This window comes from Rhamphochromis longiceps, linkage group LG10 (genome assembly GCF_057381845.1).
Source record: "Rhamphochromis longiceps isolate RC_006_pf linkage group LG10, R_longiceps_female_GT1.1, whole genome shotgun sequence".
Lineage (NCBI taxonomy): Eukaryota > Metazoa > Chordata > Actinopteri > Cichliformes > Cichlidae > Rhamphochromis > Rhamphochromis longiceps.
This window is the reverse complement of record NC_140566.1, coordinates 10,071,554-10,142,216: the sequence shown is the minus strand read 5'-3', so window position 1 is coordinate 10,142,216 and position 70,663 is coordinate 10,071,554. Positions and strand designations below refer to the sequence as shown.

Here is a 70,663-nt window from a genome sequence, read left to right as displayed (position 1 = left end):
GGGGAACTTCAGCTCCTTACATTGCACAGACCTACAGGGTGATGGGGCAGTGATGATTCACTGACATAAATATGAACTTAATGTCTAGCTTCCTAATTTGTATTAAGAAGCTAAAATTTAAGTTTGGACATTACATGCATTTTGTGATTAAAGGTGTCCTGCTGTGAATAAAATTGCAGGCTTTCTGAATAAAAGAACAATATCCATGAAATTACTTTTTTCTTTTTTTTTAAGATCTGTTTCTCAAATCTTGCAAATTTAATTGGGTATTTTTACCTAATGGAACTGTTGCTTTTAATTATAGATTACAAAATATTTAATGCATGTTTCTTTCCACTTAAAGAGAAAAAGCTGTGCCGGCAGCTTCTTTGTTAAAGAAGTATCGGAGCATGTAAGGTACAGTAACTGCCCCTTCAAATAAGCGTGCAGGCTGGCGCTTGCATTTTTGAAAGGAAAGACTTTCAAAACTATCTTACCTGCCTTGTTGAAAAATGACAAACGAAGCCCACAGTGGACACAGGATGTGCAGTAGCATTCTGAGTTGGTGGACCCAACAGATGAGAGAAAAACAGCCAAAATTTGGAAGGAAAAAAAAAAGGATGCGGAGATGCGGAGAACTTTCAGGCGCTGGCTCCTGGAGTCAGATGAGCCTCCCTCCCTCTCTGCAGGTGTAAAATACAGGAAGCTGCTGCTCTATAATTCAAAATCCAAGGGAACTTTTTTTTCCTCCTTCCCCTGCCTGTTTGTGTGGATCACTTCAAGCTTTATCTCTTTTTTATGGCCATATGCATGCTGAAGGAATTACTGCAAGAATTTTTAAAGGGACAGCAGCATTTTTACGGCAGAGTTGCCCCCAACGATGGTCTTCGACGCAGCCTCAGATCTGCACTTTCAAATATTTGGGATTCAAACTGTACTGCTTATAAGCACTTCTATTAAACAGATCTAATTATGAAAGTTAAACACATATAGCTATGCTTTTTTTTTTCCTCTTTAATTTCTGGATGAACACAGCTCTGCAGGTGCTTAATCCACATTTTAAAAAACTTTAAAGAGGCATGTAAATAAGCCTGAAAACTGTATTTTAATAACAAGGGAGGAGAACCTTTACATTAAAATGACCCTTCCACCTCCTTTTAAAATCAGGTTGTTCAAAGATATTTTTGGTGAAACTGTATTTATATTGCCATCAATTTACAAAACCACATAACATCAGCACTGAATGGGCCTCAAATTGGGCAGGAGAACAGAGAGGTAACTGCCAAGTTGGCAAGATTGTTGTTCCATGCAGAAGGGAAATAAGATAAAGGCATAATGTTCCTATTAATTCCAATGCAACACATCTCTGTGTCAGAACACATCCAGAGGGGATTTATCTTTAGCACTGCTGTTAAAAGTTTCTGGTCTAATTATTTCATCTACAAACTGCCACACAAATTCACATATAAATGCGGAAACTCATATTTGTTCCTCCACATAGAGAGGGGGCAAGCTCAGCCATTTCCTCATGTAAAATTAATGTCAGAGAAAGCGATGGGACGTAACGGCTGCACGTGTTTGCCTCACACTTGAAAAGGCCATTCTCCACTCCGCTCTGGAGCCCACAGTGTCAAATTGGATAAGAAATGTGTTGGAATATAAAACATGAATGCCTTCCTAATAACAAGAAGTCCTGAGTAAAGAAAAAAATAAAATAAATTCTGTATGCGTGCACATTTTTACCTCTGGACAAGAAAAGTAGGCCAAGCTTCATTTTAGTGATATTTTGCTGGATTGCGAACTGGATTTACTTCATCAGATCATATTACCGACGCACTGTTAAATGGAGTAGTCAGGTGCTTTTTATACAGGCTGGCTTTTCCCATTTGAAACGATAAATACGTGCTTTTGATCTGTGGTCAAATCACTATAGCCCACATGCATAACCATAGCAAATGTAGCAAGCAGCACAAATTGATGCTCCAGTGGTTCAGATTACGATGAAGCACGCAGACTTAAACTACCGTCAAAACAATCAAAGCTCCGAATGGAGGTAAACTTCTCGGTTGTCAGTGTCATTTTTCTAAAAGCACAACTGAAAATACAGAGATGAGTGATTTAAAAATAGCTTTTATTGCAGCTTTTTTTTTTCTCCTCTGAACAAGCTGCTTTGATCACACCGACGGAAACGATGACCCATGTGCAACATTTGCAGCCTGGTGGGGGGGAATGCAGATAAGCAATCACGCGAGTTTGGTGACAGCAGAAAGATAACACAGAGACTTCTCCTAAAAGGAGGAAAAACAAGCGCAACAGATATAAATTCCAAATATGAAAATATTTCACCAACATAATTTACATTGATCCTCATTTGGTAAGTGTGACCAGTTGTGTCTTAGAGAATGTGGCAATGAGTCCCAGAGTTCAGCTGTCACATGAAGCCCCACTCCCTCCCGTGCACGTTTGTCGTCCCCACAGTCTTAATCCTCGTGGATGTTGAACAGCTTGGCCACTTCGTTCAGATCTGCATGCTCTTCTCCATCCTTGATGATCTACGAATAACAGAAATAAGCAATTACAACAACCGAACTGATATTTTGCTCTTGATGACACAAAGCAAAACGGCAGCACTTACCTTCCTTGCAACGGGCATTCTGTTAAACACGTTCCACAGGATAATTCCCACCACCACTTTGTCTCTTAGGTAGAAGATGACTCCTTTGCCATAGTCGTCTTTGTTCTCCACGACAGGAGCAGGTGTCACAGAGGCCACCGCGCTGGTGGCTGTGTCCTCCGTTTCACTTTCTGAGCGGATCCCAGTTCCTGCCGCAGATTTGAGAACACAGACTGTCTGACCCTTTGTCCTCAAAAATCTTTTTTTGTTTCTCTCTTTGCTTGAAGGAAAAGGTTGACTGCTCCTACCTGACTCTTCTGTAGCAGCTTTAGGCGTATCCTTGGCAGTGGCTTTAGCAAACACGCCTACTGTTGGTAGGCTGCTGTCAACAATCCCGATAGCCTCGTAGCCTACATCAGGACCCAGATCACTCCTGTAAGAAGGTACACGTGATTTACTGCAGTACCACATGTAGTTGAGAACAAAGTCAGGAATCATGCATAACATTTAGTAATTCTTTGCACAAAATGTCTCATGTGTTTTCAAAGTGGGGCTTGAAAGATTTCAAGTTTAAAACTGATCTGATATCCGATTCTACAAGCATGTAGATTAAATACATAATTAAATACAAAATGTTAAACCAGGTCATGTTTGGAAGTGAGAGGGGCAGTGTTGGCAAAAGTACAGACACTCTGTACTTAAGTAGAAGTACAAATATTACTGTTAGAAAATACTCTAGTACTGTAAGAAAGTTTGACTTTTTTACTCAAGTAAAAGTAAAAAAGTACAAGCTCAAAGTAAGAAAGTAAAAGGTAGCTCTTTGGAGGATGTTTCTATTTTTGTGCAAAGCTGATTGAACCTTGTGCTATATTAACAAAATGATAAAATAATATCAGTAGATGGAAATAAAAACCTTTAGTCTATTTTCTTCTAATTGTGCTCAGCTTGAATCTGAAGAAAAAGAAGGAAAATAAAAATATACATCTATTTTCTGTTGCCTTCATTGTAGAGGGTGACTGTCTGTAAATAGGAATATGTGTACAGTCATGAGTTAAAGTGGGATTCAGCAGGTGGGGGAACACTAAAATTGGCTGTAGTGGCCAATTTTGTGGGGAAAAGAATCATAACTCATCATCATAACTCTAATATAATTTCTACTGAGAACTCCAGTCCTTAAACTAGCAGCAAGTCTAAATCAGTTTAATTTTCAGCATGTTTCACAATATGAAAATACATATTGTCACATGTAGAGACCCAGTATCTTCTTAAAACCTACTGAGCAGTACTTTCCTTTAAATCTAACCTCTCTTCTTCCTCTCCTGTCCTGTCTTTCTTATCTTTCACCATCCCTGAGTGAAGTTAGACCTTTCTTTTCTCTCCCTGTGAAATACAGCAGCTGAACCTTTAGCTAGCAACACACTGTGCGACAAACTGCACACAAATAGTTTGTGTGTTTACTGATTTTTGTTGAACTGCATTTGAAATGACCTGACACTTAAAAAAATGTCACTCCCTTTATGCTCGCTCCTCTTCTACAGGGCTAGCTAGATGCTGAAGTACCGCAACACATGGACATGTGCAGTCATTGGTGTTGTGGCAAAAACAAAAGCCACCGTTCCACTTTCAACCCCTGACCTTGGCACACGCCATCTCTTTTTATGCAACATCCTCTGGTGATTAATCAACAAACAGGACTGCCTTTCATGTGATTCTGTTTAGGCTCAAATCAGTTTGATGTTTGGACGCTGGCAGTACCAAAATAGTAACTTACCCCCAAATGCATTAAACCAAAAGTAACACGTCTCTTTTGAAATGTAAAGAGTAGAAATTACAGATTTTCATTTAGAAATGTAGGGAGAAACCTAAAGTAGATACCTGAAAATTGTATTTAAGTATTTAACTTAAATGGATTTAACTTCCCACGTCTGGGGGGGGGGGAATGATTCAATATTAGTATGTGTAAAAGTGTAGCCCTGCCTGCCTGCCTGCAGTATCTGGTATGACTCTCTTGTGAAGAAATAACAGCAACAAAATGTTTACAAAAATTGTTGATTGGTCCATGACATCGGCTTGGAGGAATTTTCGCCCATTCTTCCGTAAAGAACAGCTTCTATTCTGGGATGTCGGTAGATTTCCTTACACGAACTGCTGCCTTCCTCCATCATTTCTGGTGGATTAATGTCAGAATTGTAACTCAGCCATACAAAGCTTTATTACTCTCCAACTATTCTTGGTACAATAACTTGTGTGCTCCGTGTCGTCATTTGGATGCGTGACCCACTTTCAGCTGAGATTCGGTTCACAGGCAGATCTCCTGACCCTTTGCCTTCAGAATTTCCCAGAAGAATACAGAATTCATTGCTCTGATGGAAAGCCGTTCTGGCACAGTCCCAAGCCATGATGGGCATTATGGTGCAAAGCAGCGTTTCCCTTCCTCCAGAAGCAAGCTTGTTTAAACCTCCAAGCTTTATTTTGGTCTGATACAAGCATTTCGAACAGCCTTCTGACTTGTCCTTGTGATCTTTAAGCAATGCTTATGCTATTGCCTCACTCCCACAGATATTCAAGGAAAATAATTATTTACAAATATAAAAGAAGAAGCCCTCTCACATCTGACTGCTATCTCACTGTCTGGCAGTTTAACTGTAATTTAACACTCACATTAACCGATGTTCCTTAAAGTTCACATCGCCCCTCCCTCCTCAGATATGCTACAATAGACAATTTCTCTCAATAATTAATTGTCATTGTCTGATTTGTTAATTCAGCTTTTTCTTTTTCCTTTTTTTAAAATCTACTGTTAAAATTTGTGCTAAAATCTGGTCAAGTTTTAGAGAATATATGTAGAAAACTAAAGGGTAGACAAACTTTGGAGCACCACTGTATAATTAAACTAGACAGTCATTTTGTGCCAAGAAGTGTCACCTAGGATTTCTATGCCAAGAACATTTTCCTCACATCTCTGTTGGAAGTAGTTCTGCTGAAGTGAAACAAATGCCAGCTTTTTAAAACTTTACTGTCAAAACAGCTTCCTGAACACTGTGTGTATGCTTATATACCTCAGACAGCTCCCATGTGAAACACAAGCACTGCTGAGGGCTGTAATCTTCAGTGACAAACCCCCACCGCTGCTGCCTGATGAGTTTTAAGACCTGAAGTGATGTCAGAGTCACCTGACCTTGACAAATTGAAAGGTTGCACAGAGAGCTTGTACAAAACTGCAGAGCCGGCCAGAACTATGCTTCGTTGATATTTATAGGGAATCTGTTGGTACATCTCTTTATATTTTACATGCAGCATTTGAGCATAAACAGATGAACTTTTCAAAAGTTACTGACTATACTTTATAATTATATAAATATGAAGGACTAGTTAATGGAGCTGTGGTAGTTGGACAAATGTTCCTGTGTACTTTTTCTTGGACTGCAGTGAACCCATGTTTCAACAGTGTGTCACATTTCACCAGCTGCTAGCAACATGTATTCACAACATTCATTTGGGTCCTGAGAGTTGCATTCCACACTGTACTTACATTTTTGGTAACTCCCTTAATATCTGGAGTCCTACTGTGATCTTATTTATAATGTCTAACATATGCATGTCCAAGGTCATAAAGTTTTATTGTTTTTAAGCTTTAAGTCAAATATTTAACCTTGTTAACCAGTCCGTGTGCTTTTTCATACATGAGAAAAAGTACACAGTCATCGAGTCGAAAGTTTTACCTATTAGGAAATAATAAAGCAATTACAAGTCTTACTTACGAGGTTCTAAAATGATTTAAATACAACCTCAGATGAAAACGAATCAATCACATGTTACACCATGTGATTGATTAGCAAAGAAATCTGCCAAAAGCACCATGTAAAAAGCTAAACAAGCTTAACGCGCTTGATTAATCAGAAAGTGTGAGCCCCTCTGTAAAGGCACAGGTTTTAGCGTTACACGATGGCAAGGAGAAGAGACATCAGCAGTGATCTCAGTGAACAATCGTTGTTGTCCACAGGTAACCAAAGGAATCAATGCCATCACCATTAGCAACATACTGGAAGCTGCCTGATGACGTGGGCAAGCTGAATGTTTTTTTCCCCCATTGTGCCTTTCATCGTTTCATTTTAGCTCAGTTTAAGGATTTTCTGCTCGTTGTTTTACCACGTGTGTCACAGTAAAACAGACAATGAAGCATAGGAGAGAAAAGTTAAGTGAAGACAATGTTGCCTTCATTATATTCTGTAAGTATAATAAAAGCACCACGTCTAAATCTGTCAAAATGCTGTTTGTGGTGACAGTTTCAGTTTTAAACAGGGAGCCATTGCCCAAAGTGCTCCAGAAACTGTTGATGTTGTTTCTTATGCGCTCTGTGACCTTGTCTCCCTTGACCTGCTGGAACAGTACCCTGTTTTGATCAAGACCTCCTGATTTATAATTTAAGCACTGGTTTTTTCTCATCTGTGTAAGAGAGTTCAGTGGGGTGCATCAGCACACATATATACACACACACACATATATGCATGCATAGTTAGTGAGGCAAGTATAAAGCATTTTATTGCAAGATGGTATTATTTATTTTTTATCGAATTCTGATGAACAGAGATGACTCTTCAGGGGTTTAAAGTCTCTCTCGGGATGGATTTAATGTCCCCTAAAGACATTTTAATGGTTAATGGTTTTCAACTTCAAAGGAATCATGTATGTTGATCTGACCTCTAAAAGGATTACATCGGAGTCCCTTGCACCACTGCACATGCTCTCTGATTTAAATGCATTCAGTGCAATCAAAAATTAAGACTGTTCTCGCCTTCACAAACTCTTTCCTTCATTTCCATTTAAAAGAAGTTTTCATGGTTTGCATCCACAGGTCTCATTTGGGGAGGGGTGAGAAAAAAAAAGACTTTATAGCCCATAGTAAGTAGAAGTAGTAAAAAGTATGATACCTACCAGAACATGGACTGATGCCAGTAGGGTTTGCTGGCTCCCGTCATGTTCTCTCCAGCTAGTCTACCACTCACAACAGCGTGATCGTGGTGCTCCACACGTCTGCGACCCAGTCTGATGTCATAGAAACACGCAGCATCTCCTGCCTACATCAACAAGAATCGATTGGGAACATGCAGTATGGCTTAGATTATGCAGTTTTTATTTCATGTTAACAGGAAATGACAATATTTTCCTAAAACACAACATTACATTCAAAATAGGACATTGGCATTACACTACAATTTTAATTACACTGTTTTATATTAGGACTAAGACTTGATTGAGCCTGAAGAGGGCGCTTTAATCAAAAAGAAGTGCACAATCATCATTGTGCATCGGTTGGTCAAAATGTGGTGGTTTTGGTTAAAACAAGCGATAACAATTATTCCTGTGTCCAAAATGATCAGTGAAACTAGAGGTATGAGCACAATGGGATAATAATTAAGTTAAGACTTTCCCACAGGTTTGAAATTTCTACAAAAGTACTCAGCATTTTCTAGGATTTTATAGGCAAACCAGCAAAGCACAGCACAGGAACTTTTAAAGAGGGATTTTTAATCACAGCTCTTCAGGATCTTGTTAGCAGAAAACATCGTATGAACATTAACTTACCACCCAAATATTGGACCTCGCTTGCAGCTCTGCGTTTACCCGGTAGCCACCAAAGTCAGAGTCCACCTCCAGACCTCCTGAATTAGCAAGGTCAACATTTGGCTCTAGGCCAACAGCTGTAACAATGTGATCAGTTTTCACCTACAAAAATAAAACGATAGATAATAAGCAGCTTATAAATAAATTCAATGTCCTGATTCTGTCAGAGTTTGTGTAGAAATCTGAACCTACCAATCTACCATCCTTTAGATGGATTTCTAATTTGTCATCTTTGCAGGTCACAGACTTCACCAAAGCTTCTGAAATAATCTTTACACCCTCTATGAAAACAGGCAAGACATCATAATATAATGAGACACATAAAGAACATTTTTTGTCTTTGGAGACTTATATGAAATAAAGTTGGACCTTTTTTGACTTTTTCTGTTGTCCAGTTGCTCAGATACTCGGGTAGCACTTTTCCCATGTTACCCTTCTCAGGGAACATCTGTATCACCTCCAGATCTGACTCAGTAGCTAAAAAGAGAAAGAGGAAGAACAACAACTAAGAAAAGAGTTACTTATGCTGGACATCAGTGTTCTTATCTACTCTGCTAGTTTCTCAGCTCGTCATCTGTTCTTACATCTCCTGCCAAGGGCACAAGCTAGCTCGCTGCCCAAGAAGCCACCTCCAATGATAGTGATGGATTTTACATTCCTCGAGACCTTATCCAGAGATCTGAAGTCCTCAATCTGTGGGAAAAACAAAAAACAAAAACTGAATTTAGAGCAACAGTCAGATTTTTTTATGTAACACACAGTAAGACTTCTGTCTGGAAAATCTCAATGCTTGTAATGATCTAAATCAAAAAAGACAAAACTTTTTTATTTTCATTTTAAAATAGTTAATATTTCCTTCGTGGTATGCCTTAACACTCACTCCAACAAGCTGTATATACATACTATCAGCCACAGATGGTTAGAGTGAAACATCTCTACCACCCCCTTGTGGCTACACACTGACCTTGCGGAACAAAGTGGTTCTCCTCATCACTTCCTCTCCTGCTCTTTCAATGACTTGGAGATTTCTTGGCACACCACCTGAGAAAGATAAAATTAGCTTCTACCAGGTTTAAGTGATAAAAACAGACAAGAAATAAAACAAGGGAGTTTACCTGTAGCAATCAAACACTTGTCATATGAAATCTCAGTGTCATCGTCCAGTTTTACTTTGTTTCCTCTCACATCCATGTGAACCACCTATAAAAAAAATAAGTATACCTCATGAATAACTTCTGCTTTCCAGGTTTAGACATCATAACACATAATGCTTGCAAATCGGTCAATATAATTACTTCTGGTCTGAATACTTCACTTTTATTCAGTATAATTTTATTCATATACTGAATAAAATTATGGAGACTGAGGAAAGAAAACCATAAATCTACCTTTTTCCCAGTGAGAACAGCCACTCCTCCATTTTCTACACTATCCAGCTCTTCTGGGTTAATGTAGAATGATGACGGCTGGAAGTAGATGCTAGCAAATAAATACAAAAGTATTAAAATGACTAAACCACTGAAAAAGAAAAAAGCTTCTCAGAAATGTTTATAGAGTACACATTCCGTTTTTTACGACAATACCAGGTGTTTAAAAAAAAAAGTCTATCACCTCTTTGTAGAGAAACTGCAAGATTTGTTTGGTATTAACATTTATTAAAGGGAAACAGCAGTAAAATAGAGACGTTAGTAACAACCAAATGTTATAAGTAAGATCATCAGGGATGTCTCAGTGTTCCTGCAAATTTTAAAGATCAGAATGACTGCATTTCAGACCGAGCAATGTTGAAATAATAAATTATAAGCAGACATTTATAAACAAGCCATGGATACAAGTTTGGTATACAATAGCACAATATTATAACATTATAACTGTTCCAAACATTTTGCTGCACACTGAGCCTAAAGAAGTCTCTTTAGGGTGACAGTGCAGTGCTTAGTAATGTCGCCTCACAGCCAGAAGGTTCTGGGATTGAACATCTAAGCTTGGCAGGGCCTGTCTGTGTGGAGTTTGCATGTTCTCTGCTGTGTGAGTTCTCTCGGGGTACTCCAGCTTCCTCCCAGTCCAAATACAGGCCTGTTAGGTTCACTGGTGAATTCAGTCTGAAGTACGTGTGAATGAAACCTTGACTGGTTCTCTGTGTTAGCGCTGTGATAGACTGGCAACCTGTCTGGGGTTAACCCTGCTTCTCGCCTGAAGTCAGCTAGGATAGACTCCAGCCCCAAGTGGCTAATAAAATGGATGGATGATATGTCGGCAATGTTACATTTGGTAAAGGTCTACTGTACGTTATCATAACTCTCTTATTTATTTGCAATACATGCATCCATCTATTTCCATCTAATATCAGCAACTCATTACTGTGGGTTAAATAATTCATTGTAAAATGTGAATGAGGTTAACCAAGTTCTTTCACTGGTACAGCCTACATTCAATTCTCTCTGTGCTGGATGTTAGACATAAACTGCCTAATACAATCTGCAAAATTAACACCTATTTTTAAGGAAACAAGATATTTTAAGACTTAATTTTGCTTTATTTTTTCCCTTTTTAAAGAACAATGGAAGCCCTGTGTTTAAGTCTGAAGAAGGCACAATAGTGCCAGAGGAAGCTTGAATTTTTCAATAATGTAGCAAGACACGGCCAAGGACAGACAGATGCTGAGACAAAAGAACTGAGAGCACTAAGGTTAAATAGACCAAACACACCTCCTTTCTTTTCCGTTCCATTGTTTGAAGCGCAGAGTTTCTGTCACACTGGGATCATCAGAGAACCACAGCTCTTTAGAAAGAGGAGGTCTCATATATGGAAGGTCTGGCTCATCAGTCACAATTAGTACCTGGCAGTAAAAAAACAAACAAAAAGACTCATATTTACCAAATTCAGGTACAACTAAACAAGTAACAAAGAGAATTCAAAGTGAACATGGGGGCTTTACTGACCTTGGCACCGGGGTCTCTGGCTCGAATAGACCGAGCAGCAGCAAAAGAGGCAGTACCTCCACCAATGAGGAGATAGGGGGCATGTGAGGGCAGCTTGAGAGAGGCAGGTGTGAAGCCCACGGCTGATTTTCAGATGGAAGAGGAACAGCAAGCACAATTCAGAGTGAAAGTAAGACAAAAGAGGCTCAGAGTAACTCTGTCGATTCCACTCCCTCACTGGTTTCGTCAGTGCATCTCTGAATGCTATCTTTGTGGCCATTTTATCTGGGGCTGTTTTTAATCTTACTTACATGGCAGCAAATGAGGTATCATTTGCAAAATTCTCAGCTTTTCAATATAGACAGTACGCACAAAAAAAAGAGAGATGATGAAAGTATGACACACGCAAAGAATCTGTTGTAAAACACATCATCTCAATTTAACAAATCCAACAACATATTTTTAACACGTGGAAATTTGCTTTGCCGCCTGCCTGCTTGCACTGACCTGCTTTTGCCAGTTGATGTCATCATTTCTAATACCCAAGCATATAAAGCCTTGCATGCTCTAGATATTTTTTATATTGCTTAACATGCATGGTAGATGAAGAGGGAAAAAAAAAAAAAGTATGCAGACAACCTGGAGGCAGTTCGGTTGTTTCACTGGTGGCTACTGCTTCAGTGCCTGATGCTGGAGGGCTTGGCTCCTGGGATGAAGGAGCTGTTTCAGGTTTTGGCTCAGTGGTGGCTGAGAGCGAACACACAGTTAAAAATAACTTTGAGTAACATTCAGCATATAGAGCAAGAGACAATCTGGTTTGTGGTTCAGCGAGAGATTTAAAACAGTCTCCAATTCAAGTACAGTCTGTAACGCAGTTTGCTTTAAAGCCTCAAAATCTGCTACTTACATGGAAAATAAAGTCAAAGCTAAACCATGCGCTATGGAGTCAGCTGATTAAAAGGCTCTTCTAACACCTTTAAAAACAAATTCCTTTAAAAAGGTGTCACTGCGAACAGCATTTAAGCGCTGCACTTAAGAGGCCTGGAGGAGATCTGTTTAAATGTGTCAAGGTTACAAAGATTTACTTCCTATTAGTTATTAACATAAGTGGAGTTTGATCAGTAACCGACTACACAGACATGGCAAAGAAATCACTCACCTTTTGTCTCAGTGGTTTCTACAGCTAAAGGACAAAAAAAAATCAAAAAGTGAAATTCAGAAATTTCTCAGAGGTTAACAGTAAAGGTGAAAGTTGTCTTATTAACCAATAGTTCCTAAAAGCTGCTCACCGGGAGGCTGGGGCTGGATGGGTGTGACTGATTCTTTTGCAGCTGCTTTTTGTGATCTGGACGAAAGTTCAGTGATACGTGCCTGATATCTTTGCTGGTCTCCTTTCATAGTATGGTACGCCTGTAAAAAACAGATAAATTGACTAAGTTTAGTCACTGACAACTTCAATGATTGCTTCATTTTGTCAAGCTGTCCAATTTTTCCAGTCAGATCTGGTGTCAACGGTTATCTTTCGGTCATGAGCAAACAGGCAGTGGAGGCCTTTAAACTAGGACTGGGTGATATAGCCATTCAACCATTTTCTTAATTACTTGCGCAATCTGGGATATGCTGAGGCAGTGGAGTATATCCCAGCTCACAGAGGGGATCAGGCGAGTTACAACCCAAACAGGTCACCAGTCTATCGCAGAGCTAGCACAGAGACAGACAACTGCACACACACGCGCATACACTCATATCGACACCTACAGCCAAATTAAAAATCACTAAATAACCCAACATGCATGTCTTTGGACTGTGGGAGGAAGCCAGAGTACCCACAGAACCGACACTGGTAGAAAAAACGCAAACTCCACAGAGGAAGGGCCCAGCTGGCTGTCAGAATCTGCTGGAGGTGACAGCAGATCACTCCCATCACGGTTGTTATACAGATTTTTTTTTTTAATCTATCCATATAACTGCTCTGCTATTCAAACAAGCTTAAGTAAAGCCAACAACTAATAATTCATACTCTGAAAGTAAACATTAACTTCATGCATCTGTGAAAACAATCAAAAGGTCTGATTTGCTAAGATGACACGCTACAAAAACATGTTCTTTTAAAAAACACCAGACTGTTGACAAAAACAGTAACTTTTATTTACAGAAAACAAAAGTTGGAGGTCACACTGCGTGACTTAAGTGTTGTAATGTGTTATGTGGGATCAAAACTCATCGACTAAAAATTCAAAGTCTCAGAATAACACAAACTAACAAAGCAGCCATTGCAGCAGTGGTCAAACAACTCCTGTGTTGCGTGAAGTAAAATTACTAATTTTGTTAATGGAATCTGGTGGAGAGTAACAACTTGATTTCTTTTCCAGTGAAAGCTGTACTTTCAGGTGGCTAAAATCCACGTCGCTGTTGACTGTGTCTACAGCAGTACATGGATTTTAGTTTTTACTCCGAGTAACACGGTGACTGTGGATCTGAACCTCATACAGGCTCACTTCAAAGAAACTGAACCATCCCTACTTAACAGAACATAAACCAGCTGCTTTTAACACTGCCTATTAAATAATGTTGCTTTTATATGGGGGTGGCTGTAGCTCAGGAGAGCAGGTCATCTACTGAGCTACAGCCACCCTGTGGAAGGCTGGTGGTTCGATCCCTGGCTCCCCCAGTCTGCATGCCAAAAGACCTTGGGCAATATACTAACCCCAAGTTGCTCTCCAATGCATCCATCTGAATATGGATCAGAGTATGAGTGTGTGTGAATGTTAGCTAGAAAGCACTTAAAGCATAGAAGAAAGTGCTTGTGTGAATGGGTGTGAATGGATGTTAATGGGTGAATGTGGCATGTTGTATGTTGTATGTTTGAGTGTTCCGGGAGAGTAGAAAACCGCTATATAATAATCAGTCCATTTACCATATAAAATACAGAGATATGCAGGCCTTCTAAATATCTTGTATTGGCATTAAGCATAAAAATATAGATTTGTTTTTCTTTTGTCCATATTGCTCAGCCCTTAATGTTCAATTTACAGAAATAAAGCCCAAGAAAAGGGGTGGAAAATCATTGCTCCAATTAATAAATTTGCACACTCTCTCTATGATGATAAACCAAGCTTACTCACATATGCCACGCCACCAATGGAGGCTGCTCCAACCAGGAGGGCATACTTTAGATTATCCCCACCACCCCCTGGCAGCCCACTGGACATGTGAGCTGTGGGTACATGTGTTGGTATTCTGCCATTGTTCAAACCTGAAACAGTAAACCAGCACACACATGATTAAACACTGATTAAAGCTACAGCACTCTTAATTATGTTCACAAACGTTACTAAATCAGGGTTCAGTCCTGCTTCTAATAAAAAGAAATTGCCAAGTAGCTACCCGTTTAATACACGCTTAATACATCTGTGGATGCTGACAGTGGAAAAGGACTGAGTAAATATATGCTCCTGTGCTTGCCCTCATCACACCTCTAGGGTTTAAGAAAGCGCCTTAAATTACTTTTCTATAAAACAAAGACAATGGCAAACCTATCTGACTTGCGTTGCAGGTGTTATTCCACTCTAAGAGTAATAGGTATAACGTGACATATTATTATGAAGATTAATGTACATTCTAGCAATCTACATACTGCACAGGACTGGGCTTATCATTTCTGGGTCATCAGAGACTGCAAGACCCCATGATTCAAATCCAACACTGGGCCCTTGCATACGCTACAAAGCGTAAACGGGCACTGAACATGGTGTAACACCTGTACCAGCACTAGACACGTGAAAAACATGCTTGCTGACGTTATCAGTTAACGTTGGCGCTTCAATCAATGAAATGAGGTGCAGTTTAAGTTAGGTCGTTACTGAAATTCCATCTTGCGTCGTTAACGTTTGCTAATTAGCTGAGTTAGCATTCTAATAACCATCCAAAGGTCACTGAAATTTACGTGCGCTAAGCTAACAGGGCTACCTCCCTTGTGGGTTCATGTTTTGCTGCTGTGTATTATCATGCTACAGGCAGTGCATGATCAAACCGAGGTCAGCTAAAAGGAAGACAAGTTACTGTAACTAGATACTTACCTGCTTTTCTCACATTCTGCCGGCACAGAGTTGATGAAGTTCTAGCCAAAGGAGCGAGCTTTTTCCACACAGTCCTACATTTCAGCATTGTGGCTCAGCTCCCGGTTTACTCGCAGACTTGTCGGATAAAAACACAAGCCGGTTTACCCTTAATTTAATTCCAACAGCCTGCAGACACTGACAACTAGCTGCACAGCACCACACACCAAGGCCAGGGACAGGTCATACGTTTCTGGGGAATGATGGGTAATTGTAAAGACGGTAAAGACGCCTAAGATTGGTCGCCCCTAAAAAAGAAGAAGAAAAAGAAAGATGGCGTCGCTCCTGACATGAATGACAGCAACTCTGTTATCGCAAGTAGCAGCTATACTGAACTCTTTCATTCAAGGCTCTTTGGTAATTGCGCGAACCCCCTTCTTGTTCCTTTCTTAAAACAACTGTAGTCAGAGTCTACTGCTGCCCCCTGCATGTCATTTAAAGTAATACTACAGTAAATTGTTAAAAAACTGTTATGAAAAAAGTTATGAAAACAAAAAATGAGGTTGTGTATTCATGCAAAACACATTTAAACATAATAATGAATATTATTTATATATTATTAACGCAGCTAATGACTTAAAGAATTTCAAGAAATAAAAATCTTTTTAAAATAATGTGCTTTAATGAATTTAAATATAGTCCATGTATGAAGGTTTATTGTAAGTTATATAAACAAATCTTTATTGGGTTTTTACTGTCATAATTTATGAGTGGTAGGCTAGATTTCTAATAATCTACAGGGAGTGCAGAATTATTAGGCAAGTTGTATTTTTGAGGAATAATTTTATTATTGAACAACAACCATGTTCTCAATGAACCCAAAACACTCATTAATATCAAAGCTGAATGTTTTTGGAAGTAGTTTTTAGTTTTAGCTATTTTAGGGGGATATCTGTGTGTGCAGGTGACTATTACTGTGCATAATTATTAGGCAACTTAACAAAAAACAAATATATACCCATTTCAATTATTTATTTTTTACCAGTGAAACCAATATAACATCTCCACATTCACAAATATACATTTCTGACATTCAAAAACAAAACAAAAACAAATCAGCGACCAATATAGCCACCTTTCTTTGCAAGGACACTCAAAAGCCTGCCATCCATGGATTCTGTCAGTGTTTTGATCTGTTCACCATCAACATTGCGTGCAGCAGCAACCACAGCCTCCCAGACACTGTTCAGAGAGGTGTACCGTTTTCCCTCCTTGTAAATCTCACATTTGATGATGGACCACAGGTTCTCAATGGGGTTCAGATCAGGTGAACAAGGTGGCCATGTCATTAGTTTTTCTTCTTTTATACCCTTTCTTGCCAGCCACGCTGTGGAGTACTTGGACGCGTGTGATGGAGCATTGTCCTGCATGAAAATCATGTTTTTCTTGAAGGATGCAGACTTCTTCCTGTACCACTGCTTGAAGAAGGTGTCTTCCAGAAACTGGCTGGGAGTTGAGCTTGACTCCATCCTCAACCCGAAAAGGCCCCACAAGCTCATCTTTGATGATACCAGCCCAAACCAGTACTCCACCTCCACCTTGCTGGCGTCTGAGTCGGACTGGAGCTCTCTGCCCTTTACCAATCCAGCCACGGGCCCATCCATCTGGCCCATCAAGACTCACTCTCATTTCATCAGTCCATAAAACCTTAGAAAAATCAGTCTTGAGATATTTCTCGGCCCAGTCTTGACGTTTCAGCTTGTGTGTCTTGTTCAGTGGTGGTCGTCTTTCAGCCTTTCTTACCTTGGCCATGTCTCTGAGTATTGCACACCTTGTGCTTTTGGGCACTCCAGTGATGTTGCAGCTCTGAAATATGGCCAAACTGGTGGCAAGTGGCATCTTGGCAGCTGCACGCTTGACGTTTCTCAGTTCATGGGCAGTTATTTGGCGCCTTGGTTTTTCCACACGCTTCTTGCGACCCTGTTGACTATTTTGAATGAAACGCTTGATTGTTCGATGATCACGCTTCAGAAGCTTTGCAATTTTGAGACTGCTGCATCCCTCTGCAAGATATCTCACTATTTTTGACTTTTCTGAGCCTGTCAAGTCCTTCTTTTGACCCATTTTGCCAAAGGAAAGGACGTTGTCTAATAATTATGCACACCTGATATAGGATGTTGATGTCATTAGACCACACCCCTTCTCATTACAGAGATGCACATCACCTAATATGCTTAATTGGTAGTAGGCTTTTGAGCCTATACAGCTTGGAGTAAGACAGCATGCATGAAGAGGATGATGTGGACAAAATACTCATTTGCCTAATAATTCTGCACTCCCTGTAGTGTTGCCACCATCTGGTGGTTGAATAGAATAGAATAGCCCTTTATTGTCACTGTTCAACGAAATTGTGGGTGCTCCACGCCAACTGTGCCAAAATAAAATATAAATAGTAAGACAGCAGGAATGAATAACAAACAGGAGAAATATGTACAAAAACAAGAGTAAGGTACACATTAGAGAACGAGTTGCGATGTGGAAGTAGTGCAAAGAAAAAGACTGAGGTCTGAATACTGTCTGTGTATGAGTGGCCTGAGCAAAGACTGTTACTCAGATCGGTGGGTGAGTAGGCAGGGGCAGGGGTGGGTGTGAGGAGATAGTGTTTGTTTACAGTCCGAATGGCCCAGGGCAAGAAGCTGTTTGTGAGTCTGGAGGTTTGGGACCTGATTGACCAGAGGGCAGCGGATCAAACAGGTTGTGGGTGGGGTGCAAGGGTTGATGTGTGATAGCCCTGGTTTTCCTGAGACAGGAGGATCTGGCAATGGCCTCCATTTCTGGGCAGTGTTAATTACGGTTCTGGCCTTCCTGTTCTCAGTTGTGGCCCATATGTACCAAACACCCAGGCAGTAGGAGAGCATGCTGAGGAGCAGTGGACGGCCAGCAGCAGCTTCTGGCCAAGGTTGTTCTTCCTCAGGACATGGAGGAAGTGCAGCTGCTGCTGGGCCTTCTTTACCAGGGCGTTGGTGTTGTGGGTCCAGGTGAGTAAAAGGGATTCATTCTGTTTATAGGAATGCTATAGTCAGCCATCAGCTGCATAATGGTGATTTTGAAAGACTTGTCATTTGCACATTTCAAAGCTTGCTGGTAAATTATAAGGCAAGGAAATAACTTTGTGTTGGATAATGAGGATTAATGTACTTCCTTTTTTTGAGAAGAAAAGCTAAATAAGCAATGGTGGGTAGCTCTTTTTACTGGCAGGAGAAGTTACTACTTCCCTGATATAATAAAAGATCATTTAGTAAAAAAAAGCCTCTGAGTTGCTTTGTTTGTATGTATGTGTGTGTATGTAACATAATAAAGTCAGAACATTTCACGCAAATTACAGGCCTTCTAAATATAACTCTGCTACCACAAATACCAATACACAAATGCCAAAAAAAAAAAAAAAAAAAAAAGATATGCTGGTATAACTTAGCTTGCAACATAAAGTGTAATTTCCTAATGTGTAGCATGTTTTTTGATTTGAGATTGCAATTTTCCCCACTTACAATGACCAGTTTAGCTAGGTTGTTTTGCTAGTTTTACACAGGTTGTGATTTGGTGATGCCATGGAAGTGCACATTGAGTGGGATTCTCTTCAGCCCTGATCTTCCTTACCCCCAGAAGCTGCTCTGAGACTTCATTAGAGGAGGAGATGATCCCCTTTTCTGTCATTTCACCTGTTTAAATTCAGGAACACTTTGAAAATGAACCTAACTTGACTCTGGCTTACCTGACTGAAAAGGAAACTCTTAAAAGTCCCAGATGCATTTTCCTGCATCAGTTTAATATGATGGACACTTTTTTGAGGAGTTCACAGCTGTTTGTGAAGCTTTGTGATAGCCTTATTTGTGTCATTTTAATTTAGGATATATTTCAATATGATATCAATAGATTTGATAGTGAATTGAAAGTTCCCTTTGGCTTCATGTGCTCAGAGTGTCTGGTTCTCTTTTAAACTCCTCCTGCTTAACACTCTGGTCCTAGGTGTGAATATTATTGTTGCATTTTCTTATATCCTCTTCTTCAAGCCCCAGATAATGATTCTAGGTGTAAATCCCAACAAGCTTTGCCCACGTAATCTAACAGGAGAGGCACTCAGTGAGTGAATATCAGATCGAAATAAATCTATGAAAACACAGGGAGGAAACACTTCATCTCAGGCTCATGTGACAATCACAGCCACAGAGGAGTTTTAAATTTAAATGTATTCTTGTAAAAACACTGATAGACTTCAAAGCTTTATTCCTTTTTAGATCATACCAGCAGGAGTAGAAGCAGACACACACAGGATTATTTATTGACTGATTTTTATTCACTGATGATGGTGAAGATTATTATATATCTTACCTTTGAATCTTCATTTCAAAGGTAAGGAAAGGTAAGGAAAGGATGAAGAAGAAGAGACAGAGGGAGAATGAAGGTAGAGTAGAGAGAAGGTGAAGTGGAGGGCCAGGGGAGAGAAGGTGGTAGAGGGACGATGGAGACAGGAGGATGAAAGGAGGGAGAAACAGGAAGTGGATTAAAGGTGGAGTGGTGAAGGTAGAGAAGATAAAGGGAAAGTGGAAAAACGGGAGAGGAAGAGGAAGCTATCGCTCTCCCTGAGTTGAACCACCAGTTTCCTCAAAGTTTGTGTAACTAGTAGATGTTTTTTTCTTTTGGAAGCAGCTCTTGTTCTTGACTGTCTTCTCCTGTTCGTTTGTCTTCTTTTTCGCCTGCTTCTTCTTCTTCTTCTTCTTTCCCCATCCTTCTGTGACAGTTCAGTGTCTACCATCTATCTTTATAACAATTAATTTTGCAGTCCCCTTGTCTTCTCTTCCAGTGCTTTCTGGACTTCCAACAATTCCTTCTTTGCATCGTGAATTTCTTTTTTTGCCTTCTGCGTTGCCCTTTTCTCTTTCTTTAGCACTCTCTGGACTTCCAACAAGTCTTTATGTTTTCAAGTTTCTTCTCTGTTTTGTGTATTTTTGCTTTTCTCCTCTTTCAGTGATTTTCAACTTTGTTCTTAATCCTCAGCTTATCCAACTCCTCTTTGTAGGATGCTGTGAATTTGCTGAGTTTGTCACCTTGTTCTCCTCCAGATTACTGGTTGGTGTTTTGGCCTGCAGACTTTAATGGTCTGTGCACTCTAAGAAATGACACACTGATGTTGGTAGCATTATGTAAATGTTTTATGTTAAAACTAATGCCACCAATTGATTTTTAACTTTAAACACAAGTATGTTGTTTTGAATTTAATTAACAACATAAGATTTCAATACAACAAAATGCAGTAAATTAAATCCAACGTAAAAAGTTCATTTAAAATGAAGAGCACTTTAATTTAAAGAGGATTGTCCTAATAGGCTCTCCATACTTCTAAGTTTGCACATGTGCAGTGTGGAAGTTTGATCATCCGCCATTTTCAACTGAGACTTGCATATGCTTAGTATCCTGGATAGAATCCATCGCCATCTGAGGATTATTTGGTAAGTACAACAATTTAAGGATGACAAATTTGATTAATGTATACTAACTGATAAACATCTGACACTTTCGGGAATACTTTTGCATTTTTTTTAAACAAATGATGCCTGGTAAATTTTTTAACACTCTAGTTTGTATACCTCTCTCACGTGTTAGAAGTATGAAGACATTTAACAAATATTGTTGAACCTGCTTCGGTGTAATTTTCCAAAATCTTTTGCGATTCCTGTTAAGGTGAGACTTGCCTACTAAGACCGACAGTTTTAAAATTACTCCCAACATCTACCGCACCTGCTCCCTGACATCAGTAATGACCACCGGGAGCGCCAGCGATCCTGTAGTTTGAAGAATGAAATGAATGTATAGTGTATTTTAGAAATGTGCCTCAATTAACTTGCTACATTGTTTGAAAGAATTCGACTCCATGTTGATTTCTGGTTTAGTGTCAAACGCAGGGATTTAAGCGATTAACATTTTGATTTGTAAAGTATAAGACATGCGTTCATCTGTTGTCATTGAAGTGCAGAATAATGTGTAATACTGTTATATATAATCCATTTAACTCCTTGTATCAGTTTCCATTGGCTATCATCGCTACCGAAGACAGGAAATCATCAAAGACATGCCATTCATTGCAGAGGTCAAAAACAGATGGCCTGCCCTGTTTTCAGAGACTGAGGTAATTCTTACTAACTTTGTTATTGGAAGTCATTTTCATAAGAACTTGTATTTGAAGAACAAAGTACTGTAAATTGTTAATTTTAAAAGATACAAAATGTTTGACTGAAAGTTGTAACATTCTTGCATGTGGCCTCTAATCAAATTAATAGAGAATACTCTCTAGTTGTAATTTTTAATATGTTTCAGGTTGTTGCGGAGTTCGCCCGCATCACCATGGTCCCTTTGTTGTCGACTTTCATGGCCAAGCTGGACCACTACGCTGACCACCTTAGAGTGTTCAAAAAGAAGGGGGGAACAGCTAAACGCAATATCAACTTAATCATGGCAGCCATGGATAGGGTATGTATTTTAGTTGACCTTGATTGAGCTCTGAAATTATTTGAATGCTTCTTCAACTTCTGTGTCTGTCATTAATCAGAATTTTTTTTCAACTGAATATGTGTAAATTTGAATATTTTGTAGATACATGTGAATCAGTGACATGCAGTCAAGTGAGGCACCTTAATGAGAAGTAAAATACTAACAAAAGAGAAATTCAATTTGTACACTAGATTTTAAATTTGCTTTCTGTGTGATTTCAATCTTTTTATGGTCAAAATTGCTGTCATTACGGATTTTCTGTTCAAATACAAGGTAAAACGCTGAGAGGAGGCAATGATGATGCTGTGTCTCACCACAGACACACACATGCGCAATCCCACTGCTGTTTCTCTAAATTGCCAACGTACATGTTTGATTACACATGTAATACAGATGATGACTTGCAGACTACCTAATGTATTTGACGAATCTGTGTTACATGTTTAATGTTATTGGTCATAAATGTGCTGCAAAAATGCATGGAGTGAGGCTGATGGAGGGCAGTGCTGAACCCTAAAGGCAACATGTATAAGAGGTACACGTATATGGATTCACAGTGTAATCACATTACACTGAGAGCGCCATTGACACAGTGGATAAAGCAGCACTCTTAGGGAGCATCAGTAAATTTCACAAAGGACAAATTGACACCAAATCAGTCCTAAGCAATGAGACGCACCAATTTTATTTTAATGCATCTCCTATTTATAAATTAATAAATTGATGTAAAATGAATGATTTTTCTATAATTGTTTCCAGGTCATTTGACCAATTTATTTACTACACACAAAAAATGAGACACACCAAACCTAAATAAATTTTAATGCATCTTCTGTAGGGCTGGGCACTTATTGCATCGCTTATCAATATTGTGATAAAACACGTCCTATGTGATTAAAATGATAGACTGCTTTCAAACCTCTAAAAAAAATATGATAATTTAGTTGAGACTATTACTTCCATTAATGTCAAACTTATTATCAATTCAACAAGATAAATAACTGCTGGTTTGTCTAAATAGCACATTTGCTAAGTTTAATTTGCAGTATTTGTATTTGTGAGGCTGCATTGATAGATTTATAGGCAAAAATACTATTATGATCTTTTATTGTAACTCTTATTGTTAAGAAGCTTGGAAAGAAAAGCGTCTGGACTTCTTTAAGTTGCTTGAAGACGTTTCATCTCTCATCCGAGAAGCTTCTTCACTGAAGAAGCTTCACTTTTCTTTCCAAGCGCCTTAGACTACGATGACCTGGATGACTGAGAACCTTCACAGACTTATTGTTATCGCAAAAAATACCACAAAATGTCATGATAGGATTTTAAGTCCATATTGCCCAGTTCTAATCTTCTATTTAATTTGAATATTTTTAGGGGCACAATTATTAAATATATTGTTGAACAATCTAGAATTTATTAAAGCAAAAATGAAAGCTTTCACGTAATGTCAAAATTGAAAAGCTTCAATTTTTGAGTTCATATATTTGTTTATCTGACTCAGAGGAGTCAGTGCCTTACCAATCATGAACCTCACTGCACGTCACTGATGTGAGTTATGAAACATTGCTTAATCACTTATCTGGATTATGTGTTAATATTTTTGACTTTGTAAAGAGGTTGAAAGGAACCAAAATAGGAAACTTCCCTCATATTGAGTTCTTATCTCCACCAGAATCCCAGCATTGATGTTCGACGGGAATGCATTCTGAAAGCTGTCTGTCTCTACTTAAATGAAAAGCCAGATGACCTGTTCAAGGAATTCTTGGTAAGTTAAAAAAGGAAAATGATCAGCTATTTTCCTTTTTTTAATTTGGGATTGGAAATGGAAGGTGGACTTACTTGTCCATATGTATATGTACGCAATTAACTTATCTTTTTCTTTTATTTTTATTTATGTGGATCTTGGAGCAAGCAGAGAAACAGAGAAGCTGACTTTGGGAGTCTATGTTGTTCAGACATGAAGGAGCAAACTCTGCAGATACACCTGAGGACATTGGTGTCATCGTAGAAGGATGCACTGTGCTGCAAGCTCTTAGTGATGTGGCAAAGGGTTGTGCCCTCCTGCTTGGATTAATCTACAGTCTAAATCTGAGCTACCCAAAGCACCTGAAATACACATTTGAATTTCTTCAGAAGGTGCTGATGGAGTTGGATGGGAACAACCTATCCATGAAGGTGCAGGTTCTGAAAAACAAACTGCTTGAGTGAAACAGCCTGCACTGAACTATAGAGGACACTGAACTTTAAGGTTCTCGAACCCTTCTCCTTGCACTTCATAAACTGTTCAGTTTGAATTGCCACAAGAACTTCTGCAAGGCCTTTCACTTTTCTGCGTTCTTTGTTCTTGAACCTTTACCAACATCCAACTACACTGAAAAAGACTGCTCCTAACTTTGGACTTCAGTTTAAGTTTTGAAGCAAAGGTTATTTTTGTAAATATGGACAAAAATGACACTAAAGTAATTTCTACCAGCTGTTTGCAGGGCTGTATTGTGGGCTTTTCATTGTAGCCCAATCAAGTTTACATTAAGTCATGTTAATGTTAAAAATGTTGGAATCACAACACTTTACAGTTTTAATCATTTCAGTTTAACATGACATTCTTTATCTTGTCTTCCTGCACTTAAAATGCACTTGAATATACGTAAAGATTGTTTAAGAAAAAAGATCTAGAAGCATTTGAATTGCTCAAAGTGTGCTTCAACAAGTTTTACACAAAGTGTTATTAAAGTTAGGTTAACTGAATAAACTGGTGTTCAATTTTTTTAATTTACAAACTTAAATAGAATAAGTTGCAATTCTGTTAAAGTGATTTAATCCTATAGTTTCAGTAGAGCGTGTTTTGGGTGAGTAGATTTATCAGATTTACTTAAAATTTGTTGTTCAAATTAAATATATCATACATTTTATATTTCACTAACCCAGTTGTGTGGAACCGGTTGACATAACTGGGTGGAGTAAATACAACATGTTATTTCTTAAAGTAAGTAGAGCTTGTTTTGGTTGAGTAGGTTTTATTTAGTCTTCTCAATTTAAATCAACAAGGTTAGTTAGATCAACATTATGATATTCAGCTAATACAACATGATTCTTTTGATTTGCATTTAATTATCCAAATGTTATCAGATGTACTTAAAATTTCTTGTTCAAATTAAATATATCATACATTTTATATTTCACTAACCCAGTTGTGTGGAACCGGTTGACATAACTGGGTGGAGTAAATACAACATTTTATTTCTTAGAGTGTGCTGCTCTTTTTGCACGCTATCTAGAGAGGTTCAGAGCAGCAGATGGGGTTGCTGGTTTTGGTCTCTGTTGAGATGCTGATACCTCCTCTCTCTGGGATGATTAAAAACAGTCCTGGACAAAAATAGAAGCATAATAAGCAGACACAAGAGAAAAACATAAGACTGTTGGAATAGTGGATACAGGGGAAAAGTGAAGTTAATGAGGTAACTGTAGCTCTGTGGATTCGTGGATGACTGCCAGTGAAAGTAAACAAAGTGGATGTGTGTTCCTATGTGCTATGCAGGTTGAGATCTCATATAACAAAGTCACGTACATGACATGTGGACTACCTTTGCTCATATGCTGTAAATACCACCAAGCAAATCTTAAAACTGAGTTTTTCATGTTGGGCCCTGATAAAGAGCAAAAAAAAAAATACATCAGCCTCTTCCCAGCAATATCAAATCACCTTCAAGTAATTTCTGTATCATTTTTGATCAGCTTTTGAATTCTGACTGTAAAGGCCTTTACACACTGCAAGTGTAAAATCTGTGCAAAAATTTCATGTGTTAAAAATATGTCTTGGACTCATGTATTCGCATATATTCTCATGTATTCTTAATGCAGCCATTCATCCGGAACAAGTCATTTTCACTGGACAAATCTGCAGCATTAAAATAATACTATTTTTACCTTAGACACTGCTATGGGTCATTTGGCTCTATGCAATGATTTCTCTGCCTCCTCAGATGTGTTGCCCACTCTGCCAGCAAAAGCTCAAGCTTATGTCAGGAGTTGAAGCTGTCAGTGATACAGCTTCAACTCCTGGATCAAACCATGAAATTCTCTCTGCTGCTGCCTTCTTTGAGAACTGGATGGACCCAGAATCTCAGTTTCTTTCTTTTCTTGTTTAGAAACATCTGGACCAGCTCATCAGCACTTGATGTCAACTTCATTTTTTTCACAGTAAGTTTTTGAGGACAAATTTTCTGCAGAAACACAGCACGTTTGGTGCATGCGTGTAATAAATTTGCATCCAAACAAAACTAGACTACTAAACTAGACTACATATATACATTCCACCACTGAGTCAGTGCTCTCAGAACATTAACAGAGGTTATCCTCTTAACAGTCTCTGCTCAAACACAACTAGTTATTCGAAGATAATCATTTGAATTAAGTGTGTTGGAGTAGGGAAGCACCTAAAAACCTGAAACAAGCAGCCCCAAAGACCATAATTTAGGATTAATACCCTAAGAAGAGTAGTCTAACTGCATAATATTGCCCTAAGGCAAGCACTATTTTGTCTGGGATTATGTTTTCCACATCAAGGAACCTGCAAGGGACTGAGTAAATTTCATCATCAGACGGTGAGCATGTGGCTCCCTGCAGGTCTATATGTATATATATTTAGAAAATATATTTATTTCAACTTTAACACGTAAAAACCCCGATATTAGCATTAGCATTTGCAGCTCCTGATAGCACCCTGCAGGTCAACTGTCAAACTCTCTTCGTCTCCTCTTCATTTGACACAACAGTAATGTGTCTTGTGGCATTAAATAAAAAAATAATAATAATAATTTTTAAGGGACACTAACCAGAAATTTGGTTTACTGCCTGAGGGCTACACTACGGCTACAAGGTTAGCTAGCCCGCTCACTAGCAAAACGCAGTTACTCTTACCATACAGGAGCCTAAACCTTCTTTTAACCTGCCGCCTCACTGCAGTTATCCCCAACCATCACCATTCGTTCTAACCGAATGTGATTTTTAACAGATGGACTCCAGGGCCCGTATCCCTAAAGATTCTGAGAATCCTCTCAGAGAGCTCCTAACTTAACCTAAAAATTCCTTGCCAGGAGTTTTAGCTTAGAAGTGATTCCAGAACATTTTCAGTGAACTCTGAGCAAGGAATGGATGGAAAATCCTATCTTAGTGAGGAGGTGTGGTTGACCCCGTTGCTAGGTATGAGTCATCATTTCAAAAGCCGTGATTGGTTGATCCTACAAGTTTGATGGAAATGAGCTTTTGGTGATAATGAGCAAAGGATGTACCCTCAAATCAATAAACATATTATATACTCTAATCTTATGCTGACTGTAATTGTAAATAATATTTCACATTCAAGAAAATATCTGGAAAATGAATAGTAAGCTGTAGGGGTTATAGCCATTAGAATCTAAAATATGTGAAAACTTAAACTCATTACACCCTGTTCAAATAATGATTCGTGTCTTATTTGCTCATATTAATATCCTAGCTGGCATATTTTGTACTTTCACTCCCATATGGACCCCGTTGAAAACAAGATGGCCTATCTCAAGAGGCTGTCCTTAATGAAGTAGAAATCACAACGTTACAAGTCCAGTGTGGTCTTAACGAGGGTAACACGGCTCAGCTTTTAGCAATGTCTGTGATTGCAGACCCAAGTCATCACTGCTGCATTGTTGCATTTTCCCGGTTGCCAAATACCTCGGGGTTGTGATTACTTTCGTCTCCGGTGTAATAGCGTTGTGGCGTCGAGTTGGTGAAGTAATTGCATCTCTAAGGAGATCCACCACAAACATGATTCCTGCACGATCCAATCTGTAGCATCTCAATAATTCCCTGTCATCCAGTGTTTGCAGGACATCTCTCCTGCCTCTTCTGTTGGCCATTTTGTGCAGCTGCTTAGGGGAACTCCTAAGCCACTAAAAGTCCTCTTCCCTGCTCTTAGCAGATCTCGCCTTAGGAGCCCTTTTAAGCGCTAGGAATCTTGAGGAATAGCTTTTACATTAACTGGGATTGTCATGTCACTTTTAGGGGAAATTCTAAGAAAACGTCATGACTCTGAGAATTTTCTTAGAATTTGGCCGCTAGGAGCCACTTTTTGCACAAAGATTCTTTAGGGATACGGGCCCAGGTCTTTATGTCTTTAAGACATTCCTGCAGTTTAACTAATTGGTGTGTGTTATCTGGCTTCATGGACAGATAGAGTTAGGTGTCATCTGCATAGCAGTGAAAATGTATACTATGTCTTCAAATGATACTGCCTAAGGGAAGCATGTATAATGTAAACAGAATTGTTCCTAGCACTGAACCCTGTGGAACACCATAATTGACCTTAGTGTGTGAAGAGGACTCTCCATTTACGTGCACAAATTATGATACAAACCACTGCAGCGCAGTACCTGAAATACCTACAGCGTGCTCTAATTGCGCTAATAGGATATTATGGTCAACAGTATCGAACGCTGCACTAAGGTCAAGCAGGACAAGCACAGAGATGAGTCCACTGTCAGAGGCCATAAGAAGATCATTTGTAACCTTCACTAAAGCTGTTTCTGTGCTGTGATGAGCTCTGAAACCTGACTGAAACTCTTCAAATAAACCATTCCTCTGCCGATGACCTGTTAGCTGTTTGACAACTACTCTTTCAAGGATTTTTGATATGAAAGGAAGGTTGGAGATTGGCCTATAATTAGCTAAGACTGCTGGGTCTAGAGATGGCTTTTTAAGTAAAGGTTTAACTACAACCAGCTTGAAGGCCTGTGGTACATAGCCGATTATTAGAGATAGGTTGATCATATTTAAGATTGAAGCATTAATTAATGGCAGGACTTCTTTGAGCAGTTTTGTAGGAATGGGGTCTAAAAGACACGTTGATGGCTTGGAGGAAGTAATTATTGAAGTTAACTCAGAAAGATCAATTGGAGAAAAAGAGTAACTTAACATCAATGGTACTAAGAGTAGCTGTAGATAATATTACATCTGTGGGATGATTATTGGTAATTTTTCTCTAATAATTAAAATTTTAATTGTGAAGAATTTCATGAAGTCATTATTAGTTAACGTTAAAGGGATAGTTGGCTCAGTAGAGCTCTGACTTTTTGTCAGCCTGGCTACAGTGCTGAAGAGAAACCTGGGGTTGTTCTTATTTTCTTCGATCAGTGATGAATAGTAAGATGTTCTGGCTTTTGTGGAGGGCTTTCTTATAAAGCAAAAAACTATTTCTCCAGGCTAAATGATGATCTTCTAAATTTGTGACACGCCATTTCCTCTCCAGCTTACGAGTCATCTGCTTTAGGCTACATGTTTGAGAATTATACCACGGAGTCAGGTACTTCTGATTAGAGACCTTAGTTTTCAATGGAGCTACAGTATCCAGAGTCGTATGTAGTGAGGAGGTAAAATTATTAACAAGATAATCGACCTCTGTTGGAGTAGCATTCAGATAGCTGCTCTGCTCTGTGTTGGTACAGGGCATCGAAGATGCTAACAGTGGGTGGATTATATTCTTAAACTTAGCGCTTTCAGAAAGACATCTACTGTGATGAAGTCTACTCTCCACTGCTGTGTAATCAATTATTGTAAATGTTATCAGGAAACGATCAGACAGATATTATATTATATTTATATATTGGTATTATTTTAAGTAGTTTAACAGGTAAGATGCTGGTTTTTATTTTTGTTTTCTTTAATATTTTGACAGAAAGTAATATTTTATTCTATGTTGTTTCTTTTTTTTTTTAAAAACAAAAAACAACAACAAGCAATGTCTGTATTTTTTTTATTGTTTTGTCACCCTCTGGTGGCTGAAAAGACAGTTATTCTGTATGTTGTGTTTGTAGGAATGCTATTGTCAGCCATCATCTGCATAATAGTGATTTAGAAAATTTATATTCAAAATTTGTGATAAGTAGTAACTTTTAGTCAGATAATGAGGATTAATGTATTTCCTTTTAGAGAAAGAAAGATAAAGGGTGAGGTCGTGGTGGGTTGTTCTTTTTACTGGCAAGAGAAGTTTAAAGAAAAAAACAAAAAACAAAAAAAAAACACAACAACTTCCCTAGTATGATAAAAGAATTTCGTGGTGAGTTGCACAACTGTACTTCAGAAGCATCTCTATCTGATGCGTTTGGCGTTTATATGATGAAGTCACTGATAATGACTTTTAAGTTAGGGCATTTCATTCAAAATAGAGGCCTTCTGAATATATACTGTTCCTACCACCACCAGCAGCAGCAGCTGTATGTGTCTTACTTTTACACTACCATGCCTATCAGCAGTATTTTCACCACTACCAGTTCTTCTTCACAGTTTTTATGTGCAGAAGTACGTGACACTACCACACAAATTTAAAGCCTAAGCTAGTGTGTAATGACATGTATTTATATGCAAATACACAAAAACTAAATTAGAAGATATGCTGGCACTTGCCAGCCTGCAACTTAATTTGCAGTTTCCTAATATTTAGCATGTTATTTTACTGAATACAGGTTTGCCTACATAAAATTACTCACCAAAAAGGAGACGCAGTTAAGAAAGGAAGAAACAAATTATGATGTAAGTATTTAAGGTGATGAGCTATATGGAGTATTTTAAAAGAAAGGACAATATACTTTGTGTCACGGCTGGGGGAGGGAGCCGTGTGGTGTGGAGGAAAAGGAGGACCCAAAATGCAGCAAACTGATGATACGAATGACGTTTTATTTACAGGGTGGTAGTGGCAAAAACAGGCAATGAAGCACGAGTAATTACAAACGGAAACCTAAACTGGGAGAAACTAAAGAGCAAACCTGAAATCTTACAAAACGGAGAGCGGAGCAGAGAGACGCAGACCAAGGACACCAAGAAACACAGACGAGCCGACAACGAACACAGACCGACACCCACTATATACACACACACACACACACACACACACACACACACACACACACACACACACACACACGGTAATCGCACACAGGAGGGAAGAACAGCTGATCTGAATACACATGATGACTGGAGGACACAAGCTGAACACAATGACAACAGACACAGACTTTCAGAACAAAACAGGAAATCTAGAACCCGAACCGGACACAAGGGGGGAGGACACAGAATAACTAGAACAGAGGGAAATAATCACAAAACACAAAACGCTGGGTCAACGACCCAGGACCATGACAGTACCCCCCCCCTCCAAGGGCTGGCTCCAGACAGCCCAAAACAAAAACAGACGACCAACCCAGGGCGGGCGGCGGGGGCCCAGGACGGAGGGACCAACACAAGCTCCAGCGAACCGAGAGAATTGTCCAAAACAAAAACACACATGCTGGAGCACGAGAACAAAACACAGTTCAGGAGGCCGGCCCGGAGGCTGACAACTCAGAAGTCCAGGACAGTTCATCTTCTGAGGCCGGCCACGTCGGCGACGTAGATCCATAAGCCGACCGAGCGGAAGGCAGCGGTGGCAGAGTGGAGGCAGTTCAGGGGGCCGACCGTGCACACGGCAGCGGCGGCGACGGGGAAACCGTTCAGGCGGCCGACCGTGCGGACAGCAATGGCGACGATGACACAAGTCTGGAGGCCGACCGCGCGGAAGGCAGCGGCGGCGTCTAGGAGGTCGTCCATATTGACGATGACGCTCCACCAGCGGCCTGGTAGATGACCGCCGATGTCGAGGCGGCAGTTCGGGACCCGAAGGTGGCGTGGCCGTCGCAGCACCAGGCGCGGCCGAAGCGGAGGCCGGACCAGGCGAGGCAGATGACGATGCTGCACCGGGCGAGGATGAAGGCTCGGAGGCTGCAGCTGGCGAGGATGATGAGGCTGCAGCAGGCGACGGCGTGGAAGCCGGAGACTGTAGCGCTGCAGGCGTGGAAGAAGCTGCTGCTGCCCGTGGCGTGGATGAAGCTGCAGCTGGCGAGGATGATGAGGCTGCAGTTGGCAGCTGGACGGGCTCCTCGGGCCCTCCAGCTGACGAGGGAGGAGGCTGGCTAGGTTCTCCTGAACCTCCAGCCGATGAGTCTTGAGGCTGGACGGGCTCCTCGGCCCCCCAGCTGACGAGGCAGGAGGCTGGGCGGGCTCCTCGGGCCCCCCAGCTGACGAGGCAGGAGGCTGGGCGGGCTCCTCGGGCCCCCCAGCGAAAACAGTCTCTGGACCAGTGGGCACCGGGGCCCCTGGAACACACGGGTCAGAACCAGCAGGCGCACGGGCCTCTGGCAGGTACGGGTCAGAACCAGCAGGCGCACGGGCCTCTGGCAAACACAAGGCAGACTGCAGCTGCACAGAGCATTGACCCAGCTCGGGCAGCGACAGCCGGATACAGTCCTCAGCTGGCTTCTTAATCTCCAGGGGTCCAGAGTCGGCCGGGGGCTGGGACCCAGCCTCTGGGGAGGCCCTGGAGTGTGTCACAGTCTCTGGGCTGGCCAGCTTTTGAGGACTGATTACAATATTATGTGGTGTGTCTCTCTGCTTGACATGAACAGGTGAAAAATAGTTCTTTCCAGGTTGGATGGACTTAACTTGTTGTGCAGGAGGAGTTGGTGACAACGATGGCTGAATAGGTGATAATAAGGCGGATGAGTCTCTTGTCAACTGAGCTATTGACTGAGCTATGGATTGTAACCAAGTGTCTAATAGGTCTGGCTGTGACTGTAATGGGGGTGACGGTTGAGTGGCTAACTGAGCTAGTGGCTGCTGGGCAGCTAACTGAGCTACCGGCAGGGCAGCCGACTCAAAAAACACAGCCCCGGAATAAACAGACACACAGTCCAAAACAGAAAAAGGGTCCTTTTCACTCACCACAGCTGGCAGTTCCAAAGTCCTAGTCTTCGGCTGTGGGGTGATGCGCCGACGGCGCGATCGTCGCTTCCTCCCGGGCAAAACCTCCGGCGGGCCGGGCAAAACCTCCGGCGGGCCGGGCAAAACCTCCGGCGGGCCGGGCAAAACCTCCGGCGGGCCGGGCAAAACCTCCGGCGGGCCGGGCAAAACCTCCGGCGGGCCGGGCAAAATCTTCGCCGCCGGGCTGAGTTGGGAAGCGGTAGCGGCTGGTGGGTGAAGGTGCAGTTCGTTGAGTATGAAGTCCTGTGCGAGCGGGTGAAGAGAGTCCAGCAGCCAGGAGTGAGCAGAGATGAGCTGCTGTAGCCTGGCTTCTACAGCGCGGAGACACTCTTCCCCCTCATGCTCGAGCCATAGGTTAACCAACCTGGAAACAGAGTCAATTAGTTCCTCCCGAAGCTCCTCGGGAGGTGCGGATGCCGCTGGGTCCATGTTTGGTCGGCTCGTACTGTCACGGCTGGGGGAGGGAGCCGTGTGGTGTGGAGGAAAAGGAGGACCCAAAATGCAGCAAACTGATGATACGAGTGACGTTTTATTTACAGGGTGGTAGTGGCAAAAACAGGCAATGAAGCACGAGTAATTACAAACGGAAACCTAAACTGGGAGAAACTAAAGAGCAAACCTGAAATCTTACAAAACGGAGAGCGGAGCAGAGAGACGCAGACCAAGGACCAGGATACCAAGAAACACAGACGAGCCGACAACGAACACAGACCGACACACACACACACACACACAAGGTAATCGGGTAATCGCACACAGGAGGGAAGAACAGCTGATCTGAATACACATGATGACTGGAGGACACAAGCTGAACACAATGACAACAGACACAGACTTTCAGAACAAAACAGGAAATCTAGAACCCGAACCGGACACAAGGGGGGAGGACACAGAATAACTAGAACAGAGGGAAATAATCACAAAACACAAAACGCTGGGTCAACGACCCAGGACCATGACACTTTGCACTTACAATATATTAAGTAGGGGAGACCGGGGATAGTTGTAACATTTTTGACATTTCTGTCTGTAAATTGGAGCTCTTTTAAGGTAGTGGATTCAAAATGTAATGCAAAGTATTTACATGTCTCTGCTATTAAATAGTGCAACTATTTTCTCTGCAGCACAGTTACCCATTGCATGGTATGGTCTCAAACACAAAGAGTGAAATGTTACAATTAACCCCATAGTCTGGGTTAGTTGTAACATATCCTGGGGTAAAATGTAACACAATGAAATAAGGGTACTAACAAAACATTAACATGTAATCTTTGTTTATTCAACACATGAATGCACTTAGAGCCATTTATGTAGCTCTGTGTGTGTGTGACAGAATGCAGAAATCTAGCTTTTGAGCATATTCCAACCCCCCAAAAAAGACAAATTATGGAATTTTCTGCAAATGAATATTTCATTAATTTTGGTTGGTCTTCCTTGAGTTTGGCCTCATTGGCTCAGTGGGCATTATAACCTACAGCTCTTGCACCAATTTTAAACATAACAATGAAGCTGAAAAAATGTAGTTGTTCACCAGCATCGCAATTCCATTATTTTTTTCAGGGTTTACCTTGGTGTGGTTTGCAAAGTGCTTCAGAAAGATGAGGAAATCTGTTTCTTGCACCCATCCTGACTTATTTCCACTACCAGTGCTTCCTACTGGTCCATCTCTGACACAGAGGTCTGCATAATGTATGTGTGGGAACACAAACAGTGAAGTAATTGTGTTGCCAATGGCATTAACCGCATATACAAATGTGACCAGTGAATCTCTGCTGATGTTGTTGCCCCAACTTGTTTAATATAAGTTAAAGTAATAGTGTGGTAAGTTGTAACATCTGCATTATTGTTACAACTGACCCAGACTGTTGCTGTTACAACTGACCCAGACTCCTATAGCCATGAACTAGCTTACATTACAGCCAACGGCTAAAACATTAGCACTAAAGACCTACACAGAATATATCCCCATAGACATACAAATAACATAATTCAAGTTTGATGAGTTTAACTGCAAAGCAGATAATGCTATTAGAAATTGAAATAAAGTAGAAAAACTTACTTTTTGGCATACAAATTACTTTTTTTCGTGTTAAATTGTCTGTGTTTGACAAAATGTGCTGATTTTTCACATGTGATAGCAGAACTGAGTTGGGCATGCACAGGATGAGTCACATCATTTGAAACTTAGCCCTGATTGGAGAAATTGGAAGTGTTACAACTGACCCACGTTACAACTATCCCCGGTCTCCCCTATGTATTTTAAGTATTATGAAGAAGCAGTAAGGAAAATGATGGCCTGAATTCAGAGGAATTTTGTAATGAACCAAAGGAAATTACCACACAAGTAACAGGAAACGGTAACTGCATGTTTTACAACAACAACAACAACACCCTGAATATAAAAAGTTTTTTTTTTAAAGCAATAATCACAGCATTAAAATTAAAGACAAGAACTACGGATATGACTATATAACAGATCCCTTTCTATATGCAGTTTGATATTCCATTTAGGTTCAGAGGAATGGGCAAGCAGAATCTTGTTTCGATGTGCTCTGAGACACTTGGAATTTACCACCATGCCACTGAGCACCTTTAAGGAGTGTGTCAGGTTATTTAGACATTTATAGATGTTATTATTTATTAATATTAGAACTTTATTGGTCTTGTCAACTATAGCAAACTGAATAGCAAACATGCACAACTTTCATAAATGCTTGAAAACATTGCTACACCCAATTTTCAGTGCTCTTACGAGTGTGTGAATTATCTTTCGTGACCTTTCCTACCATGAGCAACCTAAGACCCAAGATGGTTTGCATTTAAAACCTGTTCAGAACTAAATGTAAACAGCTTCCTAGGCCTGGATAGAAAAGCAAACAGAGAAATAATAGCTGTTATAGCCGTTCTCCTAGTAATCACCACCAAGATTTTTCTTGAAGCTCGCATGTAAATGAGGTTTTTTTTAATATATCGTTAAGCCTCAAGTAGGGCGGGAGTTTGGTGTTTTCATTGGTTCACTGAAAACCACTATGTATTTCAGTGGAGCTCAGAAACCTCAGCCACATGAGGAAACTGACAAATCAACAGACAAAAAACAAATCACTGATGTTTGTACTGCAGGTCTTATAATAGAATGTGACAAGGCGACATATTGTATGTCACCAGTCAGTGAGTCTAAATCCTCATATCTGTCAGATCTTGTCTGACAGTGTTTTTCTCTTCATTAACTCCCCCTCAGGCCAAGAGCTACATCCAGTACATGCATAACTCTCTCTCTCTCTCTCTCTCTGTGCGCTCTTTCTCTCTCTCTCTCTCTCAGCGTCAGTGTGATCAATTTCTTTACTTCCTCCTTTTTGGAGTGGCTGAGCTGAATACCAGAACAGGATATGCTTTACTCTCAGTTTCACGGCAGCAGCAACAGCAGCAGCAGCAGCAGCGGCAGGAGCAGCCGTGAGGACGACACACTGCAGCCAAGATGAGTGCTGGGGATGTGGTCTGTAAAGGCTGGCTCATTAAATCCCCTCCGGAGAAGAAACTGAAGAGATTTGTGAGTAGGAGCACACATCGGACACTTGTCTATGTCCTCTGCCAGGAGGACGAATGCCAGGCTGTGGTGCTGAGCCTTGTGTTTATGCGTGTGTGTGTGTGTGTGTGTGTGTGTGTGTGTGTGTGTGTATGTGTGTTTATGTGTGTATGCTGCGATGTAGAATGAAGATTAAGAGATACACTGACTTGTATGTTTGCCTTGTCTCGGTCTCCTTTATATCACCTACCTCATCTCTGGTACAGGTCACTTTACTTTTGCGTGTTGGCGTAGTTATAGCAGTCATGTGCTTTAGCAACAATACCCCACTCACTGCAGATGTGCTTCAGACACATTTGGACGTGAGTCCTTGCAGCGAGTATATGTAATAGCTTACATAAACAGCATCCAGCCTTGACTGTTTTGTGGTTGTGGGGGGTCATGTGATAGTGTCAGGCTGGCCACTTGCTCTGCGCTCTGTGCGTCTGTGTGTTGTGAAACATGGGAAGTAATGTCAGGGGCAGTCAGACACTTAAGCGACAAGCAGAAATAGTCCAGCTCGATGATGGCTGTATGTACTTCCTCTGTACGAATAGAGGAGGTGGAGGGCCATTTGTCAACAGCGGTGTAAGGAAAGGGTGTGTGTGTATTGGGTTTTTTGCGGTGCGGGAGGGGGGGTTTACATGCGTGTATGTGTGTTGACAGTGTTGGGATGGGAAATAGAAACTTATTTTAGCATGACATGCAAATCCACAGTTGTATAGACTGGTACACTCACTGTTTGCCTTATTCAAAATATCAGGCTCTGGTCTTGCCTGTATGAAAATTAGTAATTATCTGGGTCAAATTTATCTTTGTAAGTAACATGCCGACAAGACTGAAGGAGCAAGGGGCTGTGGTAGTTAACTAAGGTGTTGGTTTGATTGTGTTGCTAGAGATACACTTTGCTGGAAGGAGCTCTGTCAACATTGTGTTTCCACTTTCTGGAAATGCAGTTTGCAGTCCATCAGTGTGCGTGATGAAGTGGAGCAGGAGTCTGTATTTTGTTTACTCAGATATACACATGCAGCGCTATCAGATGTTTGTCACATTGCTGCTATCACAGTGTCTGATTCCAGGATTTCACATCTTGTTTTCCTTTAAATAAAGAAAAGGTGGGGAGACATCATCTAAACACCAATTAAACTTAAAATATTGATATACTACAAAGTAAAAAATACCATAAATCTCACTTGTCTTCATATTAAGCCACTTCTTGGCTGAATACACTTTGACCTGTCACAAACAGATACAGGGGTGTAAAGAATGTAATTAAAAATGGCTGAATTCCATTTAGCTCCTCCAGTCTTTGAGTTCTGGCTTTGGTAGAACAGCCAGAGCCAGAACCACTAATTATTAATTATGGTTTGGGGCTTTCTGTTGTGGGAGTCACAAAATAATCGCGACAAATAATCTCAACAAGGACAAGTTACTCATTTGTCACCACTGCTGACCAACCGTTACCCATGTGACCAGAGTTTCGAACTAACCTCACGTGACAGAAGATAAGGAAGCTGCATCTGATGTGGTTGAAACTTTAAAAACACAGAAAACAAGCTTGTTTGTGAGTTTCAGATCAGTGTCGGACTTGCGATGTTTTGTTTTTTTTCCAAATTAAACAGACATACAGTATCTACAATCTGGAGATAAACTATAGGCCTTAGCCTACGGTAATATAAAGAAAAGCAAGGAGGTCCATGTTTAATTAGGGGGTGAAACCTGATTTCATCAGAATATACAGAATCTATTGATTGGCTTCTACACTCACCATCTGCTTCCATTAGATGAACCTGGGTACACAAACCAACTCCTTTTTAGGAGTGCGAAACTTGTCATTTTCAGAACATCTACAGGATCAAAATTGCCATCTGTCTAGTTACGGTTTCCTCTTAAGCTTAGTAGTGTTTTTTTAGGCAATAAGTCTGTGTGTGTCTAACCATTTCCTGGAATGAACACATAAATCACCAACTGACTTGTTGCAGGAGAGCATTTGTTACACACAGAAAGAAATGTTACACAATTTCAAGCCTTGAAGAGGATCAGAAGAGACTCAGCCACAACAACGAAGCCACAAAAACCAAGAGTGAAACGATAACATCACACACACCTTTATTATTCTTAACGTGATTCTTATTAATTATTATTATTGAACTGTAACAGCTCCATGGCTAGGATGAAACTCGGTTGGAATAGAGGGCTTAGGCGGTGCTCATTGTGAGTAGCTATAAATACCTTTTAGTGCAGTTTCAGTGTTAGGTTTTCAGTTAGTTTTCAGCTCAAAGAAGTGACCAGGCTCTTTATAAATACCTCTTTCATTCTGTTAGACATTTTCTGCTAAATACAGTGAACTTCCTCTTCTCTGCACTTCTGGGAAATTTGAGTTGAGGTTCCGCTTACTGACCATAACAAAGGCAAAGAAACTTAGTTAGCTCGTTGCTGTTAGCGGGGCCATGATCAAATTCTCGTGATTAGCAAAATTGGCGGGAAAGGCTGATGCTACAGTTTGAATTATGAAGCACTGTATTTAAAGTGAGTCATAATATTGAGTGAAATTTAAATTCAAGAGCAAGGCCATTAAACCTTCTTTACTTCTTGCACCTGCAGGCATGGAGGAAACGTTGGTTTGTGCTTCGAAGAGGTCGCATGAGCGGTGATCCAGATGTGCTGGAATACTATCAGAGCAATAACTCCAAAAAGCCAATCCGCACCATTGACCTGAAAGAGTGCGTGGTGGAAATGCTGGAAGGGCAACTGCGGATAAAGAGGGACTTTCACGGAAAGCACCTCTTCGTGGTAAAAACCTCATCTCGTGTTTTCTACCTGGTGGCCAAAACCGAGGAGGAGATGAACAGCTGGATCAGCAGCATTAGTCAGATTTGCCAGTTTGGGAGCCTGGAGGATGCAGGTAAACATGTCGAAAGACGCTGCTGCACTGAAGTAATTGTGTAGACTCCCTCTGCTGGTCCAAAACAAATTGGTGTCACCACTCAGGAAGTGGGGAGTTTTATGAGGTCAGAACAAACTGTTTGTTTGGAGCTTCATGATTTTCGTTTCCCATGCTAACTGAGGCATCAAGTGTAAGACTGCACCTTACTGACAACTGTAAAAAAAAAAAAACTGCAAATCTGCAATAAATTCTTCAGGTTTACAATCAGGTTACTCTCAACCATGCTGTTTGTACGAGATTTATTTCCCTGTTCCCTTTAAGATTTAAAAAAACAAACCCATTTTAAATATACCCAAGGAAGGCAGATTTTAGATCTAGATTTTAAGTGAATTGTACTTCTGAAGTACCATTAAGGTTGGATTGGTGGCTTTGAAAGCATTGGATGAGCTTGAAAGTCTTCAAAATTAGAAACTTTGGAACACAGCAAGGGTACCACAATACTGTGGTTGTCACAGGTTGGTTGTATGACCTTACAAGTCTGAACTTCAGAAACATTTTCACAATCGTGTCACTACATGTGATTAGCACCATTTCATACCTGGACTTTTTTCCACTTCAGCAGCAGCAGCAACAACAACAAGGAAACATTGCTGTATTTTTCCCCTTTTATCATTTGAAATATGTAAATATTTTGACTACAGTTTGTCTACACACACACGCGCGCAATGGAAATAAATTCAAATAAAAGTTCTGGTGAAGCAGTGTACACAGTTTAGATAAAGCCTGACCTCACGTTTTATCAGGAGCCTGGCTGTTGTCTGCATGTGTGTTTCCAGCGGTCATAAGTGTTGCAGTTCTGCATACTCCCTGTCACGCAGCCTAACGTCGCTTCTGGATCTGAGGGGATAAGAACAGCTCAACATTACATTCAAATGAGCACATGGCACTTTTGTATCACCTCCATGCTTCGGGGTGTAATTAGATTTTTTGAATCTAACACATCGACACTTTACCATCATCACGCTGCTGATTCGGCCTTTGCTTCAAGTGTCATTTTTGTGGAGGAGACTTCAGCGTGCGTCTGTTAAAAAGCTGTCATCTGCATGAAGGAGATAGAGCAACGGCACAACTTTTGCCGATATGCCACAAGCTTGTAAATCAAAAAATGGAGTCGTGAGTTGTGGCGCACAATTACTGTTGCACAAAGATTTTTACTGAGAATTCTGGACGGCAGCAGTAGACCTTAGATCTCAAGAGCTCTTTGCAGCAACTCATAAGTTTTGCAAAGGCTTTTAAAAGGTTGCTCTGTGCCCACAGTAGGACACAAATATCTAATAGCAAATATTTCATGAGAACATCCAAAGACTTTTGGATTAGTGCTGCGGGAACGGCCTTGACTTGAGGGGGGCCTTGAGTGAAATGGAATGAAACAAATTTCTGAACAAGGGCCAACCTGCCTGAAAGAATGAGGGGATTTATAAACAGAAGACATATCTGCTTTCAAGTTTCTTGCAATATAAATACCACTTCATATGTAAATGCAGAATATGAAGAGTGAGTGCAGGCAGGGAACGATTGCATCTTCTGGCTTTGCACTTGCTCACTTACATTCTCTGTGTTTCTTTCTTCTTGTTGTCAACAGAGAGCTCAGAGGAAAGCTTTCCTCACACTCCCACCTCCCTTCAGCTGTCACCTGACAGCTCTGATATAGCATCTGTAGAAAGCCAACAAGATTCCAGCTATCCACCGGACTACCTCTTTCTCTCCCAGTGTGAGACGGGGAGTGTGATCACTAGTCGGTATGTACAGTGTGTGCAACATGTCCCACAAGCTGAAATCATAGCTGTGTGGTGTGTGTAACAAATGTGATATTTGCATTTTTTTGTCCTTATCTGCAGACACAACAGCTTTTCAAACTCCGAGATCTCTCTGGAGCAGAAGTCATCAGACGATGCCGTCAAGGACATCTGCACCGAATCTTCTTTATCCTCAATCTCCCACACTAGTCCCAGTCCATCTCTTTTCCCCCATGGGAGGCTAAGCAACCCTCCATTCAGCGCTCCATGCACCTCCATAGCTTTGCCTTCATCGTCTTCCTCTCCACTACATCACTGCGCCACAAGTGTCTTCCAGTTCGACAAACCACATTCTCCCGCGATGTTTGAGGCGACGGGTGATAAACTAACACCCCCTCCACTGCCACCCAAGCCTAATCACCTGTCAGAGTACGCAAGCGACGAAGGCCTTCAAAGGACGAGGGCAATGAGTGCGCACCATTTCTCGAGCAATGCTGGATTTTTCCCCCGGAGGACCTCTTTGTCGAGCCTGGACCATTTCAAATTGGGTAAATCCTAATGCACAGTATAGAAGCTGATGAAGATGATCCTTGCTCAGTGAAACATAAACCTGGTGGAAATATGATCAGGATGCTTTTTGATTCATACTCATATCAGCTGATTTTAAAAGAGTTTTTTAAAGAAGTTAAAAGACATAATTCTTTGGTTTATTTGTTTGTTTTTTAGGAAATGCCGAGAGCAAATTTATGCAGATAAGGAGACAAAGTATTAATTTGGTAAGAACAGTGACACACTTTTATTTTTATGCACACTTTTTGTTTTTCAAGAAAGTGTTAGATAAGAAAATTTACACCTATTTCATGTCCATATGATAAACAGGAAGCCTCAGCGAGCTTTAAGTTAACTCAGGTTAGCATGAGTGTGACATAGTCTTTCTTTCAAGTCAAAATTAGCACAATCATGTAGCGTCTGATTTGTTATCAGGCTTACTAAGAAAAAAATTATCTCGGTCATCGTATGTCAGCAGCAACTTACAGTTATGGCCCGTATTACACATTCAAAGCTACCTACAAATCACATTATTGTGAATTAATTTTCCACTATTATCTGTTTGTTTGTTTTTTACAATCAGTTTACTTTTAGCCACTTCTGCCTATATGAAGTCAATGACATCAGCTACCATTAGATTGGCTGCACGAGTATAGTAGTCTCACTACAAGTTGTTACTAAACAAACCAACCTGGCTAAGCTAAGTTAGCTTCATATTTATGACATGTTTCTCTTCTAACAATACAGTGATTACATTTGCTAAAATGACAATCCCTCTGTAGGATTCAACTAATGGCAACTCCCCCCTGTAGTATCATTTCTCTATTAATAAATACATGTAATGAAAATAGTTTGAAAAATGCCCCAAGTATGTAACAAGTCTGGAATTAACAAATGTTCCAGCTGTAATATAATAATATATTTGATGTAGTGCACGTGCCTGATCATATGATGCTTTATGTTTTTGCAGCCTTGTTTAAATAGCACAAAACTTCAAAACTACCAGGATGAGTCATATGTTCCTATGGCTTCCCCTTCGCCTTCTCCTTCTCTTGCGACCGTGGAGTCTGATGGTTACATCCCCATGAGCCCAAGGACATTAAGCTTCCTCAATACAACCTACAGTATTGAACCGTCTGCATCTTTCAGCCCACTAATGAGTCAACTTAGTGCTATTGCACCACCTCCGATTCACCGGCATCTAAAACCTCGCATAAGGAAAGGTGAGAGTCCAGCCTGAATGTTTGGAAAGTACTAAATGTTTGTTTCATCTTTGGCTAGATGTTTTGTTTCTGTAAACTTTAATGTGTACAGCTTAATTAAAAATTATGCTTTGTGCGCTCTCATAGTCACAGATCTATGCAACGAACATGTCTGACAGATATACAGCACCTGTATCAGAAACACTGATCTCCGACATGGCCTTTCTGTGCCGTGTTAGAGAATTGCAGCCAATCTGATAACGCTGACCTTTTCTCGCTCCACAGCTCGACCCCCACCTCTTGATCTGAGTGGCCTTTCTACAATCACAGAATGTCCCACGCATCTCCCTTTGAGCAGAGCGCTGATCGACTCATGGTGAGCAGAAAGTGTCTTTGTCTACAAACTTTTGTGTTGAGTTAAAGAAACAAGAACAAGCACACGATTGGGTTAATAAAATTGCAGTTAGGGTTTGAGCCTTGTTTTTTAAGAATACATTTGGCTATGGATGTTTTTTAAACCTCAGGATTCTCTGTATTTTCTCCTTTTAATTTGAAAGTAAATAACTGTTTCCGTTCCTTTCTTCACAGCTTTTCAGTGAACCCTTCACCTCTTGAAAGACGACTTGAGAATGGGGAGAAATTAAGAGATGAAGTCACAAGCTCCTCTGCAATGGTAGGATTTCTATTCAGTGGAAACATATGTAGAATTATTTTTTAAATATTATTTTTCTATCTATGGTTTAGAGAATGCTTAAAGAAGACTACAAAAATGACTCAATCTGTCACTGTCTTATTATAGAACCATTTGTGAGTGGGAAAATATGCTCAGAACTCACATAGCTGAAGAATGTGGGAGTGGAAAGTGACTACCAATTTCCAAAATATTCTTCTCAGCTACTTGTAATTGTTCATGGTCTGGAAAATGTGCATATTTATTTTATTTTCCCTGAATAAAGCCTTGAAAAAGTCACATTAGTCATCCATAGTGTCTCTAGACACATATAGCTTCCGACGTGTTCTTAAACTCAATCTGAAAATGAACAGAGGTCACTTTGCTTTTGTTTAGTGACATATTTAATGAAAATAAGACACTAGTGAAGCTTACCTGCTGTTGACTGATGTTCCTTTAGGATTGTAAATATGTCAGAAACATTTTCCTGAGAACAGGGACGTTTTTACGAAGCCTTTATGATTTGTTTTTTCTCACAGGAATCAAGGCAGCAGTTCTTTGATGGGCCAGTTCAGCCCAGGGCGAGAAGTTCAAATCTTGACTATTTGTCACTGGATTTCAATTCAGCAACCCCCTCTCCTGTGCTGAAGGTATGCTTTTATTTGGCTTTATTTTTATCTTTATTTTTATTTGACAAATGACAACAACTGCACAGCAAGACTTCTACTGTACCCTGTGGAGCATTGATAGTTTAAATGTTTGTGCAGGTGAAGCAGAATTGTATCACTGTTAAAAATGTGACGTCACTGTCTGCTTATCTCTCCCTCTCGATGTCTAGCAGAAGCCATTCCTGTCCGATGAGTACAGAGTGGATTACGTGCAGGTGGATGAGAAGAAGACGCAGGCGCTTCAAAACACCAAAATGGAGTGGACAGACGTTCGCCAGTCGAAGACCTGACACTATGAAACGAATTACGAACACACAGTTTCAAGAAGGCCAACAACAGCAAGGAGTACATATTGGGGGTGACCAGGTGTACCATTTTATGTCCATAGCAGTTTTTACCCCCCCTCCCACGCTGCACATATTAAGCTAATGTCTCACAACCTACACATGAGTCTCACAAGAAAACCAAAGATGAGTATCGAACAGATACAGACTAACAATGACAGGTAACAACAGCCTCAATTGTCACTGGGAATGAAAAATGTAACGGTAAGAGCAGAAAAAAAATTAAAAACAAACTTTATCTTCAATTTATAAGACACAAGGAAAATCTTATCTTCAAATCTTCAAATGTATAAAAAAAAACCCAAAAAAACCTTTAACCTGCATTTTTAAAGCCACATATATTAAAATCACATGCTACCCCTCAGCATTAACTTAACAATTATACCTCACTTTTAATTTGTTGACATCTGGTCACTCTTGGATGTGTGTAGATAAAGAAGAATAAAAAGATTGTATAAGCACTTTGGGAAACAGTATTGAAATAAAATTACAATAGTAATTAAGCAGTAAGACCTTCTTTTGCATAGAGGATATGCAAAATTGCACTGTTAAAACTAAGTTAAGTCTCCATAGAACTGAACTGTAAATACTGCCTAATCATGCACTATTCAGTGATTTTTCTGTAGCATTAAGTTTCACCTGATTTGCAAAAGGGCATCATATTGTTTTACTGTATTAAAAAAATGCTGTAAATATATGTATAGAGATGTTACTGAAGAATTTTTTTAATGATAAAATGTTGTTTTTAAGATTTCTCTCTGTGTCAATATATAACGTGAATGAAAATGATCCATTCTGAGATTCTGCCTGAATATTACCCACATCTTAAAGAACCAAAACTAACTTGAAACTTTAAACATTATTGCCATAACACATTTGGTTATACAGGTGAACCATCTTATTTACTGAACATATGTCCAATCACCTCACTTTACACATCAGTCAGCGAATGTTTTAACCACATGCAAGCAGATAAATGAGACCACTGTTCTAATTCAGCTGCTCTTTCACGCTCTTTCAAAAAATACATTATAACCAAACTGTATGCAAAGTTAGATATAGATTTACAGATAGAGACACATATTATAATATAAATACAATTATAAACAAATGTGTATTTTGAAGATGCAAATATCGAATCACAGCTTTGCTATCGTATATTTCATTACAAAAATAAAAATGTGGAATTTATTTTTAATGAAATGTGCAACGATATCATTTGAGAAATACGTGTAGATTTTACTCATCGATTTTACTACGCCCTGCGATACACACGTGTGTCGTCACTAATATGCGCCGAAGAGACTTGTGAAAAGGAGATTTGGGAAAATTACCCAACAAGTCGAGAGAGGAAGTCATCATCCAGGATTTAAATGCAGTTTGTTTTCTTTGAAGGGGCGAACACCTTAATGCAGCATGCGGCTAAACTAGACACGGTAATCTCATCCCGGGTCGGCTGCTCTGCGTGTATTTCCAGTACACTGCTGCTGCCGTGTGGTTTAACGTTACTACCGCTAGCAACTAGTGAGTCATATTATCACAAACTGGTGAGGACACACTGGTGAGTGCGGTTAACGCTGCTAGCAGAGCACCCCCAACTAGCTAACGGTACCTGGAAATAAATGAAACTATGTCTGGTTAAAGCTACTCTGGGGCCACCGTCGACCACAAGCAGGCTGCTGTTTCTCAAAGTTCAAGCCAACTTAGCGTTAGCACAAACGATGCACTGAGAGCTAACTTCGTCTCTTGGTCGAAGAGCCAACAACGGCAGAATGTGGCTTTAGCTGGTAAGTTTGTTCACTTCATGACTCACCAACCACTATTATGTTACTTGGCTAACGTTGTCGTTAGTTTAGTTGATATGGAAGCCAAGGTCTATATTTGCAGCAGCTACAAATAGGTTTAGGCTATGTGTAGTCGCTGGCGTTTTCCATTGCAAATGCTACCATTTGAAGTGTTTTTTAACCTTTCTTTCTTTTTTTTTCTTTTTTTTTTTTTTAAAAAAAGGTTAAATCGCCGTCTTTGATCCAACGTTCGCCGCTAGTGTTTATTGTGGCATGGCAACCGCACAGCTGCAGAAAAGTCACATCTGTAGCGTTTAGCTTTTTTTCTTACGCCAACTCTGACTCAGAGTAAGCTGGCATAGTTTTAGCTCAGCTCAGTTTTCTTTTAAATTATATCTGTCTTTTTCAGTCACGAAAGTTCATATATAATTAATAGAAGGCTGAATTCATCAGTTGTTTTTTCCCCCTCAAACAGAAATGTTATTTTTAACATAAGTAGAAAGAAACAATTTTCTTGGTGGGATACATCTTAAATGCAACCCTGGTCGAAGGCCCGCCACAATAAATACATATGTGTGTATTTATTTATTTATTGAGCACCTGAAGTCTGTAAGAGACATAGAGGGAGCTTTAGCAAGAGTAACTAAGTAATGGTTTTCTGTATGACTTCATAGATGTCTCATATCATTGAAACACAAGAAATGTTGTTCCACTCTTCTTTTTGCCTTCTTTCATTTTGCTACTCTCTTGAGCTTTACAGCATTTGAGTCAAATTAAGGTCTAGACTGGACTATTGTAACATGTAGATATTTTTTTGTTTTTCTTCCACAGTCTTTGAGTTGTAGATGCATTGCCTTGCTTGTGATTTTTTTTTTAATGTATTTATTTAATTTTTTTTGCACGACCAGCCCCAACCAAGCTTTAGATCTTAATCTCTAGAATACTTTGGTAAACAGAGTTTAGGTCCTGTGGCTGCAAACAAGACCAAATGATCACCACTCTAACACGTTACTATGAGATGTTTGTGGTGATATATACGTGTGTGCATGTATGTATGCATGTATGTATTAGGGGTGCAATGATACACAAAATTCACGGTTCGATATTTTTTCGATACAAAAAAAATGTTCATGCTTTTTAATTTGTCATTTATTAAAATTATAAATATATATTTTAACTCAAAAGTACAGTTTTTAAATTTAATGTTGCTGAAACAACAAAGTAATAAAAAAAATATATATATATCTGATCGAGAAATCACTCATCTTTGGAAAAGAGAGTTTATTACAGAGAAATAAAAGCTATACTATACGCTTCTTCTGGGCTATATTCTCAGCAGCATATTAAACATATCAGGTCCCCATAAGGAGAATCATGTGCTAACGGCTGTCTATATGACTCAGGTAAAGTTTGTAGCATGCGTGCTTGTTGTTTTTGTCTGCTTCCACTTGTCTTTGCACTAGGATGATGTCGGAGTAAATGTGCAGTCATATTCGTTGCGTTCCCACTAGTGCTGTCAGCGTTAATCTCGTTGAAATTACGTTAACGCCACAACACGGCAAGTTAACGAGCTACCGCGGATCGCCCCGTGCCTGGGGCTGGATGGCCAACACGTTAACGAGCTAACTGCGATAACACACTAGTTCCCACCAATGTAATTGAGCATTTCCTGGCACATCCAACATACTGTTTTACTTTTGTCCATGACGCGCTTACCTTCAGGGTCATACGTCACATGAAAACCAAAATAGTTCCAAACGCCACATCTGAATTAGGGTGGGGGAGGTTCAATTTGCCATGTTGCAAGGAGAGCTTAACTTGCTAGCTTGCCCTGCACTCAAGATTAAATTGAGAAAAATAAATCAGTTAGCAAATAACAGCACAGCTATTTAACATTAACGAAACAGGATTAAGTGTAAAAGACTAAAATCACAAACTGCAAAGAGGTAATGCATTCCTTGAACTGTAAAGGACTGCCCCTGTACTGTAATAAAACCCATAAATGCTACTGTTAAATTCAACATGGCTCTATGTGTTTAAGATTTATTTTACTCTATTTGCTAACCCTCCACTTAGTACTTTTTGGTGGGAGTGGAAGTGCATTTTCTTTCCACTTTCATGTAGCTCAGCAGTGGTTGAAGATGGGAGGATGTTCCCTTGATAGTTAAAGCGTGTAGAGAACAGTTTAGTGATGAGGATTCCAAGTGACTTGAATTGATACAATGGGTCCACTGTAGCTCTCTACCACACTGTCTGCTTCAGAGGAAGGAAATGTTCACAATCTCAAAAAGAAAACCCTCTGGGGCATAGATGCATTGCATTTTTATGTGGTTTTCTCTGCAGCTCTTGCACACATCCCAACCCTACCCACCTCCCCTTTGTCCTACCTGAACACTGTTTACAGAGTTAAAGTTGCAATTAAATGGTAAGGGGAATGCACTGCAAATGCAAAAATGTAAAAGAATAAAAAAAAAAAAAATAGAGAAAGAAAAAAAATTTGCAATCAGGATAGGCATACAGTTTTAGGCAGTAGAAACCTTGATAAATGTTTAAATGTCAGTGTTGGGGTATTGATTGTTGTCTTAATTTTTGCAATACAGGACTCATCAGATGGAGGAGTTCACAGCAGTCATCCCATCTGCTGCTTTCTAAACTTCAGCTATTGTGCCTTTTATCAAACTTGTGCTCCTGTAACTGTGCTAGCCATGGCTTCTCGCAGTGTTGATGAGCCACCAAGTGATACCAGGAATTTACCATCAGTCTCCGAAGAGCCTTCAAGATGTTACCCAGATGACGTCGTGGGAGAGCTTCAGCCAGACACCATGAATGCAACAGTGAAATCTCAAAAATCTGGAAAATTCAGGAGGACTGCCTTGACATTTTTTGGAGTTCGTAAAAGTATCTGTATTCTACCAAGCTTTTTTGGAGGAAGGAGCAAAAATCAGAACAAGTGGTCCACTAAGAAAGGAATCAGCAAAAGCAAAACCCATGACGGGCTGTGCAAAGTCAGTCAGGATGATGGTCTAAGAAGCGGGTATGCCTCAGCTGGAGATTTTGAGTACCACAGCCAGAGGGACACTGTGGGAGAGCTCCACAGTAGTTGTAGCAATGAATGTAGTCATCCTGCTGCTGAGCAGAAATCACTGACTCTTGGTCGGCAAAAAAAGGGTTTGAGGAGTCTTTTTCACAGTTTTAAGCATCACAGAAATCACAGAAATGATGGATTGGCTAAAACTGAAGTGATTGCAATGTCCTCTCCTCACTGCAAGAAAGAGGTGCCTGTTGTCCGGGACATCAGCCAGTTTGTCACAGAGTGCCTGGGATCTGAACCCAATGTGCCTGATTTTGTAGACGTCACAAGTGATATTTCCATTGGTCCTGAACGTAATGAGGCCAATGTGCAGACAGTGTTAGAGAGGAGTCTGGAGAAAGAAAGCCCAAAGTCAGAGGTTGACGAGCAGGTGAGTGATGATCAGCTGGAGGAAATGAATTTGATAGCCGTAGTCTCCAGTGAGTATGAGGAGCCAGCTAGAGGACATAGCGAGCCCTGTCTGAAACTTCAGATGATGTCGGAGGCGTCCGAAACACCGGCTGGCTCAACAGATCAACTGGACATGATTTTTGGGGATGTCGCGTCATTGAAAAGCTTCGACTCCCTCACCGGCTGCGGGGACATCATTGCAGATCAAGAAGACGACAGCATCACAGAGAGTACAGTCTCTGGAGAGAGGAGCAGAAATGGAGGAAAGAGGGCTTCTTGTTATCTTACTTATCAGGGAGGCGGCGAAGAAATGGCCTCGCCTGAGGATTTGGATGAAACTTGTCTTCAGGATTTCTGGGGGAACAATAGTTCAAAGGAGGTCTGCTACAGTTGCAATCAAGACCACACAGACGTGACTGCTGAGCTGACGACATCCCACAATATGGACTTGCTGAATAGTAGCAGCGGACAGCAAGCCGGTGGCATGGACTCCTCCTCAATTGCTGATGTATTAACTCCTCAAAGTGAGCATCAGGAGTCAGTTCCAAATAGTGATGAGGGCTACTACGATTCAACTACACCAGGGCCAGAGGAAGGACGAGAAAAAACGGACAGATTTCAAACAGAAAGGCTACCCAGAGACAGTTACAGCGGCGATGCCCTTTATGAACTTTTTGCGCCTGACGAAAGTCTCGTGAGCCCACGTTATGAAAGCAAATCCAAACTTCCCATTTCAAAACTGGGTGACTATTCAAGTCAACCAGCTGATGTTACAGATTCAGCCTTTGTCCCAGAAATGAACAAATTACAAATAAGTGCAGAATTATATAAAGTTCATGATTTTCTGGAGATGCCCAGCACATGCAGTAACTCCTTGGAGTTGGCACACAGTGTGGTTTGTCGGCCAGAAATCGCTATGAATAAAAACTGTAACTTGAACACAAAAGCCCAAGCTTCAGTCAGAGTAGATCATATAGAGCTGCATATATATGATCAAAAAGAAGATGTGCTTGCTTCCAGCGAAAAAAGAGCCAAATCCATAAATGCTGACACTGAGAAAAGGCATAGCAGCTTATCATTCCAAAGCATGTCTGACCCAGACTTTGAAACGTTTTGTGAACCCAAAGAGGAACATCTCGAGGAAAACAAGCCTGTGGCTTTACCGTACCGAAATATCACTTCTCCGTCTGAAGATTCTAACAACGACATGGACGATGGGCAAACTGTGTGTTTTTCACAGGCACTCGTGGACTTCACAAAACACACTCAAATGTTGAGCAACTTGCACGACAATGTGGATGACTTGGAGACAAATTCTGCCATCACTCCAAATGTGGAGGCCTTGCCTACCATAGTCACGTTTGATGTAGTGGATATGCATAATGAAGGTGAATATGATGAGCAGATTCACATGGAACTGGAGGAGGACATTTCATCGCCCTATCAGGAATTTGAGGAAAGCTACCTACAAAAGGATGCATTTGCTGAATGTGACTATCAGATGTTAGACCTATATGAACAGAACATGATCAGTAATACATGGGCGGTTGCCAGTCTCCCACGGCACCTCGGCCTTACAAGAGTCAGTCAGTCCATGCCTAACCCATTGTCTCTAGAGAGGAGAAGTAGGTCTCTGGACACAGAAAGCCTTGAGTTGAAGATGCCTGACTCGTACAGAGAGAACAGAGATGCTATCATTTCCTGTCCTCAGACAGAAGAGGACTTGGAGAGAGATGCCTCACCATATTACAAGAAGAATGTAGTCGTGTCTGCATCAGAAGTTCGACACAGCAGCAACACTATGGCCTTATCATGGCAAACGAGGTCAGAAATGGCTTTAAGCCTTCCTCTGACAGATGGGGAAATCAGTGAAAAGATGCAGAGTCTCAGTCAAACCCAAGTACATAAACACAAGATATTCTCTGTCACATCCAGCAGTGAATCCCAGCGTCTTTGCTCTAATATGTCGGACAGCATCTCCTGTGATTTACTTTCACCAAACACTGAGCTTTACAATAGACAGTGCCACCCTCCTTTGCAGTTAGAGTCCTGTTTACCTCATAGCACTTTTGTTTATTCTGGAATGATGGAGGACGTAGCCGATGATATTGATGACAACGTTTTTTGTCAGACTGCCACTAATTTGCAATCCTATAATCAGTGTGGTAAAAGTCACCAGGTTGCAATGTCTCATACTGAGAGTCCTCTGAGCACATGTGTGTCTAAGGATGAAATGTCCACCATCAGTGAAACAAGAACACCGAGGGATGTGGTGTGACCTGTAGCCTGCAACAATCTTCCTGAGGCAACCTTGAAGTGGAAGGCTCTCAATTTTTCAGTCATACAGTTATTATAACATGTATATTTGCCAGCGAGTGTTTTTATGGTCAACCAATGGAGGAATGGTTCAATTTTTATTTGCACAACTGCTTCCATTGAAAGGTTGTTGACACTGTGATAGAATGGAAGTGGAATGAAGTTTGGGAGTGTGTGACATCATTAGCACAGTGCTCGGAAGTCAGATTTTTCTGACTTTATTCAGATTTTTCTGAATTTTCTGCATTTGCACAGTGAACAGTAGGTTATGTCAAACTGGTTACATATATGGTAGTCCATCAAAGGCATTTAAGGGAGTAGTTGTTTCATTTGCATTTGTATCGAATCATCTCATTAAGCTATTGAATTTCACTAGAATGTTCATGCCCACGTGTAGCCTCGGCATCCAGGCCTCAACAATAATGTCATACTTCGTTTTAGTGGGTATTCATTAGCCTGGTGTCCAGGCTGACCAAGTCCTGCTTACTTTGCCAGTTGCCTCTAAACACATGAATGCTTATGCTTTTAATGCCGGCTTATGTTTGTATTTCCTTTTCTTGCTTTTCCACAGTCTATTGCTCTCATGAGAGTTATGTTAGTCCCTCTATGCTATTTTTTTTGCCATACTGGTTTAAGGAAAGGCCAAAAAGAAGTGTTAGAGAGAAGCACCTCCATGGGGTATATATGAATCACATTAAGCTGTTTCTATTTTTATCTTAATCTCAAAATGCAGGTAATTCTTACCAGATCCAGAACAAGATGAGCAGGTATTAGAAATGTACAGACAGTCATAGTTCATGCTTCAGCTGCTATTTGCTTTACATACTGTAGATAGCTTTGCAGAGCAAAGCTACATTATTTGTATAGCACATTTTACATGCAGATACCCTGTTTGTGAAAATGTTCTGCAGTAGTGCGTGTAGAAACAGCTAAGAAGTTAAATATGTTAAAAAAATGGTTAGAGGCAACAAAATTAAAGGGAAAAAGCTACTATCAGCCACAAGCTTAATGTTTGTAGACTGACAATCCAATCTGGCCTTTTTTTCTGTTTAGTTTTTTTTTTGTGTTTGTGTGTGTGTGCTGTTTTGTTTTTGGCTTATTTTACAACAGCTTGACCACCTGTGAAGTGCAGAATTCTTACTAAAATGTTGCACTCCATATTTGTGCTACTGTAAGCTTGCAGAATGAACAAATGGCCTAGTTTTTGTTTTTTATTTTTCTTTTTAATATAAACTGCTATTTTGTCCATGTATCAGTTTCTTGTGCATTACTGTTTGTTCAGTCAGAGGTTAAATTGTCAGATGATTGTCATAGATTTTTTTTAACAGTAATATTAAAAGAAATGTCAGAGAATTTGTATTTATATCCTAAGCTATTTGTACACTGTAACATGTATTCCGGATTATTGCAAATTCCTTTTTTGTTTTTCTTTTGTAATAGTTTTACAGTTATATTCAATTCATGTTACAGTTGGAAATTTCTCTTGAAAATCTGTTACTTATTGAAATGGAAACACTGCCTTAGGTAAAAATAAAGAAGCCAAAACGTTTTCCATTTTCACTCCTCTTGTTTTCTTGCACTCTTATGTTTCCTTACAAGATTTTAAAACAGAACAGGTGGAGGACAAAAGAATAAGTGGTAGGCCTTAAACATGATCTACTGCAGATGGACAGTGCCTGAATATCATGTCCTTAAGAAGTAGGGAAAACGTCCAGCATGGAACCCGACATAGAACCTGACTGATGCATCTGGTCAGAAGAGGGGTACAACCGTGGGTATCTACAGCAATCTGTAAAACACTCTGGAGGCTGTGTTGTGGATTGGAACTGCATTTCAAATAGTGGTGTTGGAGGTATTGTCAAATTAAGAACAAAGAGAAGTACAGTCAGATTTTGATCCACCTGCAATTCCATCTGGAAAGTGACTAATTGGCAACAGATTCATTTTTAGCATGACAATGATCCCAAGCACACTTCCAATACAGTAAAAGCGTACCTGGATGATTCAAAACAAAACGACTATATAGCTCATTGATTGGCCTTCCCAAAACTGGAACCTCAAAATTACTAAAGCAGTGTGTGATCATCTTGACAGAGAACAGAATTCCTTTCGAAAAGCCTGGAGAACTATTTCTGAAGACTACTTATAAAGTTACAGGAAAACTGCCTAATAGTGTTCAGGTTGTGTTGAAAAATAAATATTGACATTCAAGCTTGTTAGAAATGAACAAACTCAGTATTTGCCCTGTTGTATATTTCCAATTATGTTTGCACATGTTTAAGTACATTTCTACACTCAATTTCCATTATCCTAGCAACAAATAAAGAAAAGGGTGACTTAAGAGTCTTGACACGCTACTGTATATATTGAAAGTACATGACAATAGTAAGTCACTCAATGCAACAAAAACAGGGCAGTTGGGCTACATTGCACTTCTTATAAGAAATAACACCTTGATCGGTGTTTATAATAAAGAGCTTCTCGTCATAGAATGTTTTTCAGAAGGCAACGAAAACAAGTGTGCTTTTGTGTTTTTGCTTTGGAAAAACGACAGTTCTCAAACTATCACTACACGCAACCAGGAAAAAAAGCATCGTGAATGTTTGATAAAACAGCATGCTGAGAGAGCAGGAGGAAGAAATTGGCTATTTTGACCCTGGTGGCTTTTCACAGTTAAGGTTACTTGTTTCCTTCGCCTTATCTGGCAACCCTGACCAAACTGCGACAGCGCCAATGGCAGCAAAACATAACTGTTACAGGCGAGGAGGATGACAGCAACAAGGTGAGATGAGCATCGTTTGAATTCAGCGATGGCGGTGATATACGTGCAGAATATGTAAGGCATCGTAACGTATTGGTTTTGTTTTAGTTACATCTGAAATGTTAAATGAGCGTCAACTTTACCTTAAGTTACTATAGTATTCCGGCAAAAATGTTAGCACACGCTCAGCAACTGAAGCTAACTCACGTTAGCATATTACCCTGTGATGCCTCTGAGATGGCTTTATGTTAGCTCAGTCGCGTTACCTAGCGTTGCTACCGTTAACCAAATAAGAGACCTGGCTTCATTGACAAGGTTGTTGGTTAACTTGTAGCTTGCAATAGGCGTTTTCGGCCGTTCTCAAGCCATTGACGAATAGGACAACCCCTGTCAAGCTGTTGTTTTTATGTAGCGAAAATGTTGACTCCAGTTGTCTGAGTAGACTGGCTTGCTAGCGTATGCTAACCACAGCCCGGGGCCTAAGGGTGTCAAAGCAGTTCTCTTGAATCAAACTGACTTTCAAAGACGACGTCTTGTGCAGTGGTCATGTTACAGCGCTATTGTAAAGAATGCGTTGTAAGTACAAACTGTCTTATAATGACATGTTGTTTAACCTTCCTTTCATCCCTCTGAACTCATGATGCTGTTGCTAAAGATATCAAGCACTTGAGGTTTTTGTATTGACGTGTCAGCTTGTTAGCAGAATCATTGCACACACACAGCCCACCAAAGTTCATTCAGCAGTTCAGGAGGGTCACTAGGATTCATGTTCCATTTTAACCTTAGTTACAAGTCATGTAGTTTGTTTCCTGTAGAGGCAAAAACTTGATCAATCTGAAAATGGACTTCAGTCGTCACATGTAATTTTGTCTGCTGTCACTGTCCAGCTTAGTGTGTGTTTGTGTTGGGATGCGTTCATGAAACACAGGATTAAATAGAGGAGTCTGTAAAATTCTGTAAAAGTCTGATTTGGCGCTATATAAATAAAATTGAATTGAATTGTAAAAATGCATTTTAAAAAACAGGTTAAGAAAAAATTCTGTCAGCAGACCAAAGTTGGTTGGACCTTAAGTGGTTAATAATATACAAAATTTAACTTGCTGGGAAGAGGGATCATGCTTTAAAGACCTGAACATATTTTCATGATTTATACTTTTGTTTGTATCACTATAATTTGTTATAATTCAGTTTTGTTTAATGATTGCATGAAGCAGAAACACCCTTGTGTCTTTAAGCACAGCAATCTATAAATAATGATGATACTTGGAAGAAACACCTTCCTTCCTGCTTGCCATGGATTATAACTGTAACTGTAAGTGACAGGAATCCACTAAGATAACTGCTGAAAACTTGATGAAAGTTGATGATTAGGCCATATGATGAAGAAATTAACATTTTAAAATTTAAATTGAAGTTTGTTTTGTTGTTTTTTTTCTTCTTTTTTTGCAGTGAAAACTGCTGTTAGAGCTTGTGGAAATGTAGTGCCAACCAGCATTAATTCTTCCTGCTATACATCAGATGTCTGAAACACTGATCAGGGTTAGTGAGGAAATGACATTTTATCTTTCTTCACTGGTTTCCCTGGATGACATTTTATTTCCTTCTTATATTGAATCATATCCAAGTAAAAAAAAAATCTAAATGAAGTTATTTCCAATACAGTTCCAGATCATTGTTACACACCCTTATGCTAGTACAAATAATATGCACATGTTGTCTTCTTGTCTTCTATTGATTTTTGATACTTTAATTGGTGAGCCACAGATGTAGAGCATCTTCCTATTGCAGTTTTGGGGTGGTGGAGTATGTTGAAGGAGTATGTAGGACGTATATTTACACAGAGTTCTGGAAACTGGCCGTGCTGATTATGTATTTACATTTTGTGTTTAGCAAAACCACAAAATATGAGAACAAGGATCGAAAGATGTAATGTTTTCTTAGTTCTATGTAAAGTAATGGAAAAGTGTACCAAAGTAACAATTTTAAATTTATTTTCTTTATCACACTGGTGATTTAGCTGGTGGTTTAAGGCGTCAGCCTTGATTTCAAGATGTATAACAACACAAGCATTAAATGTAACACCAGCTTGCTGTGTACTGCAGTTTATTCCTGGTTTGTTCTGGATACTAATGTTGGGTCAGCTTCACGAAAGATGGCTTCACGGGCCTGCCTCACTTGTTGCTATGAAACAGATCTGCATGAGCCTGTGTGTGTGCAGGGATAGTCTGGAGGTCTTGCTGAGACTAAGCCTGTGAATCTGGAGGTGGAAGGGAAAGGATTGAAAGAGCTCTAGCTCTTTTTAAACACGTATTCATGTGCTCATAAAATGTTGTAAATGACAGTGGGTTGTGTGAGCTTTTGTACTGTGTCTGCCACTAATCCTAGAAGTTCCACAACAGTGCCTCATCGCCCTCTCCTTCGTCCTTCTTACAGCTGCGTGCTTAGATATTCAAACCATGGTTTGTTCTCTGTCCTTACACAAGTAGTGATGAGGAATGAGACTAGGCTCTATTGATGCAGTAAGCCTACACAAAACACTGACATCACAAGGTATGCTTGTTTAGCCATAGATTGACCTTCAAAGTAGCTCCCATGAATGTCGGTGCCTGTGCAGTGTTTTGCCAATACAGTGACGAAGTGTTATTACATGAGCCAGTGCTTAGAGTCAGACAAATGATTCAGTCAATTTTCACAATGCCAAGACTGGCTTTTCTTTTTATAATGCTCACCCCAAACAAAGGTCTAAATGTGAGTTTTAAAATTTTTTAAATCACCGCTTCATGAGTTTTGATGTAGAGTTGTATCGCAGCTGTGGTGTTCTGCATTTACTGGCTGCGTGAAGAGAGATGATGAGCTGTGTTTGTGTTAGTCGTGACTGGTAAAAAAGAGTTAGCTGATGACAAGGCTGTGTTGCTAAGCAACTCACATCATGGGCTGTGCCTCTTGAAGCTCGAAGCTGGCTGTACTGTCTCTGCAAGACTGGGGGGAAAGTGTAGTATAGTGTGTGTGTGTGTGTGTGTGTGTGTGTGTGTGTGTGTTCAGTAGAGTGCTTACCATGGACTTTATTTGATTATCAATATCCATGTGTAAAAACAATGTGCACTCTGAGCCGTTGGCAGCGTGTTGTGGTTTAGACTCCGAGCACCCCAAAATCCCCGCAGTGCTTTACCATAAAACAGCTTTGCTCCCTGTGGAATTCTCCTCAATTCAGATTGATTGTCAGGGGATTAGTGGTGCAGGCTTACACTGTTCAGCCCACACTTCTCTTAGGTTATGTTAACTCGTGTACTTACACCCCATGTATGTCTGGCTTCAATGTTGCTATGAAGTTAAAATATGGTGTTTATTTTAAATACCTGTGTGATTTGTATGGGGTTTTTTTTGGGGGGGGGGGGGGGGTAGTTTTGGGTTTTTTGGGGTTTTTTTAACCAGAATGTTGTGATTTTCATTTTAAAACCAGAAAAATAGAAGGACTTTGCACTAGGCAAGAGATCAGTGACACTTTAATGTTTATATCTTTGGCTTTTGTTTGTCCAAAAATTGAGATTGTTGTATCTGTATGCTACATGAAAATAAGCAAAGAAATATACACAAATCTGTTTAGGTTTATTGGTAATTTTAGTTTATAAATGCAACACCTTGTCAGGTGCTTTGCTGTAGTTTGTAATTACTGCTTAAGATACATAATTGGTGGTCAGATTTTTATGAATTAGTGGTCTGTGTGTGTGACATGTTACTTTTCATTAAAAATGCAATAAAGCATAGTTTTGTAGTTATAATTTTATAGTCAAGTATAGTTTGGGGATATTTCAAGTGAAAATAAAATGATTTTTTTTTTGTTGTTGGAGGGAAGTAGGAAAAGTTCAGTATGTTCCTCCATTTGTCAATGAGTAACGATGCCTGACGGCTACCAAAAACAAGCGCTGCTTTAACTCTTTCACCCCATAAAGATGATATATGAGGATCTCCCCAGTACACTTAGTGTGATCTCTGACTTCATTATTAACTTCTGATACTGAGTCATTTTGTTCTATAAGCAGGCCTGAAATGTGACAGAAAAGGGCTTCAACGGTTACTCCTAGTAGGCTTTGAAAGGGTAAAGAGTAAAAACATTGCAGTTGTGGCCCCCAGCATCATAATTAAGGGGAAAACCCACCCATGGCAGTTATTTGCTAATTAAGAATCCAGTGTCTCATATAGCAGTGTCAGGCAGACCAGTCAGCATGTGTGATTATTGTGCTTCATTTGCCTGAATAATTCAGTCACTTACTGCAGATGGTATTGTTTCTTGCTGGTGGAGAACTTACTGGTCTACCACAAGTAGGGGCAGAAGACTGGGGCTCAAAAGCGTTTTCCCAGGTTTTATTGGAATTTGTTAGAAGACATAATTATAGACTAATTTGATATATATTTCTGAGTTTAGTATTCTTAGTGTTTTCTATTAAATAATCTCAAGTACTTACTTTACCTTTCAACATTACCTTTATTATGTATAAAAGAAAGCTGGGAGCACCTACTGTACTTACAACTGAAAATCTGCCATACCTTCTAAGTTAGTATTACGCTGGACCATCCTGGAACCAAAAGCAAATCTCTGATATGGGACCCTCCTAATCTGCCATGCAATCCAGTGGTTCTGTTTCCATACCACAGATTGTACTAAAGATTGACATCACTCATTGGTTTACAAACTCCTGTTCTAAAGCCCTGAAATGGGCATTTTCATATGAGCACAGTCGCTTTGAGGCACTTATAGTGTAAGGTAAAGAAGACCTTACAATAATAAAGATAAAACCCAACAATCAAACAACCCTCTTTGACCAAGCACTTGGCAACAGTGGGAAGGAAAACTCCCTTTTAACAACTCATGATTTCTATTTATAAGTTGTCACAAACAACAGGAATGCATATATATATTCGTCAAATAAGATAAAATAACATTTGTCTTCAAATGTGGACCAGCCATAGTTGCCACACAAAAACCCCCATTTTAGGAAAGGAGGGGCCAAACTTACTATATCGTTGTTAGATTCATTCTGGTATCTTCCCCCAGTGTCTTTTTTTGGTCCAACTTCAGATTAGGTGCTCAGGAAAAAAAATGATTGATGAAAGAGACATATTGACCCTTATTTTTGTTGCTTTCTTGCAGGATTACATAATTTGATTTTACCTGCTCACACAGTAGAGGCCGTAACCCTTTGGCCTGGAGGAGAAGCCTGCAGTGCTAAAAGTCCATCCCTTAGCATGATTAGCTGGTTGTGGTGGAGGTGAGGAAGCATGGAGTGGAAATTTGGGGTGTCAAGACAAACGTGATGACAGCATGGTCCATGGTGGAGAAGCTCAAAATGGAAAAACGCCCGTGCAGGGAGGAGAACATTGACTCAAGCGAGGCGCAGCATGCCACTGACGAGTCTGAGGATGGAAGCAGCTCAGATAGCGAATCGGAAGAGCAGCAACATCGGAGGGTTCAGGTGAACAGCAGTAGCTGTAAGAGAAGGGAGCCACTGGCTGTAACAAAACCCCACCGACAGCTCTGTCGCTCCCCATGCCTTGATCGGCCCAGTTTTTCCCAGAGTAGCACTGCGCAAGACTTTCGTGAGGATGAGACCAATGCAGCACCAGGGGCTAAGCCCGCCAGTGAGCGAGAGTACCAGACTAAGATGGAATTTGCTTTGAAGTTGGGCTATTCAGGAGAGCAGGTTGAAACTGTGCTCCACAAGTTAGGGTCTGCTGCGCTTATTAACGATGTTCTTGCCGAGTTAGTACGGCTCGGAAACAAAGCAGAGCCTGAAAACCAGTCTTGCAGCAGCAGTACAGCCACGTCAATATCACGCTCCCCCTGTGTTAAAGAGACTGTTAGTCCCGAAGTGTCAGTGGAAGAGGAATCTGTGGATAGTTTTGATAACCTCAGGCCTATCGTCATCGATGGCTCAAATGTGGCAATGAGGTGAGGGACACAGAGACTTAGACTCACATTGAACTGGTCTGTGCTCTGTGCAGAATAAACTTATTGTCCTGAAGTATTTTCCTTTAATAGTCAGCTGTTCCATGAAGTTAACTAAACCTAATACTGTTATGTTTTGATAGCCACGGAAACAAAGAGGTGTTCTCTTGTCGTGGCATCCAGCTTGCTGTTGAATGGTTTCTGGAGAAAGGACACAAAGACATCACTGTGTTTGTTCCAGCCTGGAGAAAGGAGCAGTCAAGACCTGATGCCCTCATCGCAGGTGACTGTGCATTCACCTTACATCATAACACTGGTGCTATTTAAAGAGCAGCCTTTTAACTTGCACCTGTTTATTTTAATAAACCGTTACCAAACTGATGCACATAAACTCACTCAGTATTCCTCTTTCAGATCAAGAAATCTTACGCAAGCTGGAGAAAGAGAAGATCTTGGTTTTCACCCCGTCTCGGAGAGTTCAAGGCAGGAGAGTGGTGTGCTATGATGATCGCTTCATAGTGAAGCTGGCTTATGATTCTGATGGAATTATTGTGTCAAATGACAACTACAGAGACTTGCAAAATGAGAAGCCAGAATGGAAGAAATTTATAGAAGAGCGACTCCTAATGTACTCATTTGTCAATGACAAGTAAGAAACTGTTACTGTCATTTTATGGCATAGCTATACTATGTAAAATGCTTTCATGAATACCACTTTAGACTGTACAAATAAAGTGTCTTTTTAGAAACGTGTCGGGGTTGTTTTATGTAAATAAATCAACAAAATAAAGACTATATATGTTGCATGAACTGTTGCATTTTTTATATTGTGATCTATAATAGACAATAGGAGTTTTTGAATTCTATTCTGTGGTAGACAGTTTTGCATTTAATAATAAATATTTTTGCTATTAGGTTTATGCCACCTGATGATCCATTGGGAAGACATGGACCAAGCTTAGAAAATTTCCTGCGCAAACGCCCCGTTGTTCCAGAGCACAAAAAACAACCTTGCCCTTATGGTAGGTTCTTTCTTCAAAATACTGCTATTCTGTCTGGGTATTCAATGTGTTTGATTTTCTTAACTTAATCTTCCGTTTCTTTGTACAAGGGAAAAAATGCACATATGGACACAAGTGCAAGTACTATCACCCAGAGCGTGTCAACCAGCCACAGCGCTCCGTGGCTGATGAACTACGGGCTTTTGCCAAATTGTCTGCAGTGAAAACAATGAGTGAAGGGGCTTTAGCTAAATGTGGGATTGGTCCAGCAACAGTAAAGGGGGACAGCAGCTCTGAGGCCAAACGCGTGGCACCCAAACGTCAGTCTGACCCGAGCATTCGTTCAGTGGCCTGCGAACCTCCAGAGGCACTGTCCGCCATTAGGAAGTCTGAGACAAATTCAGTGCCTTCCCTCGTGTCTGCTCTCAGTGTGCCCACAATGCAGCCAGCCAAGAGCCACGCAGCTGGTGCCTTGAACACACGATCAGCCAGCAGCCCAGTGCCAGGTTCTTTGCAGTTTTCTCACAGTTCTCTGGAGCACATGTCTAGTGTACAGTACCCTCCTATTTTAGTTACTAATAGTCATGGCGCCTCTGTAACATATAGTGAACAGTTCCCAAAGTATGACTCAGTTAGTGACCATGGCTATTATTCACTGCACAGTGATTTTTCAAATATGAGCATGAGCAGCATGCATAATGTTGACAGTTTCTGTAGCATGGAGCACGAGCATGTGTATCAGAGAAACCCCAGCCACTGCCCTGAATCCTGCCTCAGCCATTCAAACAGTGACTCGTTCTCGTCTTATGGGGACCTGTACCCAAGCTCTGTGGACAGTAGCTTAGAGGAGAGTATGAAGGGGCAGCAGCAGTCTCCCGCACAGACTAGGATGCAAGCGTTCTCCCACGGGTTTCGTCATGAAGCGCTGACTAGGGTACAGAGTTACGGACCAGAGGAGCCCAAGCAAGGCCTACGTAAGCAGGCTGGGTCTCATCTAGCACCACATATCCAGCATGCTGCAGTGGGAGCCAGGTCCAGCTGTCCTGGAGATTATCCCCTAACTCAGAATGTTCTCCCACCTTTGTCCTCACAACCCACACGCTCGCTAGGTATGACTCGTATGGACAGCATATCGGATTCAAGGCTATATGATAGCAACCCAATGAGACAGAGGCGACCTCCACTGTGCCGTGAGCAGCATGCAAGCTGGGACCCTCTCCCTTGTGGTAATGAGTCCTATGAATATCATTCATATCCACTGAGTAACAGCTTGATGCCATGTTGTGAGCGGGTGATGGTCCGCAGCATGCCAGACAAAATGGAACAAATCTGGAACTCGCCATGGGAGGCCCCATCTGGAGCTGAACACCAAGAGCGGTATGCTATCCCAGACCACCAGTATCAAACATACAGGAACCTTTGTAACATCTTTCCTGCCTACATAGTCCACGCTGTAATGGAGAAGAACCCTCATTTGACAGACCCGCAGCAACTTGCCGCTGTCATTGTTACAAAACTGAGGTCATGCCACTGAACAGTTAATTGTATGAAACCTTCAAAATGGATTTAATAAGAGAAATGAGGATTTCTTTGCAAAGATAGGCACATGTTAAATGTTGCTCCATGTGCAATGTCTGCCCTCAGGAGTTAGTTGTTTTTAAATGTTTCTGGTAGGATAGAGGACATTTTTGTATGAAGTGGGGTGTAGCTGATACAAGCCAACACCTTATTAGAAATCTGGTTCATAACGTATTCATACTACCTGAGCAGGAACAGGGAAGCAGTGTCTGTTTAACATGAAAGGTAATTCCTGTATTGTCGTTAACCTTTGGCAGTACTGAATTTAAATGATGTTACATGTTGTACAAAGTTGTAGAGGCTGAAAACAATATGAAATATTCAATCCATTTTGTAAAATATATAAATAAAGTAATGTGTGAAATAAAGTAAAATAATGAAATCTAAACTCATATGTATTTATATATACAGATGACACCACCTGTCACCTTTTAATCTGTTCAGCTTTCAAGGTAAAAAGCTGTTAACAGAATTAACATTTTTTGCTCTTGTTAGCTGTAAAAGTCATTAAAAATGAACTCCGTGAAACACACAACACAGATAAAGTAAACTTTTAGATTTCCTTTTATTATAAGGCTGCAAAGGCCACTTAGCTAACAAGCTAACATTCTAGGTAGGTTGTAAGCACAGAAGACAGTTTATTATAGGAATTAAAATTGGCTGATTAATTCAGAGAGCAATCTTTTAAAGACCAAAAAACACTAAAAGCCATCATTTATTTCTTCATTTCAAATCAACAGCTTGATACTGGCACTTGTGAGCTAATCGACAAGCTTGCTAGCTAGTTAGCATTAGTTGGCAAACACAGTAACAAAACTAAGGAAGTTTATTTATTTATTAACCTTTATTTAACCAGGAAGATCCCATTGAGATTAAAAACCTCTTTTTCAAGGGAGACCTGGCCAAGATAGGCAGCAGCAGATGTCTCACAGTTACAGAAATTACTCAAACACAGGCAGCAACAACACACATGCAACAATAAGTGAAAGAATACAAATAAAAAAAAAAATTAAAATAAAGTCAGTTAAAATGACAATCAATCTAATTGAAACAGTTACATGTTATGGACTTGGCCTCAAGGATTCGTAGTTTAGATTTAAAATAAAATGACTTAATAAAATGAATTCAGTCATTTACTTCTTTATTTGATATCGCTAGCAAGAGGTATTTAAAATATGTATCTGTATTGAGATGAAGTCATAAAAATACTAATTGGACATTTGAAATATTACTTTAAACTTGATTTTAACCATCAAACAGTTCCAGAAGTTACTGTATTTTACAGAAGTGAACATGTTTATTTCATTTAGAATTGTATTGCTGGGTTCTGTTTGTAGACAGCTTACAATCATAATTTAAGACTAAAGTGAACCCTAATGTAATTGTAATTAATTTCTGTAATATTGAATGCGCGTATCAGTGTGAACAATTGAATGAGTAAACGAGTTAGGTAAATATCAGCACGGGAAATAATTACATGGTCCTATCTCCCACATTTTTATGAAGATCCTGTTCAGGTGCTTTGAATGCGTTATGAAAGGCATTTAAAGTGTTTCTGATGCAGTGGAACTATTAGTAACCATGCAGTCTGCCTCTGCTGTAAATAATATTTATGATTAGTTTTCTTTTGTTTGTTTGTTTGTTTGTTTGGGGGGGTTTTGGGGGGGGGGGGATTTATTTTGAAGATGAGTAAGAGGGAGGTAGGTATATACCTCACAGCATGAACTATGACATTTTATGGCCTTATATCTGAGTGACCTCACACTTATTCATTGTCCAATTGGTTTCGGTGAACGTCTTTGTCATTGAAGCCTCATAATTTCAAATGTAAAGCACTATCTCAGTATCTAAAGAGATATATTTTCTCAGCCTCACTTAACAAAGCTACTATTTTGGTAGAATTTGACAGTGCACAAAGCAAGCCAAAAAAATTATTTGACTTGTATATATGTGCGCATGTACATATGATCACAGAAAAGCCATTATTTCAAAGTCATTTATAAGCTGCTAAATAATGCCAAAAAAAATAATTTATATATTGTCAGTATTCAAAATAATTTTAGTTCACAGGATCAATTTGATTATAGTATAAAAAGAGCATATGTGTTTGGATAGTTTATATAGTGTACTGTATAGTTAGCTGTCTGATTTTATTGGATGCTACATCCAGGATTTTCCTCTTTATAAAATTGTCATATCTGTTGTGCTAATCCTTTTCAGTGTGAAGTATTCAAAGTATCTTTGTTTCACGCAGTAGTTCTATTGGACTTGTTCAAGTTGCCGCTGGAGCAGTTTGTTTTCAGGTGCAAGTCAATTTATTTTCTAACTACTTTTACATGCACCTTGATAGTGTGATCATTTGAGCTTTAGTCAGTTACCTAATTATGATTAATAAAAAAAAGAAAATTGTTGTCTTCACTTTAAGTCATCAAGTGCTAATGTCCATGACACACCTAAGCCAGGGAAGGTGGTATCACTGTGGCAGTTATCTAGCAAAAATCCAAGATTACTGCATCTAAAGTTATTATATCCAAAGTCTAGTCCAGTGTGTGGTGAACAAATCTATGGATTTTAATATTAAATGAAGTGGTTTAGTGTATTAAATTGAACAAGTGCATTTCTAACATTAAGAAGGTTTTTAGATGGAAATATGCATGCAGTAAAACATGCTCCCCTATAATAGAGCACATCTCCTCACATTACATTTAGTTCAGTTGCGCCTGTAAGAAATATTTTCTTGTAGAAAGTAATTTCTTATATAATGTACATGCACTTAAAATATGGCAAAGTTGATTGAAACTGCAGAAAGGAGACTTTTTACTCCGTCAATATTCCTGTGCACCTAAATAAGTCATCCAATCTTATGCTGTTACCTGACTTCCAGCTTCCTCTCATGTGCATGTAAATGTGGTAAACTGAGAATTCATTGCTCCTGGCTATGATGTGACTTTAGTAGGGACATTGGAAGTTGTAGAAGTATATTCTTTGAGATGGAAACAGTGTTTACTATCACAGTTAAATGTTTGCACACGGAATTCTGATACCGACTGAACTGAAGTTATTTATCAGATAACTCTGAGGATCTGGCTTAAATAGTTAGGCCTGGTAGTAAAATAAATATTCTGATATTTTGTAAAGTATTAGGTTTAAATAACAAAAAATTGAATGAACACATATTAAATACATTTCTGTGAATGCTTGAAAGCATGTTGGAGATGAAAGTTTCTGTATGGCTTTTTATAGGAGGCTGGACTGCTAATATACAGATGTACAATACACATACGTGCAGCTGGTCTCTAAGGATTGTAGAAAGATTTGGCTGTGCCTTGCAGCACACTGCTCTCAGGATGCTTTCACTTTTCTAATTTTAAGTCTTTCCTGCCAAAACCAGCGGTTACTGGCAAAAGTGTACTCTGATCTAGTAGTTATATATAGATATATTTGTGAAATTCCTACATGTAACATGTAGTACCTTAAAGTTAGTTATTTATGGTTGAGACATGAAGATGGCATTGCAAAACTTTGTACTTTTTGTGAATATCCTCTTTATGCACCTTGAGTGTTCGAACAGCGAGCTAACAGGCTGGATTCATGTGGTGCAACTTCAGAAGGTATTTGTTTTCCATAAGGGTGTCTCTGTAGCCAAAGACAAATGTCGCAATATTAAAAAGTACTCAACGAAGTTGTTTTCTTGATTTGCTCGTGGTTTTTGTAACAGTAATGTTGATTGGAAAGTGTTGAACCAGGCCTTGAAAAATTTCTGCCTTTATCAAGCCTAAAAATGATGATGTTGGGTACTAAGTTTGGTATCTGACTTCTTATACTAGGCGGTGAGGCCTGGTATTATTCTGCTTCAAACAATACACTTGCAGAAGTTGTACTATGTAAAGCCAGCCCATATAGCACAACCATCCTCCTAGCGCGTTTAAAGGGAAATGCCACTTATTTTCAGGGTTCAGGAATGGTAACCCCTAGACCTGCTATTAAAGTGCACAGTGGTTAAAGGCTCATTTGTAACAGATTCAATTGAGTTTCAACAAACAACATAAATACATTTGGTGTCAGTTTATAGTTTGTGTCCTTCATTATGTTAATAAATGATTAAAAACGCTATAAATTAATGTTTAGCTTGTATTTTAGAAAACGAAGCTGCACCAGACTATCACAAAGCTGTCTATTTGTCATTTATTCTCTGAACGTGTTCATGAATTTTTAAACTGAGTGGTATTACTCTTTAACAAGGCTAATTATGTGAGCCTGACCTTGTCTCCTTGGTGGTGCTTTTAAAGATGCATATATATATATATATATTTCTTTGTAATGTTTAGCTAGAACCGTAATATGTAGACATAAAGAAAAAAAAACTGTTGAATGTGTTTTGCCCAAAATTATTTTTGGGCTTTGCTGACTTTGTTTTTCATGAAAAAAGACGAGGCTACGTTAGGCCAGCTGTCTGTTCATGAGAAGGTGAAACAAACTGCCTAAATGTTTCTTCATGTGAAACAATCAGATTGCAAGGCTGCTGTCAAGGTTGTTTCTGGCATTTGGCTAAAAGTTTGCGTGCCATCCTTTCCCTTTGAAATAATTGAATTGATCTATGCTCCAAAAACTTTGGAAAACTTTGCAAAAACACTGAAGCGCTGTATGCTACAAGAAACTGCTCTAAATAAAACAACAACAACAACAAAAATTGGCTTTATTGCTAATTGTAGCACCAAATTAAGATCAGTCATTTGCCTTTTTCACTTAGAAATATTTAACCTTATTGAGGTCCATATTCAACATGAACACTGGAATAGTCCATTGGCCATGAGCTAAATTGTGCGTGTACTCAGTAACTGTAATGTAGGATGTAGGCCACAGCATAAATCCACCAAAAAGCAAATGGTCTGGGTTTGTTGTTATGTTTTGTGTTAAATCTGGAAACTTGTTTGGCAATGGACTACTTCCAGGATAAAAATAAAAACCTCATTATTTTTGCTAAATACTTTCAATGTACCAATCTTTCTTCTTTTTTGTTGTTGTTGTTGTTGCTTTGGATAAATGTTACAGACCATAATGGTGGTTTTTAATCCTCTCCCTTCCTTTCTAAGTGCCGCAAACAGCTAAGTTACAAATGTCTAGAATTGACTTTTGCTTGTTGATACAAATTGTATCTATACCTTGAATGTAACAAAATATGAAATGTATAATATGAAAATAGTTTTGTTTAAATAAAGGGGGAAAAAAAACAATGCCATAATGTTTGTGACACTGTGTGTCACTGGGAGTAGCCCACTGGTATGTACTTATTCTTATACTGGGTACAGTAGTTAAATTACAGGGACATTTATGTGCTACATAAACGTGCACAGATACCCTGTGTACAGCAGTAAGCATCGTGTCCTCTCTGTACATAGTGTTATATATATATATATATATATATATATATAAAAACATAAATAAAAAATTACATTAAATGTACACTGCTGTGAAAAAGTATTTGCCCTCTTCTTAATTCTTTTTTTGATTTTGGATATTTGTCATATTTAAACATTTCAGATCAAACAAATGTGATTTAATGTAGTTTTTAAATGACGATTTTGTTTATTCAATTTAAAAAGCTAGCCAAACCTGCCTTTGGCTTAGTACATTAAATAGTCATTTAAAAAACTGCATTTTGTATTTACTTGGGTTATCTTTGTGTAATATTAAAACTAGTTTGATCATGTACCTGTGACAAATATAAAAAAAAAATCAAGAAGGGGCAAATACTTCAACAGCACTTTTACAGCGCAATCTGTAAATGTAACAGGTATTTAACTTGTTTTAAGTAAAATAATTTTGTGTTGTAAACGTGTGCATCTATTTCATCTGATCTGATATGTCTTTATGCTATTTAAATGGGAATTTAAATATTTTTGGATATATTTTGCTGAATAAAATATGCCAAAGTTATTCTTGGGTGGCTTTGTTTAAAAAAAACAAATAGAAAAAAAAAATCTTGTGATTCAGCACACGGGTTGTCATGCAATGTATTCTATATTTTCGAAGACAAAGGTTTTCTTTTTCACACACTGTAAGCAAAGGGTAACTAGACAACAAACACAAATCAGTGCATAGCCTGGCAGTTTAAAAATGGTTAAAAGCACGATACAAAATCTGCAGTCTATCATTGGCTGATGTCTGGATGCCAACTGATGTCACCACATACCATCCACACCATTGGCAAGAATGAGACTGCAGTATCATTAGTGACTGTAATAAAGTGCGACTTTTCACTCTGATTTGTGTTTGATCTTTATCGGTCTTGAAAGATGCTTTTGAAACTGGAATTTTCTTAGAATGCTTGGCTGTTGATTTAATGACTAACCCTCTATGTTAACAAAGCAGAGGTGTGTTGAATAGTGGATTCTTTCAGTACTGAATTCTTCACCAATTGTAATTTATTAATGTTGTTATCCGAGGCCAGTTTGCATTTGATTAGCACCGTTTTCAATGTGTTAACACGGATATTGTCAGTATTATATCAGAATCTGTTGTTGGCTGAAATCAAGACCAAAGTGATTTTTGATGTGTACACTTCTCATAACTGTCATGATTATTGATTCAAATAGTTTTCGGCCCTTGATGTCTTGCAGTTTGTGCGACCATATGGAATGCTGGCGTACGAAATGTCACGACAACAGGTACACGCATATAAACAGGACTGTACATATACAGTATACAGTGTAATACTCAGGTTAAACACCCAAACATTTTAAATCGCAGACTTGGTTGTTTTCTAATACTGAGAAATGCAGTGGTCACCTTTCTGAAGTATGTGTAGGTCTCACCTTTGAATAGACCGTTGTGTCTGCCATGTGAAAAAGGGAAATATAAAACAAGTTTTTTGTGTTGTGATGATCTGCAGTATTGTAATTCACACTGATTAGAAAGCATTGCTTTTATAGACTAATATATACGAAAATAGACTCTTTGGGTCTGTGGGCTCAAACAAAATGTAAGTCTTAATGACAAACTGTGTTTCTCTCCATAAATAAAGCAGAATTCTGTTCCAACTGTGTTTTATCTCTTTTTAATGAGGTGGTTGATTATAGAAACAACCGTGTTATTTATTTATTTCCTGTCCCGTTTGGCTCTTTTGCCATCAGAATTATTGTCTAAAGGCAAAGAAAGATGCCCAATGGATTTACTTTACCAAATTGACCATCCAGCCTTGCCGTAATGGTCCATTTGATTCACCTTTTATTGTTTATTTTATTTTCACTTGCTGAATACGGGACAGACTTGACTGGGGGAAAGAAGGGGAGAAAGAAAGAGGGAAAGAGAAACAGCTGAGAAGAGGGACGGGGGAGAAGGGCAAAAAACAAAAACCAACAGAATGGGCAGAAAAAAAGAAAAAGAAAATGCATATACTGATCACCTGGATCACCTGCTGAGAAAGAAAACAAGCAGAAGAGAACAAGAGTAATAGAATAAACAACATCACAATGATATATGGGAATATGACAGTAAATACTACTGAGTGACCAAGCCCCAGGCTGAGAGGCCGGGGGCACCCCACCTCCGAAGTG

General features: G+C 39.7%; 5 protein-coding genes across 9 annotated transcripts in view; 3 read left to right on the top strand and 2 right to left on the bottom strand.

The window, feature by feature from the left end:
• Positions 1-1,945, bottom strand: part of glra4b (glycine receptor, alpha 4b) — a 9,956-nt gene extending 8,011 nt beyond the window's left edge. Inside the window, exons 1-2 of the mRNA XM_085420120.1 lie at positions 477-1,945; positions 1-31 (exon numbers count right to left, since the gene is read on the bottom strand). The exon at positions 1-31 is cut by the window's left edge and continues 97 nt beyond it. Coding sequence (XP_085276246.1) covers positions 1-31; positions 477-535 — 90 coding nt within the window. The 5' untranslated portion in view covers positions 536-1,945. The remainder of the gene's footprint in view (positions 32-476) is intronic.
• A 147-nt stretch (positions 1,946-2,092) lies between these two features.
• aifm1 (apoptosis inducing factor mitochondrion associated 1) lies at positions 2,093-15,601 on the bottom strand. Of its 2 annotated transcripts, none has more exons than XM_085420116.1 (18): positions 15,219-15,601; positions 14,265-14,395; positions 12,439-12,549; positions 12,299-12,323; positions 11,779-11,886; positions 11,161-11,282; positions 10,927-11,057; positions 9,607-9,697; positions 9,334-9,418; positions 9,183-9,259; positions 8,803-8,911; positions 8,588-8,695; positions 8,411-8,499; positions 8,180-8,320; positions 7,529-7,671; positions 2,902-3,026; positions 2,615-2,802; positions 2,093-2,531 (listed from the first exon to the last, which is right to left on the bottom strand). In XM_085420116.1, the coding sequence occupies exons 1-18, from the start codon at positions 15,304-15,306 to the stop codon at positions 2,460-2,462; spliced, it is 1,944 nt and encodes a 647-aa protein (XP_085276242.1). In that variant the 5' UTR covers positions 15,307-15,601; the 3' UTR covers positions 2,093-2,459. The 2 variants fall into 2 exon arrangements, with proteins under 2 accessions (XP_085276242.1, XP_085276241.1); XM_085420115.1 differs by having other exon boundaries at positions 12,299-12,322; positions 12,429-12,549; positions 15,219-15,599.
• Positions 15,602-35,975: 20,374 nt separating this feature from the next.
• On the top strand, positions 35,976-44,892 carry gab3 (GRB2 associated binding protein 3). 2 transcript variants are annotated; one of them, XM_085419546.1, is made up of 10 exons: positions 35,976-36,111; positions 38,731-39,031; positions 40,656-40,812; positions 40,912-41,357; positions 41,536-41,585; positions 42,329-42,581; positions 42,846-42,936; positions 43,149-43,233; positions 43,770-43,880; positions 44,072-44,892. In XM_085419546.1, the coding sequence occupies exons 1-10, from the start codon at positions 36,040-36,042 to the stop codon at positions 44,186-44,188; spliced, it is 1,683 nt and encodes a 560-aa protein (XP_085275672.1). In that variant the 5' UTR covers positions 35,976-36,039; the 3' UTR covers positions 44,189-44,892. The 2 variants fall into 2 exon arrangements, with proteins under 2 accessions (XP_085275672.1, XP_085275670.1); XM_085419544.1 differs by having other exon boundaries at positions 44,069-44,892.
• Positions 44,893-45,548: 656 nt separating this feature from the next.
• Positions 45,549-53,372, top strand: LOC146660315 (APC membrane recruitment protein 1-like). Its single transcript, XM_085420114.1, has 2 exons — positions 45,549-46,029; positions 48,627-53,372. The coding sequence occupies exon 2, from the start codon at positions 48,732-48,734 to the stop codon at positions 51,783-51,785; it is 3,054 nt and encodes a 1,017-aa protein (XP_085276240.1). The 5' UTR covers positions 45,549-46,029; positions 48,627-48,731; the 3' UTR covers positions 51,786-53,372.
• Positions 53,373-54,495: 1,123 nt separating this feature from the next.
• Positions 54,496-64,137, top strand: zc3h12b (zinc finger CCCH-type containing 12B). 3 transcript variants are annotated; one of them, XM_085420110.1, is made up of 6 exons: positions 54,496-54,605; positions 59,734-60,531; positions 60,672-60,811; positions 60,943-61,177; positions 61,444-61,550; positions 61,640-64,137. In XM_085420110.1, exons 2-6 carry the CDS (start codon positions 59,897-59,899, stop codon positions 63,061-63,063), a joined length of 2,541 nt encoding a protein of 846 aa, XP_085276236.1. In that variant the 5' UTR covers positions 54,496-54,605; positions 59,734-59,896; the 3' UTR covers positions 63,064-64,137. The 3 variants fall into 3 exon arrangements, with proteins under 3 accessions (XP_085276236.1, XP_085276238.1, XP_085276239.1); XM_085420112.1 differs by having other exon boundaries at positions 54,574-54,659; XM_085420113.1 differs by lacking the exon at positions 54,496-54,605 and adding an exon at positions 56,034-56,123.
• The last annotated feature ends 6,526 nt before the right edge of the window (positions 64,138-70,663 follow it).

What these genes read in the sequence shown, in the direction of transcription:
- gab3 (XM_085419544.1), top strand. Translation starts at nt 36,040, where the DNA reads ATGAGTGCTGGGGATGTGGTCTGTAAAGGCTGGCTCATTAAATCCCCT. An exon ending in GGGAGTGTGATCACTAGTCG is followed by an intron (nt 40,813 to 40,911) that starts GTATGTACAGTG and finishes CCTTATCTGCAG; the next exon opens with ACACAACAGCTTTTCAAACT. An exon ending in AGAGCGCTGATCGACTCATG is followed by an intron (nt 42,937 to 43,148) that starts GTGAGCAGAAAG and finishes CTTTCTTCACAG; the next exon opens with CTTTTCAGTGAACCCTTCAC.
- aifm1 (XM_085420115.1), bottom strand. Translation starts at nt 15,306, where the DNA reads ATGCTGAAATGTAGGACTGTGTGGAAAAAGCTCGCTCCTTTGGCTAGA. An exon ending in GCAGAATGTGAGAAAAGCAG is followed by an intron (nt 14,396 to 15,218) that starts GTAAGTATCTAG and finishes TTACTGTTTCAG; the next exon opens with GTTTGAACAATGGCAGAATA. An exon ending in GAATGCCCGTTGCAAGGAAG is followed by an intron (nt 2,532 to 2,614) that starts GTAAGTGCTGCC and finishes TGTTATTCGTAG; the next exon opens with ATCATCAAGGATGGAGAAGA.
- LOC146660315 (XM_085420114.1), top strand. Translation starts at nt 48,732, where the DNA reads ATGGCTTCTCGCAGTGTTGATGAGCCACCAAGTGATACCAGGAATTTA.
- zc3h12b (XM_085420110.1), top strand. Translation starts at nt 59,897, where the DNA reads ATGACAGCATGGTCCATGGTGGAGAAGCTCAAAATGGAAAAACGCCCG. An exon ending in TACTCATTTGTCAATGACAA is followed by an intron (nt 61,178 to 61,443) that starts GTAAGAAACTGT and finishes TTTTGCTATTAG; the next exon opens with GTTTATGCCACCTGATGATC. An exon ending in AAAACAACCTTGCCCTTATG is followed by an intron (nt 61,551 to 61,639) that starts GTAGGTTCTTTC and finishes TCTTTGTACAAG; the next exon opens with GGAAAAAATGCACATATGGA.